This window comes from Lactuca serriola, chromosome 7, assembly GCF_051521515.1.
Source record: "Lactuca serriola cultivar US96UC23 chromosome 7, Lser_US96UC23_V15, whole genome shotgun sequence".
NCBI lineage: Eukaryota > Viridiplantae > Streptophyta > Magnoliopsida > Asterales > Asteraceae > Lactuca > Lactuca serriola.
In genome coordinates, this window is record NC_136414.1 from 56,482,885 (window position 1) to 56,554,973 (window position 72,089).

Here is a 72,089-nt window from a genome sequence, read left to right on the forward strand (position 1 = left end):
TTTTGAAACATTTCAAAACATTCGGGTTTAGAATTTAAATATACATCAAAATTAACCTATTAATTCAAAATTTAAATTCCAAAACTTGAGGGCAAGTTTTGAAACCTTTTCAAAATATTAGGGTTTCAACTATTTAAATTTCAAAACTAAACTTTTGAGTTTAAATTTAAACTATAAAACCTAAAGGGATTAATTTGAAACTATTCCAAACTTTGTCAAGAATATTCTAGATCACATAATTCAAATAAGACAATTAACTATAATTGGTGGTTATCTAATTAGATCTAGTTCAAATTCTTGCAAGATAATGAACAAATAATTTCCATAACTTAACATATATCAAATAAGGTAACAATTATCTAATTAGATGACCAAAATCTTTTATTTTGACAAGGATAATCATAAGGGATTAACAAAATTCGAACTTTATTAAGTTTAAACAATTATGGCAATTATCCTATGTCAAAATAGGTAAAAATCCCAAAAATCCGCCTGTCTGACAGCTAAACTCGCCGAGTCCCCTTATGGACTCGCCGAGTCCACAATGGGACTCGCCGAGTACATCAGGCAGGAGGCAAAAAATGATTCTTTCAAGCATGAAAAAGTTAACAAGGCATCAATACAATAGAAACCAATAAAGGCTCTGATACCACTGATGGGTTTTGGTCATAAGAACATCCTATGTGCTCATACAAACCCTAATGCTTGGATCTAGGTTTCTCTATTGTACATGCAATTTATCCAAGACTATAGACCCTAATTCTAGCATACAAGTAATCATATTAACATAAGAATGGGTTTAAGATATTACCTTGATTGTTATATAGCAATAACAATCACAATTCCTTCTTGTAATGACTTTAGAAAGCTTAGAGTCAAAAGTGTCACTCCTCTAATGGTTCACAAACACCATAAGCAAGAGGATGAAGAGGAGAGAGGATGGAGGCTGCCCAAAAACGTCCACAAACCCTAGAGAAGTCTTAGCCACGTTTTTAGGTCATAAGGGATCTATATATATATATATATATATATATATATATATATATATATATATATATATATATATATATATATAGGAGGCTATTAGGGTTATCTAACAAGGAAACCCTAAATTGGATGCTTAAGCCCTAAGTAACCCATGGAGTCCATTAATTAAGGCCTTGGACGATTTCCTTATGGGTTTCCCCATAGAATTCGTCCACTCCTTAATTTAAGACAATCCATAGCCCAAATTGCAATTATCTTATAATTACAATTCCAGTCCCTTTAGTTTAATTCTTGACTAATATTAATTAAACAATATGATTTCTCCTTTAATATATTATTCCCATAATATATTAATAAATCATATTTAATCCTTTCTCTCCATAATTCATCCTATCAAGTTGCTTTGGTGAAGGCAACCCAAAAGGACCATGCACCATCGGGTCAAGTACATACCAAAATAGTTATGGACTTAGACACTAATCCAACACCCCTTGCATGGATTGATGACCTCTTTGATCAGTTGCAGGGTGCTCTTGGTTCTCCAAGATAGATCTGAGGTCTGGGTATCATCAGGTTAGAGTGAGGGAAGAGGACGTGGAGAAGATCGCGTTCCAGACTCATTATAGGCATTAAAAGTTCGTGGTGATGCCATTTGGGCTCACCGATGCGCCTGTAGTGTTCATGGATTTGATGAATCGGGTATGCAGGCCGATGCTTGATCGTTCCATTATTGTGTTCATTGATGATATCTTGGTATATTCCAAGACCATGGAGAAGCATGAGGAGCATCGTTGAGAGCTCCTAGTGGTTTTAAGGCGAGATCAACTTTATGCTAAGTTCTCGAAGTGTGAGTTTTAGTTATGAGAGCTTAGTTCCTTGGACACCTCTTGTCACACCCCAAAACCGATAACGGCGGAATACGTTTCGGGGTGGAGGACGTCATGTACAGTATCCTCACAATTGCATGATAGTAAAAACAAGAAACATACAACCATTGCATTTACATAGTGAGTTTAATTACAAGCGTGTTTTGTAATGTTCAACAAACACCAAAAGTAATACAAAAATAAGAGATGGATCTTGTATGCTCCACCTTCTCCAAAATGCTGCACCTGTACCTGTCTATCTTTGACCTGAGGATACAAGTTATTTTGAAAACGAGTATCAGCATAAAGTTGGTGAGTTCATAAGAGTTTAGTGTGAGTTTTTGTATAAAATTGCTTTAGAACATATAGTGTGAAAAGCTGCAATTTACATTAATAAGTAGTAGAAAATCCTAGAAAATCCTATATTTTCCAGAAATTACTTCGTAAATGAAAACCTTTAAGTTGTATGGAATTTTCATCAGTGAAAACCGTTTGTTGTAAAAGTATATTAGTGGATCTCCAATAGATAATGTAATAGGAAAAGTTGTGCCTGTTACGGTAATCGTGGTGCAGACTCCCATTAGTAATAGATACTTATTTACTTCGGGATATTAACTTATACTTTAGTTTTAGTATTTTAGTGTGGAGTTAGTGTATTTCTTGTATGCGAATGATTGTGTGAGTAATAGAGAACCCCATGACCTTCCCGGTCATGCCCAATGTAGTAAAGTAGTGTCATCCATGGGCTTGCACAACTCGGACTGATGTTAATAGTTGGGATATAATAGCGTCTGCCCCGTGTAGATCTATACATGTAGTGTCGTCTTCCTGTCGAAAAGACTCTGGGCATAGTATGTAGCGAATAGAGTATCTCCTAGTGAGTTAGTGTGTTATCTCCTGATTAGTGTTCTCTCTTGTATTATAGTATAGTAGTCTTTTGTATAACTCGTAGTGTGTTCTCTTATTAGTGTATCGTCTCGTAATAGTGTGTATTATAGTGTGTAGAGTAGTAGCCATAGCGAGTAATAGTGGCCTTAACTATACCTATTATAGTTAACTTAGTGTGTATGGTTCTTGTCAATTTAGTGGTTTAAGCTTCGGATGAAATGAAAATGCTCATATCCAACACTAATATACATGATATATAACTAAGAAATCAACGACAGTCGGACGGATAACAACTACCCTAAGCCCACAATCAAACAAGAACAGGAAATAAGGCGAGCTATCGGTCCTAAGTCCTTCAAGTCTTATTTATATAAATATATTAGTGTGGTTACATTTTATAAGAACATTTATTTAATAAAAATCTTGTCCAAAGGGAACATTTAGAAAATTGTTTATTTATCCAAAATAGTTTTGAAAACGTAAAATCCTTTTACAAAGCATAGTGGTAAATCACATGTGATTTGAACTACGGATAGTAAATCACATGTGATTAATTTCCATAAACATGTATTTTTGACTTGTATCCCCCCCTAAAACATATAAAAACATTTGAAAGGTTCATTAAAGGGGTATGAACTCACCTGAAACCGAGTAAATCGGGTAAATCGGGTGAAAGTGTCGGTTGAGCGTTTGGTACCAAATAAGGACTTGTACACCTTTTAAGACCCTAATAACATATGAAATATATGTTTTACAAGAAATTAATCATTTTATGCTTTTTATTAAAACATTTAGGTATTCTAGCATTGATTCGGGGTCATAGGGCTTAGAAGTGGTTCTCAGGGATCGTACAAGGCCAAATAGGGGTTACGGGAGAGTCCAAGAGTTTACTCCCTTGGAGTTTACGGCCAGAAGACCCTAGGCTTGGCCGTGAACTCTTGTTCTCCTCCCAAAAATGGATGTCAAGGCCCTAAATTAATCCCCTATATTTCTAGTGAATGTCTAGGACCAATTTGGGGTTTTAAAACCTTCATTTGGTGTCATTTGGGGGAGTTTACGGTCCTAGCTTGTGCTTGGGCCGTAAACTCCATTTTGTCCCTCAAAATGTGTTGCTTTATGGACCTAAGCATTTCCTATGATCATAACTAAATTTTAGCATGCCTTAGATGAGTTTTTGGGGCATTTTAACATGGAAATTGAGTGTTTACGGCCTAAGCATGTGCTTGGGCCGTAAACTCTCTTGTAGGTCCTATAAACTTGTGTTTTGGTGTCCAAACTCATCTAGGTAATTTCCTTAATTAGTATACAAGCCTAAAGGAAGGAAAAATGGGACTTTTAACATGGAAAAAGGGTGTTTACGGCCTAAGCATGTGCTTGGGCCGTAAACCCTTTTTAGTGCACTAAAACCTATGGTTTTGATGATCTAAGGCTCCTAGGTACAACCCCTAACTAGTATCCAAGCTTAAAAGAAGAAAAATGGGGACTTTTGGCCATCTTTAGGGTGTTTACGGCCTAAGGAGCTTCTTAGGCCGTAAACTCCTTGATCATGACTCATTCACACGATTTTTGAGCTATAAACACATTGATGCATGTTTAGAACAAGTTAGGGAAGAAACTCTTACATTTGGAAGTCGGAATTCGCGGTTTTGGAGTCGGAATCGGGTCTAGAGAGAGAAAGTAGTGAGAGAGTGTATGTTTGGGGTGGAAAAAAGGTGTAGAGTGGCATTCAATTTCCTTCAATATGCCTCGGGTATTGCACCCGGTATCCGACTACCCGATGCTCAAGTTTAACGGGGTTTAAACTTTTTACTCGGGTGAAGTGGTTGAAAAGTAATATAACTTTATTTTGCTAAACGGGGTTAACACTTACAAGTTATATTTACTTATACTAAAATGATAATGTCAAGAAAATATAAATAAATAGATATTTATTTATTGACGACTCCAAATATTACAGAAATTTATATATAACGATGAATTCCGTTAGTGAAAACGGGATTATGTAACGGATATAAATTTGGGTTGTCACATCTCATTAACTAGGATGGGATATTGGTCGATCGAGCCAAGATCGAGGCCGTGATGTAGTGGGATGTTCTAAAATCTCCCTCGGATATCAGGAGTTTCTTAGGTTAAGTAGGGTGCTATCAGAGATTCATTCAGGATTTCTCCAAGATTGCAATACTCCTCACTCGTCTGACGAGGAAGGGAGTGGATTTCTGTGGGGGCACTAAGCAGTAATCGACATTTGATATCCCTTCGGCAGAGGTTATTTGAGGCCCCGTTGTTGACCCTCCTGGAGGGGTTTGAGGATTTCGTGGTATTCTGTGATGCATCCATCACTGGTTTGGGGGCGGTCGTCATGCAGAGAGGATGGGTGATAGCTTATGTGTCGCGACAGCTGAAGCTGCACGAGACGCAATATCCCATGCATGGTCTAGATTTAGGGGCCGTGGTTTTTTCCCTCAAGATTTGGAGGCACTATCTGATGGGTTTTGGTCATAAGACATCCTATGTGCTCATACAAACCCTAATGCTTGGATCTAGGTTTCTCTATTGTACATGCTTTGAATCCAAGACTATAAACCCTAATTCTAGCATATGGAAATCAATATTAACATATAATTAGGTTTAAGATGTTACCTTGATTGTTATGTAGCAATAACAATCCCAATTCCACCTTGAATTGTCTTTGGAATGCTTAGAGTCACAAGTGTCACTCCTCTAATGGCTTACAAACACCAAGAGCAAGTGGAGAAGGTATAAAGAGAGAGGAGAGAGGTAGGAATTCGTCCTTAGGACTTCTTGGGAAGGCTTAGACGAATTCATGAGCCTCAGGGGGTTTATATAGGTGTAAAGATTAGGGTTTTAGTCCTTATCCTTATCTAGTTGCTTGCCCACCAAGGAACCATAAGATAAGTCGTAGAAACCCTTATCCTAGTCGAATTCTAAGGCATTATCTCCTCAAATTCATTCACCTTATATTTAAGATAATCCTTACCTTATTTTTTAACTATCATATAATTACAATTCAACCCCTCTAGTTTAATTAATTACATTTGATCACAAAATTAATTCTTAATTAATTATTGACCAATATTAATTAAACAAATATGATTTCTCCTTTAATATATTATTCTTATAACATATTAATAAATCATATTAACCTCTCTCTCTATATATTTCTCTAATCAAGTTGTTTTGGTGAAGGCAACCCAAAAGGATCATGCACCATCGGGTCAAGTACATACCAAAATAGTTATGGACTTAGACGCTAATCCAACAGTCTCCCACTTGGATAAGTCTAACAACTATTCTGCGTATGACTTCAGATCCCGATCTGCAATCGTAGCTTTCCAAAGCCGCTGTCAACTCTGATCATATCAGATACGCGTGTCCTTAGATAAGGGATCATATATTCCTCCATTCTAGATATCATATGAGATATGATTTCTAATCATTCTCTTTGTACTATATCTCGATTTCCGATTTATGACGACTGACTAATTGAACAAATCAAATTAGCCCTAGCCCGGCCGAGCATTTACGTTTGTCATCACTAAATCATCGAGGGCCCCAAAAGATATCGCTTTTATCCTACTTTGGATAAAAGGAACGGATAAACTTTGATACAATGCTTGCTTGCACTCACTAACCAAATCACACACAACAATATGTTTTATAACACCAAGTTACTAGTGCATTTACATATTATCAATGTGCAACCAATTTGCAAGATACAACTCACACATCTCGGTTTCAAGAATATAAGATGTTATCGTCTCACCAATCACTCGTGATACAATTCATGGAGTGATCCAAGTGAGTGTGGGTTTAATCCAATGCTAAAATCATATTCATAAGCACTCATGAACGTTGCAGCAAACATTTGCTTATGTCTAATACCTTATAGACAATCCACACACCAATTCATGACAGTCTTCATTCATATCTACTTCCAACATATGAACGACTGTGGCCCATTTGAATAATTCGATTATTCTTAATAAACTTAATTATTCTGGAAGTCAAAACATGCAAATGTGAAACACAAGGATACTACTAATCCCATATGGCCTCAACCCTTTGAGCATAAATAAAACTCCTTTTATTTATCACCATATCGATTACTCATTATTTGTCGTTTTGGTTAATCAACTTCTTACATGAATTACAACACTTGTCCCATGCTCCTAGCATGAACACAATATTTTCCTATGGGTTACTTTGTGAAATAGATCAAATTGAACACATTTCCAACCATTCTCATTTCACAACTCCAAATCCTTTTTCATAAGTGTGAGAATATCAAATTCTTGTTACTTATAAAATATGCTAGATTCTAACATTCTATGCAATAATCCTTTCGTAATGTCACTGCACCAAAGTCACAAAGACTATTGGCAATGATATTACAAAGTCCTCTATCGGAGATTGTTACAAGACAATTCCTTATATATGATGTTTCTCACTCAAAGAACATTCCTTTGAGCATCCTTTTGCATAAAAGTTTCTAATCTAGTCATAGGTTTTCAATATTCAATTCCCCATATGGACACGTTTCCATATTTTCCATATGACAACTCATTCTTAATAGAATCTTTTCTATTCATAATAATGTTGATATTTTCCATCCAATATGGAGACATTTCCATATTTTCCAATACTATACTTCCAACTACTCACAAGCGACCAATCCTCGTCGAACTTTGGATTGTCCTTTGATAGTTGTTTAATTATTTTAGTCATAACCAATTCTAGTCCATTTTCCCTCTAAATGCGCTCGACATTTGGAAAATTTTAGAATGGTAAAATATCAAAGCATTTGCGATCGATCCTATACCCGAAGCGTATGGGACACGACGCATAATGTTTTATTTGCTATGTTCTCAAAATTCGAATTGTGAAGAGGAATGCCGTAATCATAATCGAAATTTTAAGAACACACTATGTACCCTTGACTAAATTTATTAACATTTCTCAACCTAAACCTTTAGATTTGAAATGAAGCATAATATTCTCTCCCTTAATTATAGCAAAACAACTATTCCATCCGTACAACTTTGCAAAGAATGACTTTTGTTTTCTATAATTAATATTGCCAACTTGCAATACTTTCCTTAATAATCATACAATCATAACATTTATGCTCCCACTATCATGATGATTACTATAAAACATAACACTTATGCTCCCACTAGCTTCGACATGTATTCATAAACATCTTAACTTTCAGAAAAACAATACTTATTGAATTTCTTAAGTTCATGTTTCTAATACTTAGTGCTTTGATAATCTTTTATCAAGGCTTCTTGAACTTATACACCTTTGCCTTCGATAGTTCATATGTGTGTGTAAACAATTGCCAAACCTCACAATTCAAATTATGGAAAGGGATACCGTAACCATAATCGAATTTGAGAATGCAATTTTACAATCACTATCTTCTTAAAATCTTTCTTAGTGAAAGCATTTCCTCACAATCATTTTCATGAAGGAGAAAATCTTATGACACTTAGATTTGAGCGGTGTATGTGTTCCTATCCATGTGAATTTGTTAAAACCAAAGTTTACGACAAATTCAAACACATATGGACCGAACTTTCTTAATCTTGATTTCTTGCCTTTATGGTAGCATAGCTGCCCACCATGTCTTCCAAGTAGTTAAGCAGCTCACCTTTTCTGATCAATGTACTTTCCATTGATCAAGGTCCTTTCCTTTTATGCTTTCAAATGAGAACTCATAGGACTCACATGCATAATTAACTTGATAGGATTGGCACAGAAACAAAATAATGTCTTCACGATAGGTTGTAAACCTCAACTCGTGTGCTAGTGATGATCGATAAGGTTTATTTGATTTGTTCTTGAAACCTTTCAAGACTATTACGACTCCCACTGACTCCTTGACATATACGATTCTCTTGTTAAAACATTTCTTGACAAACAAATATTCAAGAGTTAGTGTAGCTTTTATCAAAACTCTTCATAAATTGGTACTAGTTGGTCTTTGTCTTATCCAAGACATCACAACTTTCCTCATTTGATGAATGTTACAAACCTTCTTAATACTTTTCACTCAATGTCACAATCTTAACTTTAAGACTTGTTATTGGGACGAAGTGTGATTGACTTCTTGATTTAACCATTTCTTCAATCCTTGATTCCTCTTCTTAGACATACAATTGTACTAAGACTTACTTAGAGGATCAATTGAGATACGGTTCTTAATCATTAAGACCTATTATAAAGCATAATAGCTACTCTCCCTTCTTCTTAGAATGGAGAAACTTTCATCTTTCAGCCTACTTGATTCTTCTTATTCGTTCTGCTATTGATTTGAACTTTTTCAATCAATTCAGAATTACACTTAATCTTGTAAGTATAATCATATTTACTAAACCTTTAGTAAATCATGAGGAATATCTTTGTTACTCTTATGGTGAACTTGATCAACACGCAACTTTGTGTACTCGATCTCCTAGTCCTTCACTTGACACCTTGTCAACGAATTAGTCTAATTTCTAAACATGAATTTCTCATTCATCATGCAACCAAGTTGCGTGATTCCAAATTTCTGTCCAATTGAAATTTGGGCGATGAGAAACTCTCCCTTATTTGGTAAATTCTTGACATTTCCATAAATAACATAACTAAGAATCATATCCATTCGTTGTAGAAATATGCAAACATCAATTTTCATAATGATTTCATTGTAAGGAAATTAACAAATAAATAAATAAATAAGTCAAACAAAAATTTATTTTATTTATAAAAGCAGCGGACAAATTTGTCCTTACAATGCAAAATCCATTGAAAACTATGTAAAAAGAAAATTTCTAACAACTCTATCATAACTATCTAAGCTCAAAATCTAATCTTCATGTCCATGCGATCGAGATCCATCTCTTGTGATTAGATTCATCTTGCTCTCTTATCGAGCTTCCTTTCTTTTCACCGATCCTACAAACACACTCAAATGCAATCTCATCACATCATGTATTAAGAATCAGTGAATAGGAACTTAATGGAGTTAGATAGTGGCTTCTTACCTAAAGTAGAGCCATACATTTTGACTCTCCCATCTCTTAGATCTCTTAGGTAATTAGGGCAACTTCGTCTCCAATGCCCCTTCTCTTGGCAATAAAAGCAAATTGACTCTTTTGGAACAACACATGGAACTACTTCAGACATCGCCTTTCTCTTATGATCAAACTTTTCTATCATTGCATGTCTTTCATTGCCATTGTCTATATCCATAGAGGTGTTGAAGGCAGATTCACCAATCAACTTTGCTTTTCTATTGCGCCAAACCATTGCTGATTCAGCAACAATAAGCATGTAGGTGAGATCTATAAGGGTCACGTCGTGGTTCATCATATAGTACTCTCTTACGAACTCACTATATGAGTTGGGAAGTGACTGAAGAACCCAATCAACAGCCATCTCTTCACTAACAACGGATCCCATCATTCTTAACCTATCAATGTGTGACTTCATTCCTAGGACGTGTGCACACACCGACTTTCCTTCTTTATGTTTACTTGCCAAAAGGGCTTGAGTGATATTGAACCTTTCAATTTTACGATCTTGTGGGTTAGGGAGAACAATAGGAGGAGGAGGAAGTGAAGCATGCTTTCTTGTTCCTCGATCGAATCGTGGAATATCATCTTCATGTGGAATGCTTGTTCCATGGGATTTGGGAAGACCATAGTTGTCGAACTTTGACATCTACAAAACCGGAGAAAACGAAATTCAAGTTAGTTGATTGATTGAGTCCTTGGTAAATTACCCAATTGAAATTCCAAGGCTAGGACCCAACACAATACGCTACAACCTAGAAAAGGGATGCCGTAATCTAGTTGCAAAATATTTGAAGGTAAGTGAATGACGATTCACTAATTTTCACCATGAAAAAATGAAAAATAAATTTAAGTTTTAAATCTATGAAAACTCCTAGATCCTTTGAGATTCATTGAACATTTCAATGGCATGTTTAAATCTCGATATGCCCCTCTTGTTTGTGACTGGGATGCCGAGGATCACAAAGCGGGTGTGAATAACCATGCAAACTTACATGGTGCCCACACATGCTACAGTCACCTATTCGATGTGCCGGTATACCACACATGCTCCACCGAACTATGACAAATATTGAGTCACCCTTTGCTAAGAACCATTTAGTGTGCCGGTAAACCACACACGCTCCACTAACGTCTTTGCAAGGGCACAAAGTGTAATTTCATTGAATTGCATCAATTCACTTTTGCCTAAGTAACTAAGATTGGGAATTTTGAAAAACATTTAGTTACTTTTGTATTTCATTATACTTATAATGGAAGGTTTCGTCCTATCCTACCTGTTCGGCTAACGACCCTCCACTAGTCAAGAGTGCGGTGGGTAAGAGTGGATACCCATTTAATCGCCATTTTATAGGCAATTTCCTTAAACACCCCTTATAGACTAGCTTCGTGAATGAGGCCTACTAACGGTAAGACGGACTTTTACTCATACATATATATAATGTTAGACTTTTAATGTTATATATAGTATAGGGTGTATTTTACACTTTTAAAATACTTGGTGGTTAACTTTAACAATTATACTTTTAATTCAATTAATTGGTTAACCTAAACTTTTATGGATTTATTAAATCTCTTTTAATTATCCTCCTTAATTAATTAATAAAACCATAAGGGAGTGATTTGAACTTTTCAAAACTAGGGTCTTAGAATTTAACATTCCTAATTAACTTTTAATCAACTTTTAAATTCCAAAACTTGAGGGCAAGTTTTGAAACATTTCAAAACATTAGGGTTAGAATTTAAATATGCATCAAAATTAAACTATTAATTCAAAATTTAAATTCCAAAACTTGAGGACAAGTTTTGAAACCTTTTTCAAAACATTAGGGTTTTAACTATTTAAATTTGAAAACAACAAAACTTTTGGGTTCAAATTTAAACTATAAAACCTAAAGGGCATAATATGAAACTTTTCATAACAACAAGGATCAAATAACAAATAATCTAAACTAACATTTAATTACATAATTATCCATATTTGATTTGTTTAATGATTTCTTGCAAAACAATTTATCAATTTACTCAAAATAATTAATCAATTATCTTATAAGGAAACAATTATCTTATTAATTGATAAATATTTTCATTTAGATCAAAATATTGTCAAATATATCATATAATCGGATTAATATTGATCTAACATGATAAGGTAACTATCCCAATGCAAAAACAGCAAGAAATCCCGAGATAACCTCCATCTGATGAGTTGACTCGTCGAGTCAAGCCTGGACTCGTCGAGTCACCTTGGATTCGGCGAGTTCAGCTATGGACTCGGCGAGTCCAGCCTCCAAAACACCAAAAATCGAATTTTTCAGATATACAACGCATCAATACAATTGAAACCAAGCTAGGCTCTGATACCACTGATGGGTTTTGGTCATAAGACATCCTATGTGCTCATACAAACCCTAATGCTTGGATCTAGGTTTCTCTATTGTACATGCTTTGAATCCAAGACTATAAACCCTAATTCTAGCATATGGAAATCAATATTAACATATAATTAGGTTTAAGATGTTACCTTGATTGTTATGTAGCAATAACAATCCCAATTCCACCTTGAATTGACTTTGGAATGCTTAGAGTCACAAGTGTCACTCCTCTAATGGCTTACAAACACCAAGAGCAAGTGGAGAATATATAAAGAGAGAGGAGAGAGGTTGGAATTCGTCCTTAGGACTTCTTGGGAAGGCTTAGACGAATTCATGAGCCTCAGGGGATTTATATAGGTGTAAAGATTAGGGTTTTAGTCCTTATCCTTATCTAGTTGCTTGCCCACCAAGGAACCATAAGATAAGTCTTAGAAACCCTTATCCTAGTCGAATTCTAAGGCATTATCTCCTCAAATTCGTTCACCCTATATTTAAGATAATCCTTACCTTATTTTTTAACTATCATATAATTACAATTCATCCCCTCTAGTTTAATTAAATACATTTGATCACAAAATTAATTCTTAATTAATTATTGACCAATATTAATTAAACAAATATGATTTCTCCTTTAATATATTATTCTTATAACATATTAATAAATCATATTATCCTCTCTCTCTATATATTTCTCTAATCAAGTTGCTTTGGTGAAGGCAACCCAAAAGGACCATGCACCATCGAGTCAAGTACATACCAAAATAGTTATGGACTTAGACACTAATCCAACACTATCTATATGGGGTCCGCTGTACTGTCTACACAAATCACAAGAATCTAAGGCATATTATGGATCAGCCAAACCTGAGCATGAGGAAACACAGGTGGCTGGATGTAGTCAAGGATTATGACTGTGAGATCCTTTACCATTCGGGTAAAGCTAATGTGGTGGCGGATGCTGTGAGCCGCAAGTCGGCTGGTTCTTCAGACGGGGTATCGTGTATGAGGATATCATTGGATTCCCTGCTTTTGGGATTGATTAGGGAGGCTCGGGCTGAGGGTATTCGGGAAGAGAATTGGAAGAAAGAGAGGATCAGGAGTGAGATTGCCAGATTTTTTCCGGATAGTCGTGGGTTGTTGACCCGGTGTGGTCGGGTCTACGTTTCGGTGTCTGGTGGGGTAAGACAACTTGTATTGGGGGAGGCTCATAAGTCACATTTCTCTATCCTTCCGGGGGCCACCAAGATGTATCGAGTTATGAGATTTAGCTATTGGTGGCCGTGTATGAAGAGGGAGATACCCTAGTATGTGGATAGATGCATGACCTGCAAGATGGTCATGGATGAGCATCAGAGGTCACATTGAAAGCTGCAGCCTCTGGAGGTTCCCATGTGGAAATGGGATCAAATTTCGATGGACTTCATCACCAAGTTGCCGAAGATGGGAAAGGGTTTTGATACTATATGGGTCATCATGAATCGATTGATCAAGAGTGCCTACTTCCTGATGATTCGGGATAGTTCTTCTGCCGATAAGTTGGCCAATGTGTATGCTCATGAGATAGTTGCTCGCCATAGGGTTCTGGTCTCCATTGTTTCAGACCGTGATGTTAGGTTCACCTTCTGTTTCTGGCATAAGTTCCATGAGGAGCTGGGCACAAGGTTGCACTACAGCACAACTTATCATCCGCAGATCAATGACCAGAGTGAGCGGACGATACATACCCTTGAGGATATGTTGTGGGTTTATGTTATCGGTTTTGGTGGGAGTTGGGACTCCTACCTACCTCTTGCAGAGTTCACTTATAACAACAGTTATCACTCCAACCTTGGTGCTCTGCCTTTTGAGCTCTTGTATAGGCGGAGAAGTCGTACCCCGATTTGCTAGGGCGAGGTTGGTCACGGGGTTATGGGGTCGATTGAAATGGTGCTTCAGACCATGGGGATTATTCAGCAGATCAAACAGAGATTGCCGATAGCTCAGAGTCGGCAGAAGAGTTATATCGACCGACGCCGATCTGAGTTAGAGTTTCAGGTCGGCGACATGGTGTCACTGAAGGTCTCACCCCGGAAAGTTGTGATATGCTTTAAGAAGAGGGTAAAATTGGGTCCCCGGTATATTGGGCCATTTTGAGTGATCACCAGCGTTGGTAGGGTTGTTTATAGATTGGATCTCCCTGATGAGTTCAGTCAGATTCACAACACTTTCCATGTTTCGCAGGTGCGAAAATGCACGTTGGATGAGAATGTGGTGGTTTCATTGGATGATATCCAGGTTGATAATCGCCAGAACTATGTAGAGAGGCTGGTAGCTATCCTGCAAAGGAAGGCAAAGGTTTTGCGTAGCAAGGAAGTACCTTTGGTAAATGTATGGTGGCAGCACCGGAGGGACTCTGAGTGGACTTGGGAGCCGGAGACAGAGATGCGGGAGCATTATCCCTAGTTTTTCACCATAGCAGACTTCGAGGATGAAGTATAGTTCAAGCGGGGGAGAGTTAACACCTTGGTGTTCAGGTACTTTTAAATTCTGCTATATAATTTTAATTCATGATATTTTGGTCCATGTAGTGGAAGGAAGTAGCTATGAGAAGCCCTAATGGAAAAACCATAATTTGGATGGAATGAGAGTATGCTATGCATACGTGTGTGCGCTTAGTGTACTAGGGCGCGCTCTAGTACCCTGGGCGTACGTCAACATATGCGGGGCGTACTCATCAGATGTTGAAAACCCTAATTTTTAGGGTTGATCCCTATATAATCCCCCTTATAACCCATTTCCCTTACCCTTTCAGCCTCTACCCTCCCTGAGTCGATCTTCTAAGCCCTAACCCTTATGTGAGTTGAGCTTGAGTGTGTGTGTGTTCTTGGTGTTGATGAAAGAATAAAGGAATCTTTGAGAAGCTTTGGTGTGGGATTCTAGCTTGTATATCTGAGATCTTTATCTCTTTAGGAATCTCCAGGAGGTATAAAGTCTCAAATTTTACTTGTATTTCTCGGAGATCTATACATATGGAGTTTTATGAGTTTTGTCCATTTTTCTTGGACTTAATGAGTAAAGGCTAATCTAAGACCAAAGGAGCCGCCTTTTCAGAATATTTGTGTTGTATTAAGCCATAAAAATGATTTCTTGACTCATTTAGTGCTTGCATGCAAAGTGTGTAGGTCATTAGTGGTTAAGATCAACTAAGAGGTTGGTTTTGGGTCTTAATGATGCATGTATAACCATAAAGTTGGAAACTTTATGGTTAAAAGAAACTTCTTGGACTTGGAACTTGATTTTGGACGTTTGGAATCAATGGTTTAAGCCCATATTCGAAATTTGCATGGCCACCGCGTACGCTGGGCGTAGGTGATTAGCAGCGCGTTTTTTGGTCAAGGCGGAGTACGCTGAGTGTACAACTGGGTACTCCTCGCTTACTCAGTCTGTTGGGTTTATCAAGTTTGGGTCACCTTTTTGGTTTAGATGATTGGGCCCTTGTTGGACCATCTGAGTATTTTAGTTTTGGGCTAAGTGAAGGTATGGACTTTAGGGTAAGGTGCAATTTGGAAAATTGGGCCGAATATGGGCCTTGAGTGATTTCTTAGTTTAGGGCCTTTTTGGATCAAGATTTAGGCCTGGGTCTTAGCGCAACTAGGGAATGGGTAAAGTGGCCATTTAACATTCTGCATGACTTACCTTAGAAACCTTGACTTCAGATTTACATTTTGACCATACTTTTTCTGAGTTTATCTGTCTTCCTCTGGCCCATCATGGGAAAAGAGTAATTGAAAAAATATGTTGTCAGGATTCTTTTTTTTTTTCCGTTGGGTGATTGCTATCTTCACGATCGTCTTCGAACCCTTCATCTTGATCATATCAGGCCCTTTCATCGCCTTTGTCAACCGCCACGATCATCTTCGACCGTCAGTCTTGATCGGAGCTGTGTGCGACGATGATGGTTGCGGTGTAAGATGATGATGAACAAATCTTCTTGGTGGGTTGTATTTGACTCCCAATCTAATGATGACATGAGTTTATGAAACCCTAAAAAGAGAGTGGGGGAAATATATATACAAGAAGATTAAAGGAAAGAAGTGAGTGAGAGAAATTATAGAAAATAGGTAAAGTTGTAATTCCTATTATGTCCTTCTGACAATTTAAAAGTTACACTTTAATGCAACCAGTTTTAGAATTTTTCATAAATCGCCATTTCAATAATGACCTTAGATCTAAGTATTTAAATGGTCCAGATCTGTTCTAATGCTTTCAACCTTTTAGGTGTTCTCATGTGTTTATACTCCTACATATATATATATATATATATATATATATATATATATATATATATATATATATATATATATAGAGAGAGAGAGAGAGAGAGAGAAAGAGAGAGTCCAAAATTCCACAATAAAATTTTCGAATTTTAAATAAGATAAAATACACTTTTTACAAAAAAAAACCCCATGAAAAATATTTGTTCTAAAAGATAATCATCCAAAAATCAAATTATGATAACAAACGTAGAATCACAAGATACTAAAGTTGTTGATAAGTGTGTATATTAATGTTTTCGTCTTCCCATGATCATCTAAAGTATCTGAAATATTTAATCCAAAAATATAGTATAAAGCTTAACAAGTTCCTCAAAATACTATATACAACAATAACATACAAGAATACAAGCAAGGATCTCGGTGCTAGAACTGATCCGCCTGAACAACATCGAGTGTTTGCGCTCACTACACTTTAGTTGTTCTTACCGTCAACTCGCCCCCTTGTGAATGTGTAGACTCACAACACTTAATGTTGATATTGTCATCAACTCACCTTTGGCTTTCAACATAAAGTTGGTCTGTCTGCATCTCGGCCTTCCGCACAAAGCTGGAATGCCTCAGGCCACCACAACAAATTTTTGATATATATATAAAATTGAAAAACAGACAGCTTGGCATCAAAGGTGATATGTTTATATCTATAAACATAATTATACATAATATCTTAATATTTTTAATTACTTTTATGCCCTTTATAGAACAAAAGGTACTTAATTTGTTGTGAATTGTGTTGTAGAGGTAAAAGACATGTTTGGAGCATAAAGGAAGCTGGAAGCTAGGAGTTTGAACTAGCATTTTTAAATAAAGAAAAAGAACACTCAACACGTCGTGGTGACATCTCCACAACATGGCACTTTGAGCTTTCTCGATGGATTAAGGATGCGTGCCAAATATAGGATAATCACGAATGCTACGACGTGGTGGCCTCAACACGTCGTGGTGCCCTGATTTCGGGAAAACTATAAATATATCCCATTCTCCTCCGAATGAAGAACTCTTTCCTGGAGCGTTTCACATTTTTTGAAGACCAAAATTTTGAATTGAAGCCTGGAAGCGAAGAAGTCGATAGAAGCTTGGGAATTGAGAGTATAAGGCAAAAAAATCTTAATTACGACTTTTTATTATAGTTTAAACATGCCTATGCATATAAAACTCGTTTTTTCTGATTTTAGTCGCTGAAATCATGGGCTAAACCTCATGACTTTCGTTTATCCTAGGATTGTTTGGATTACTTATGGTTTGATTTATGAGTTGGATTTAGTTATTTGGTTATTTGTCTATTTAGCTTATTTAAGAACCTCACGTACTTTTGATAACTATTTTCTCTACTTATTGTTGAATTTGATTAAGTTAGTGTGACCATCTTAGTTAGATGAAGTTGAATGTTATGATCTTGTGAATTGCAAAACTGTAGGACTAGACTTTTGAACAAAATCTAGGGTTAAGTAGAAAAGTGGGCAAAAAGTGTATGAGCTAATATATGAAGAAAAATCATATATTGAATTGAATTAATAAACCAATTTGATCAATTAATATAAGTCTAATTAACTTGAACTGAACACTAGTAAGCTTGTTAGTTTATTCGCCTGATCACCGTATGAAAGAGCTTGTTTGCTAAAGGATTAAGCTAGTGAACACTAACGTGGTCATCTTAGGAATCGGTAACCAATGAAACTAAAATCCATTGCATATCCATAAATCAACCATAATAACAAATAAATCCAAAGCTAAACAAAATTTTCTCAATTATCATGGTTAAATCATCTTTGTGTTCTTTGCTTTAGTTTTAGTGGTAGCTTCATTAATTGATAGTTAGTTAGTTTGGTAAATTAAGTTTGTAGTCTTGCAAAACTAGAGAAAAACCCTATTCTAATTTTATTAGTAATTAGTTAGTAGTAGATAAAAATTAGCTAAAACACCGTTCCTTGTGTTCGACACTTGTTCTTACCGTAGCTATACTATTACACGATTTGGTACATTGCCTAGTGTGCTTTATAGTCTAGTTAACAGAAAATTAGTTTTATAAATCTAAAACTTGAATAAATAAAATATACATTAAAATCACACATCAAAAGGTAACATTTTAGAAGTATACCTGCCTAACAACATACCACAGTGTAATAGTATCCTAGCATACTAGGACATATATTGTAGTAAATACTATAGTGAGAAAACTCACATGAAATACATGCCAAAAGATCAGTACTCAACAACTCAACAAAATGCTATACGAACCTGCTAACTTGCTAGAGGTCAAACCTCAATCTACCACTAAAAACCCTCAGTTTAACCAAAATTCAAACTGTTTAAAAAGTCAATGGTGAACGACTACTGTGCCACGACTAGCTCTCATGTCATGCCGCGGTCACTAATGTCCAAAACAATTGCCTAGAATCATAGTCCACCACATTGTGGTCTACATGTCATCACGTCGTGGTCATGCTCCAAAATAACTTAACGGTGTAAGTCCCCAAATCTACTTGTGTATCAATCAGATCCAATTGATGGTGCGGGATCCCAATCAATTGGATGATGTCAGATCAAAATAGAATAGAAGGAGAAGAAGAATAACTTGAATCTATGATGTATTCAATGTTGGAATGAAGCTCCTTACACATAGATTCATGCACACACACACACACACTCTTCTCTCTAACTTTCTCTCTCACCTTACAAACACACACTTAAGCACCTTGAGAATTCTTATCACCTCACCCACCAAACATCTATATATACATGGGCCACAAACTCAAGGCCCGACCGAAAACCCAATGCTAGACCGAAAACTCATGGGTTTTTAGTCCAAGCTACAATTAATCCCAATATTAGTTTTCGGCCCAAATGATAATATTGATGGGTTTGAGCCATACGAACTTTCCTATGGGCACATGCAAACCCTAATGCTTGGATCTAGGTTTCTCTAATTGAACATGCATTGAATCCAAGACTTACAATACTAGATCTAATGTAAACAATTGAATCAAATCATATGTAATTGGATCTAGAACAATACCTTAGATTACTTGCTTGATACTTCTTCTCCTTAGAGCTTAGAGTCACAATTGTCACTCCTCTAATGGCTTACAAACACCAACTAGCAAGAGGATGATATTGAGAGAGAGAGGAGAGAGGGTGAGAAATCGGCCCTAGGGTTCCTTGCCTTTATTGAGTGCCGATTTCCCTCACCCTACGGATCTATTTATACTATGGGATACTAGGGTTTCACCTTTAACCCTAATTGAATAACTTAGGCCCTAAGCAATCCAAGATCCTTCTAGATTCTAGGCTTGGACGAATTTAAGGTTCCCTAACTCTAAATTTCGTCCACCCCATTACCCATAAGGATACATAGCCCAAAACACAACTATCACACATTTGACAGTTTATTCCCCTTTATTCAATTAACCTCTTTAAGTTATCAAACTAATTCTTAATTAATATATAACTTATATTAATCAAATAACAATATTATTCCTTTAATATATTATTCTCATAATATATTAACAATAATATCTCTTCTCTCTTAACAAATCATCCTGTCAAGTTGCTATGGTGAAGGTAACCCAAAAGGACCATGCATAACCGGGTTAAGTACTTACCAAATATAGTTACAGCCTTAGACACTAGTCCAACAAATACAATAAATGCTTAGAAAAGCAAAGTATAAAGCAATTTTAGACCCAACAATCTCCCCCTTGGTTTATAGCTTTCTTTTCTAATTGACCCAACAAACTCCCCCTAAAAAGTAGTTGGCACTTCTTGTCAATATTCATTGGGAGCTTGGCTTCAGCTATTATCTTCAAAGTCTTCACAACATCAAGATGAATATATGAATTTTCTATGAATGACTTCATCTTGAGCAGTTGGGCTTTTCTTCTAGATTTGACTCTGAACGCACATTGGGTGAGTAAACTTTATGTATTGATTCTTGAAAGATAGCGCTTTCAGCTTGAGAATCTTCAGAGAGAATATCCGAGAGAACTAATCTTCTAGATCACTTCTGCAGGTTTATAGATAGCAGCAGACTGATTGAGGAGGCTTCAATGCAATCTGTGACATAATCTTCAATTTCAGCTTGACCTTGCTTCTGGGGTTGACAGATTGAATGTTGAAAGAATAATCTTCATTTCTTGTTCATTCGAATGAAAATTCTTCGATGCTCATGGATGAAGCTTCGACTGAGAAATCTTGATACAGTCTCCATGAGTCTCATCTACACCTGAATTCACTTTTCAAGACAAAACAAAACTAAAAGATAAAAACAAAACGAAAAAAATGTTAGCACACAATATTTTTGGGTTTTTCATATTTTCTGAAAAAAATAAAGTAGAAATAACACTAGTTTTTTATTTTTAATTTTCTAATTTTTGTTTGATTTTTTAATTTTTCTGATTTTTGTTTGATTTTTGATTTTTTTTTTAATTCTCCCCCTAAATTTGTGCATAGAGGAAAACTATGAAATTTTTTTAACAAAAGCAAAAATATTTGGGATCAAAGTTGTTAGACAGTCTTAATGCGTTTGTCAGTACCTTCCCCTTCATGAATAGATTTGGTCGATCGCCGATATTGTGGTCCACTTAAACACGAAAATTGTGACAAATTTTGGACATGCTATAAGTGACAAGACAAGTTGATCCTATGTTCCTAGATAAAACTTCCTAAGGACCATTCATCTGACGACGACCAAGGATATTGTTGTTCACCTAAGTTGAGCGGCGAGATCTACAGACAATCTAGAATTATTCAATTTTAGATGTACTAGAACGTGTTTCCCGCTTCCTGATATACCCAAATAATCAAGAACTTCCGATATACTCGTTACTTTAGGTGATCAAACTATTATTCATAGAGAGGATAAATTTATATTGTGATTAATTATAGTTTTACAGGGATTGAGAAGTAGAAGGTTGCATATGCTATGTACCAGGTCAAATTTTTAATCACGCAGAAGAGACATCATATGGCTAACAGATAGGAAGAATTTGATAGATATAAGATGCAGAGAAATAGATTTGCATATGTTGCAGTCTAGGTCGGATCTCTTCCAATCACGTAGAGGAGGTAACATATGACTAACAGTAAGAAAAAAAGAAAAAAATTTTCTACATACCTACTTTATTGGAATTCCCCAATCGCTTCGTTAATATCGGAATTAAGGACAGAGTCCGTACATTAAGGAAAAGTTAACCCACAGTTCTAGATACGAGTTTCTTTAATGTGATTGGTGGATTCTCATGTATATCTCCCTGCTCAACCTATCCAAGCGTCGTATTGTCAGGCTAAACGGATCTATCTAGGTCAAGATTTGTCAAGTCATTTGATTTCTTACAGTCATTTTTGCCTAGTCAAGCCCATTAAATTCTTCGTGCCTACCAACACATCGAACACAGAGCCTAGACAATTCAGCTTTGGTACCTTACACAGATCCAGATTGCCTGTTATCACCTTTTGATATAACTTCCCAATAATAACTACTAACGAAAAACTATTAAGAAAATGAAAAATTGTCTTTAAAACGAATCAGAGTAAGATAAACTCAGGAGTATAGAGAAGAAAACACAAACCACATTTCACCGATTGAATTTGCATCCAGAAGGTCTGAGAACAGCACGCATGATCTCAGAACAAATCCGAAAATTCTTCACTTCGTTAAGCACAAACCCTAATGTGTGATCCCTTCCTTTCTTCCTATCCCGCAAAGGACACATACTCTCAAACAAAGTTCTAAGTTTTGCACAGCTGAGAGATGTCCCCTATCAAGTGCCTGGAACAGCCACTATGAACAAATTGAAATTTGATGATATGCCTCCATAGCTGCTTCGACACAGAGCGAGATTAATTGGTCTTTGGAACTTAGTCCATTTTGAAACTGGGTCGACCTTTGTCATCTTTGCGAGGAACTCTCTCCCATAACATGTCCTGCTTATCATAAATAGAAGATGTAGAAATATTAGAATCGTTAGAAGATTTGGGAGAGTGAGCCTTTGGAACCCATTTGTAGTTGGGTTTAACCCATTTCTTTTTCGATCTGATGGGTGGCTCAGTACTTGCTTTTGATCTTGATGTCGACTGTTAAGATGACTTTGATTTTGGCTTCACAGGAGCATCTCTTGGATTTGGCTTCTTGGCCGACATTCCCTTCTTGACCTTGGGAGTTGGATTCTTGACCTTGTGGGATTGATTCTTGGCCTTCGGATTTTGATTCTTGCCCTTCTGCGCATTCCAGTCACCATTTTTTGAACGTGACCTTAAGGGGTTTCTTTTGGAAAATCTCCCTCTTGGCATATATTGCCATCCTTGTGCATAGTAGGGAAGGTATGCACGATTTGGGCAGTTTCGGGTAATGTGTCCAGGTGTTCCACAGTAAAAGCATGTCGTTTTCTTCACTGGGAAGTTGTTTCTTCCTACCCCTGGTGGTGTATCCTTTCCTTGTTTCTAGTTGTTCCTACAAGCACAATTACAGCAGGCACTCTGTTTAGCGTGAATTGGTGGCCTGTATTTACCAACAGCAGGTTGATCAGAAGCAGCTGAGTTCGAAGCAACAGATTCAGAGTTCAAGAAGATGTTGGTTTGTTCAATAGCTTTCTCCTTGTTCTCATCCTCTACTACTTTACCTGCACAAGACGTAGAAACATTAGTATTCTTCTGTAACAGCCCGGAATCTCAGGTATTGTTAAATTATGTTTTTGGGGTGAGTTAAGGGGGGACTCGGCGAGTTGGAGCCTAGACTCGCCGAGTCGGATCGCAGACTTGGTCGCGGGTTCGCGACTGGACTCGACGAGTCCGGATATGGACTCGGCGAGTCTACGCTGTTTAGCGAAAACCCTAACCGTTCAGGTTTGGGTCGTATATAACGCACTATATGCCGTCATTGTCTGTCTTTTAGTCGACTGAGAAGAACCCTAAGCGGCTGTGGGCATCTAGAACAAGATTGGAGGCCATTGGTGACTAGAAGAAATTGTGGTGCAAGGAGGAGAAGAGTCTCGGCTAAAGGAGCTGCAAGGGATTCGAGTTCTGAGGTTTGGGGACACAGAGAGTACGTTATTCAGGTAATATTTCGGATCATTTCTGTTATATTGATGTGTGCATGGATCTAGGGTTTATGGAACCCATTTGGTGATTAGATGGATTATTACCTTGTTACCCAAACGAATATAACCCTGTATTAGGACCTTTAGAGGTCCAGAAGGTCCCATGCTTGTGTATTTCGGAACCATACTTATCTCAGGAAGCAGTTTGATCGACTGCATGACATGGACTCGCCGAGTGCAATGAACAGACTCGGCGAGTAGCTTGGAGATTAACTAGGACTCGTCGAGCTGTTCTTCAGACTCGGCGAGTGGAGTCGGGGTGGCCCCACGATTCTTCCACGAGGATCTCATCGAGCCGAGTGGGATACTCGACGAGTAGAAAGAGAACATCAGGGAAAGTTGGGGAGGACGTCTAGACTCGCCGAGTCGCCTTTGCACTCGTCGAGTTCGGTCAAGTTGACCGTTGACCGTTGACCAGAGTTGACCTGCATGTAATTTCTTAGGGTCAGTTGTCTTGAATGATAAGAGTATTAATAAGGGGTATATGGTATTATAGGGAGTCTGTAGCTCGGCGGATCGAGCACGAGTGATTTTGAGATTTGCTAGCTTTCGATATTCACGAGGTGAGTCTTCTCACTATACTGTACCCGGAAGGGTTTGACTGTGTGACCGGAAGGTAAGATATGATATGTGATATGTATGCTATATGTGGAATTTGCTTGTTATGTATGTTATGGGCCGGAAGGCGATTATATTATGGGCCGGAAGGCAATATGTTGTGTGATGGACCGGAAGGTCGGCGTGGGTAGGACCGGAAGGTTTACCCAGCAGGGACGGAAGTCCCCTGAGACACATGGACCGATAGGTCAGGGCCTGGAAAGGCGTATGAGCGTAAGTTGTATATTGGGGAACTCACTAAGCATTTATGCTTACAGTTGTTATGTATGTGTTTCAGGTACTAGCGAGGACCGTGGGAAGGCGCCGGCGTGATCGATACACACTGAAGAATGTTTTCATGATCTTGGGATTTAGACTATTTGTATTTGACATAATACTTAAATTACTTATGCCTTGTTTTGAATGGAAATACTTTATTTTTAAAATGAAAAATTTGTTTGAAAATTTGCGTTGTTACATCTTCACCTCAACACCCTCAGTTGGCCCTGATTGTTCAGTCTTAACTGAAGCTGGAGCAGGGGTTTGGCCATACTGAGCAAGCATTTCTTCCTCATTGATCTCAAGGGGTGGGTTACAGTTGTGATTAAAAGGAGGTGGTACACTGTGATACCCTAAACCCTTAGTTTGATTTTCTTTAAAACTCAATTGTTTTTCTACTAAGGACTCGACTGTCTTACTTGACGCAGTATAATTTTTGAAACTAACATCTATTTTTCCACACTTAATTTTCAAAGTGTCAAGTTCTTCGGTTATAGCAGCAAGTTTTTTCTTAATGTGATCGTAATTTTTACACTTGTTGCTGTAATCTTCTTGAAGCTTTCGGAAATCCTTTATTTTGGCTTCTAATTGTGCTTTTAAGGGTTTCTGTTCTTTTCTAATAATGTACCTCTCATATTTTAGATCCTCATTTTCCCTTTTGATTAGATCTATTGATTCTCGTAAAAATTTAATAGTTTTAACACAAGATGGAGTATATGAAACTTCATTTACCAGAATTGATGTGGAACTCATTTTTTTAACATATATATATATATATATATATATATATATATATATATATATATATATATATATTTTAATTGCCCTTTGACTTAAAACAAAACGAGAAAGTCAACCTTAAACGTCAAATTTGAAAAGTCAAACCAAAAATCTAAATTTGAAAATTTAAAAGTTAAATGAAAAAGTCAAAATTTAAAGTCAAAGATCAAACTTGAAAGTCAAAGTCAAAATTTTAAGCAAAAAGTCAAAAATAAAAGTCAAAAGTTAAAAATAAAATAAAATACAAACTAAAATTTTTGGGTTGAAAATGGAATTTTAAAAAGAAAAAGAAATTGATTTTTTGGATGATTTTGTCAAATTGCGAAAATTGGATGTAAGAATGAGATGTTAAGTTTAAAAATTTGAAGGTAAGACAAAAGGGATTGGCTGGCTGATTTGGTTAAGCGCATTGTGGCAATGACCTAGAGGTCCCGGGTTCGATCCCCGACACCTAACTTCGCGTCCCTTTTTATCAGATGTGCGCTGATGCTTCTTGGCTCACTTAGGATGTGCGAGGCGAGCTGAATGCGAGCCGGACACGCTGATGCTTTGCGAGCCAAAAGCTTACGAGACTGAACACGTGCACCTCTAACCGAAGACCTCGGACCGAACACGTGACCAAAAACTCCGATCCGGCCGAAATCTCGGACCGAAAATCCGACCGAAACCTCGCCCGAAACCTCGGATAGAAAACCCTTCAAAGACCGAAATCACTTCGGAAATCGTTGTTCTTGACGAAAAACAACGTTTTTTTTCACCTCTTTGCTCCAAAATTCGATCAAAAACTCGTTTTTAGGAAAAATGTGAAGAAGAAAACCCCCTTATTTTGCCAGGATCTATCCAAAAACGCAAAAATCTCTTCAAAATAAGATCAAATAAGCCCCAGATCTGAAAAAATTGATTGATACAACCAAGCTCTAATACCACTTGTAAGTCCCCAAATCTGCTTGTGTATCAATCAGATCCAATTGATGGTGCGGAATCCTAATCAATTGGATGATGTCAGATCAAAATAGTATAAAAGGAGAAGAAGAATAACTTGAATCTATGATGTATTCAATGTTGGAATAAAGCTCCTTACACATAGATTCATGCACACACACACACACACACACACACACTTCTCTCTAACTTTCTCTCTCACCTTACAAACACACACTTAAGCACCTTGAGAATTCTTATCACCTCACCCACCTAACATCTATATATACACGGGCCACAAACTCAAGGCCGGAACGAAAACTCAATGGACCGAAAACCCAATGCTAGACCGAAAACTCATGGGTTTTCGGTCCAAGCTACAATTAATCCCAATATTAGTTTTCGGCCTAAATGATAAAACAATAAATGCTTAGAAAAGCAAAGTATAAACCAATTTTAGACCCAACAAATGGATTAAGTCCTTAAACCTTAATCTCCAGAGCTCAAAAGCTCAGATCTGATTGCTCTAAGGGTTTTAACGAATAAAGGTTCCAACTTTATCCATTCTCATGTATCAGACGCACCCAAATCCTAAACCTAATTTTAAAGTGGACCAAAACAAATGCTTGATGTCAAGAGGAAGCATTCAAAAACATATTTCTTTCAACACTCCAATCTAGAAATCATTTGGGTCTCTTGTAAGGTCCTAGAATTGCTCAACACCAAGGATATCATTAAAAGGGACTCAAAACCACCCAAATGTTAGGGTAGTTATTCAGGTAAGTTTCCTCACTATACCTCATATGAGAATGAATATCCTTGCATTGTAGGATATAGGACATGTTAGTATATGCTTATACTGACATTTGGGTCACTTATAAGGTCCAAGAATTGCTCAACACTAAGGATATCATTAAAAGGGTCTCAAAACCACCCAAATTTCCAGGTAGTTATTTAGGTGAGTTTCCTCACTACACCTCGTATAAGAATGGATATCTTATCATGGTACGTAGGATATAGGACATGTCAGTATATGCTTATACTAGTAGGCTAGATTAGTCTACCATATGTTTGTTGTTTTCTTGTTTGGATGATATCATGATTGGGAGGGTTGATGACAGAACGACGAGGGGATGAAAGTCAAAGATACCTAATGGGTTAACGGAATGACGAAAGGTTGTGAGTCAACTGTTTATCATGATTGGGAGGGTTGATGACGGAACGACAAAGGGTTGCGAGTCAAAGATACATAGGGGTTGACAAAACCAAGTCAATTGGATATGGTGGAATGAGTATAAGTTACGAGCCATTTATTTGTATACATTGTTTGTGTATTATGGTATGTGGCATTTTGGGGAACCCACTTAGATTTATGCTTATATTTGTTGATTAATTGTTTTGTAGGTAATTCATTAGATCAGGAGAAAGAGCAAGGCTTGACTATACACACGCATCAAGATCATATTTTGAGAATTCCGCATGTTCTATTTTATACTCTGTTTTCAATGTTGAGTTTTGATTATCAAACAATGGTTTTCCTTATGAATGAATGAATGTTTGAATGAAGTGTTACATTTTAAAAATAAAAATTTTGGTTTGAAAATTAGGACGTTACAAAGATACCTTCTCCTTGAAGAATAATTCGACAGGCCTCGCCTAAGTCATCCTTTAACATATGGCAACATTGACAAAATCCTGAAACAAGCAAACACACATTCAAGATAATTAAACCATTTTCCATGGAAACACAAAATCATGGGTAATACCATTATAGGATGATATAGAAGGATACCAAAGTTTGCCAAATTCATTGTCTTCAATAAGGACTTATCCAGAATCCCATGAAAAAAATCATCAAACTTGTCTGATAAAGTCGAATGAAAACTTGTCTGATAAAGTCAAATGATTGCGTTTGCGATAGTACTCGGTTTCTTGGCAGGAACGGAGGTCAAATCAGGCTTAGTAAATGTTTCAAGACTGGAAAGTACATTGGAAAAATCATCATCAAAGGAGACATCATGTAATATAGAAGTTGATCTAGAGAGAAAACTTTTGACTTGAACCCAACAAGATGTGGAAGTAACCCGAGGGGGTCAACAGGTGTCATAAGAAAACCATTTGTAGATATAACCCCTTCTACAACAAGATCACGAGGAGCGATCTCACCATATATATAAGTAGACAAATTTAAATTGCATTTGTTTCTCCTTACAACAATAAATGCATAAAAGAGTAAATGTAGTTACTACTAAAAATAGGCATCCACAGATCATTCAAAAAAGCAATGTCAAGATACAATACCAAATCAGGAAATAACTAGAAGAACATTTATCTACCTGGAGAGCTCACTGACAAGTCATGCATTTCATTACGAGCCTTCCAAATGGGACTCATACCATACAACACAAGTATGACCACTGGGAAGAAACGGTTATTAATGCAATAATAGGAAAATAAGGGAAGGAACTTGTACAAATCAGGAACTAAGGGAGTCTCATCATCCATATGCGATAATGCTCTAAGGACGTTAGGAAGACATATATTGCTAGAATTCACCCAACAAAATTTTCCCTTCCACCTACTATTCATTCATGGAAGGTCATGTACTAACATAAAATGGTGACTAATAAAAGCATGTTAATCATCATACCTTTTTCAAACGATAAAAGTACCGAAATAACGATACATTAAAAGGAATATGAAAAGACACATAGGGTACCTCGAAGGCAATGACTTTAAAAACAACATTAGGAAATAGTTATATCAAATGGATGCCATACAAACATAAAACCTCAAGAAAAAGGAGTTGTGAGGAAACCTTAAGATGCAAACGAGATGCCTTAGATAAAACCTCACCTTACATGTCAGAGGTTCAAGAATCAAGGAAGAAGGAGAAGGTAGCAAACAGGTTCTTTCATGGACACACTGATCCAGAGTAAAGCTGTCAGTATCGGAAACCATAAACTACATGTCAAGGGCCATGAAAAAACAGGCTCTTTCAAAAAAATACGGGAAGTAAAAAATGAAGAATGTTCCAAAATCTCCGTATCTAATATATAAAAAATAAGACATAATACTCTAAGGACATTAAAAAATGATAAAGTTGCAAGTTTTTTCTAGAGTTCTTCCTTGAACTCCAACTAAAACCACAAAAGGGGCTCGAAGACCATAATATGAAAGATCTAGAAAGTTGGAATCATAAAGTTGGGAGCTTTATGAGTTACAAAGGTCCAAAAGATGCACATGAAGCTGGATCTCTTCTGGAGACACTCACTCAAGCTCCAAAGAATAGTGAACTTCCTTGAAAACTCACAAAATGGCACCCACAACAAGCAAAAGGAGGGACGAGAGGGAAATGGATGCAAGGGTTTCATTCTTTAGAGGATAGAGGTTGATCCATAAAAGCCCTACAAGTTAAAGATGCATAAATAGAGACCAAATCCAAAATCTAGGGTTTTGTGCAAAAAGCAACGCTACGCTTTGTTGGATTAATGTCTAAGTCCAAAACTATAATTGGTAAGACTTGACCCGACCCGACATGGTCCATTTGGGTTGCATGCCATCGGAACAATTGGATTGACAAGATGAGGAAAAAGGATACTAGTGATGTATATTAATATATTATAAGTTCTAATATATTAATATATAATCATATTATTTAATTAGTATTGATCAAGAATTAATTTATAATTAATTAAGTGATCAAAAGGAACTAATTATGTATGGACTCTTAGATATATATGTGTGGTGGGCCAAGTTCATTTAGGTTGGGCTAAGCTTCATGGATAGTCCATGGAGTGGTTAACCCATGGATCATATGAAATGAAAGGTCATGGGTTTAACCCTAGTCTCCACACTATATAAATATGTCATTGGTTGGTGAAATTGGCACTAGTGTGGGTACACTAAGAGGGCTAGCTGATTTCACTAGAGTGAACCAAGTATCTTTATTCTCAAGGTTATTCCAAGTGTTCATGGTGTTGTGTGAACCATTTGAGGTGTCACACTTGGGGCACTAGGCACTCAAGCTTCATTAAGACACGCTACATCAACAAGGTATGTATTCTAACTTGTTTTATTACCCAAATATCATAGATTGTATGCTAGATAGGGTAATACCTTGGAATATTCATATTTTCATGTATAATAGAGAAAACATAGATCCAAGGTCTTTAGGGTTGCATGTATACTTAGGAGTGTTAAAATGCTCAAAACCCAACAGTGGTATCAGAGACATGGGTTGTTTTCTGTTATATTGATGCAAATGTTTTATTTTCAAAGTTGGAAAAAAAAATTGACGTTTGTCAAATTTTAAGATAATTATTTGTTTTTGTGAAAAACTAATTATGTGTGAAATTTGAATCATTTGCTATATGAGTTAAATTAGGTCAAATTTAGTAAAAGATAAAATGATATGATTATTTTATTAGTTATAAAAGTTTGATCTAAAGAGTTTTTTGAAACCTCCATAAGTTATGGATATGAAAAGGTTTTAAAAAAATCGATTCAAAGTTTTTTTTATGGAGTTACAAAAATTGGTGTTAATGTTTTAAAAAATTCCATAACTTGTTCTTAAGTTATGGAACATGAAAAGTTTCATCAGTAAACAAACATTAAACTCCATAAGTTATGGAATCCAAAGTTTTTTTTTTGAATTATCTTGATCTTATGAGTTGATTTAGATTAATAGAAAATTATGTGATAATATGTTTTCAATCCATTTTAATCTAAGAGTTGATTCTAAAATGTGTTTTTGTAACTTGTCCTCAAGTTACATGAAAAGTCACATTTAAGTTTCTTAAAACTCATAAAAGTTGTCATAGGTTACAAAATGAAGAGTCTTGTCCTCATTAAATGGTTTTATGACTCCATAACTTGTCCTCAAGTTATGGAGGTTCAAAAGTCTCTTCATTAAATAAAAAAATGTGTAATCTTAATTAAATCCATAAGTTATGAATAAGGAAGAGTCACATTCTTTAATGGTTTAAAGTCTTCCATAACTTGTCCTCAAGTTATGGAACTTGAAGAGTTTTTTAGTTAAAACTACTTTAAACACATAAGTTATGGAATTAAATAGTTTTGAATAGTTTCAAAACTTGCCCTCAAGTTTTGGAATTTGTAAAGTTTTTCCATGAATACTTTAATTCCATGTTAAGCCTTTAGAATTTTAAAAGTTAAAATTCAATCCTTATACTTTATAATATTATAAGTTAATAACATTTATATATATGTATAAGAGCAAGCCGTCTTACCATTAGTAGGCCTCATTCACGAAGCTGGTCTATAAGGGGGGTATAACGTTACTGCCTACAAAATGGCAGTTTAATGGGTGTCCACTCTCACCCACCGCTTCCTTGACTGGTGGAGGGTCGTTAGCCGAACTGGTAGGACAAAGACTATAATTCTCCCTTCATTAAAAGTATTAGTAATAAATACTAAGTAACTAGACTCTTAGTAATACCCAATCTTAGTTACTTAGGAAAATGTGAATTTGGTGCTAATCCATGAAATTACACTTTGCACTTTGTTTAAGTCGGTTAGTGGAGCGTGTGTGGTTAACCGACACACTTGTACTAAACAAGGTAGGCAAAGGGTAACTTAATGTTTATCATAGTATCGATGGAGTGTGTGTGGTTAACCGGCACATCGATTGAGGGGTAAACATTTAAGAGTACCAAGTGATTTGCATGGTTATGTCACACCTTGTTTTGTGATCTTCGGCATCCCAGTCACAAAACCTGAAGGGCACACTCGAGATTGACACATGCCATTGAACAATTCAATGAATCTTAAAAGATCTAGGAGTTTCAAATCCAATTAAAAAACCTAATAAATTTATTTCGTTTTTTCATGGTGGAAATTGGTGAATCGTCATTCACCTACCTTCAAATATTCTATAGCTGGGATTACGACATCCCTCTTCCAAGTTATAAAATAGTTTGTTGGGTCATAGCCTTTCTATTTCATATTGGGTGTTATATTAAGGACTTTAAATCAACTATCTTGAATATCTCCCAAAAGATGTCTAGTTCAAACATCTATGATCTTCCCAAATCTCTTGGAGCTTCACTTCCTCCACCTCCTCCAATTATTCTCCCTAACCCACAAGTTCAAGGTCACTCAAGCCCTTATGGAAGGTAAGGTCTATGTGTGCTCAAATCTTGGAGATGAATTCACATATTGACAAGCTGGGAGAATTGGGTGTCAAAGTCTTAAGAAAGTTGGATGTTCATTCACTTTCTAAGTCACATAGTGAGTTACCTTTGGGACTATTATGAAATAGACTATGACATGACCCTTAATGATCTTATCTATTTGCTTGGTACTGCCGAATCAACAATGATTTGAACCTTTGGTAAAGCAAATTTGATTAGAAGATCAACTTCCCACACTTCCATGGACATTGAAAATGGTACATGGTAAGGGGCATTGGTTGCGAAGCTGCCAAATTTACCTGAAAGATCATAAGGCTGGTAAAGTCACTAGGTTTGACTCTACTTCAGGTAAAGTCCACTATCTAACTCTGTTAAGTTTCTATTTTGAAAATCTTGTAACATGATGTGACTTGGTCACATGTTGATGTTGTAAGAATCAAAGAAAAGTGAAGAAACCTAAAGAAAGAGTATGCTGAATCTGATCGCATAGATGGATTTCTATCGCATAGTTTGAAGATTGGATTATTGAGCTATTTCTTAGGAGTTATGATATATTGCTTAGGAATAGATAACAACAAAGTTTTCATGTGCTTTTGCACTGTAAGGATAGTTTTTCCGCAAAGTTTTTAAAATAAAAGAAAAAACATTTTGATTTTATTTATTTTAAAATATCCTTGCAATGGCATTTATGGAAACTTGATGTTTGTAAGTTTCTAGCAATAATGGAAATATGAATTTGATTCTTTAATTTGTGGTATTGTCTAAATTTACCAAATAAGGAAAGATTCTCATCACCCAAGGTTTCAGTTGGATAGAAACTTGGAAATCATGCAATTTGTATAGTATGATGAATGAAAACTTTGAAGCATTGGAAAATTAAGACTAATTACTTGTTCACATGGATGTGTGAGTTAAGTGAAGGACTAAGGGACCGAGTACACATTCTTGTGCACTAATCAAGTCCACCACAAAAGGTCTATAAGAGTATTCATCATGTTTTACTAAAGTTTAGTAAATATGGTTACACTTACAAGTTTAAGTGTAATTCCGATACATTGAAAAAATTTCGATGTATGGCAGAATGAATAAGAAGAGTCAAATTAGGCAGAAGGATAAAAGTTTCTCAAATCTGAAAGGATGGGAGTGTACTTTAGTATCATGTTATATGATCATTTTAATGATTAAGATACCTTATCACAATTCATGTTCTAAGTGCATTCTGATATCTAAGAAGAGGAGTTGTGAATTGTTGAAGTGGTCAAATCAAGAAGATGATTCATACCTCGTTCCAAAAACAATTCTTAGATTCATACTCCATGATTGTAACTCGAGTGACATATCTTAGAGAAAGGTTTCTTAACACTAGTCAAATGTAAGAGTAAAAGTATCTTACTCTTGTACAATTCAAATTGGTAACTTGTGTTGTTTTGGATAAAACAAAGACCAACTAAGGCCAATTGTGTGAAGTGTGTGTCTTGATTAGAATCCACACTATCTCTTGAATATTTGACAAGAAAGTCTTATAGGTCAAGAAGACAGTAGGAGTCTAAAAGATCCTGAAATAGTTTCAAGAACTAATCAAGAATAAAAACCTATAGATTATCACTAGCACACGACGTGAGGTTTATAACCTATCGTGTCGACATTTCTATGTCTATTCCAGTTAAAATTGGCTTTGCATATGAGTTCTTAGAGTTCTCAATTGGTTGCATAACAACTTGGAAGCAATGGCAGGCCCTTGAGCTGCTAGGTGGCACGAAATTAAGATTGAGTTCAGTCCATATGAGTTTGGATTTGTCATTATCCTTGTCTTGTGATTATGGTTTTGAAAAATTCATGTGGATAAGAACACATACACCATAAAATCTAAGGGTCATAAGGTTTCTCTCCTATTCATAAAAATGATGGTGAGGAAACACTTCCACCAAGTAGATTTGAAGCAGATAGCAAAGATATAAACCATTGAGACTATGATTACGGCATCCCTTTTCATAGTTCTAAAATTGTTTAGGCACACTTGTGAGCTATCTAAGATAAGGTGTGTGATTTTGATAAAGTCTTAACAAGGCAATCTCGTCTCAGAAATCTGAACTTTGGTAAGAAAGTCAGTAAAGTATTGACTTCTAGAAGTCCAGCTGATTTCTGAGTGCATGTCAAAGCTAGTGGGATCATATGTGTTATGCTAATAATCATTATGTTAGTAGGAGCATGATAATTATTGTTAGTGTTGCAAGTTACCAATGTTAATTATAGAAAACAAAAGGTTTCAATTGGGAAAAAGTTGTTTTGCTATAATTAAGGGAGAGGAAATTATACTTCATGTCAATTCTAAAAAGGCTTAGATTGAGATTTTAATCATCTTAGTCAAGAATATATATATATATATATACATATATATATATATATATATATATATATATATATATATATATATATATATATATATGAATTTTATGTTGGTTTGGTTCAACTTAAGAAAATTCTATATATTGCGTTCTCAAAATTCGATTATGATTACGGCATCCCTCTTTATAGTCAAATTTTGAAAACATGGCAAATAAAAAATATTGTAGCAAAAGACTGGTTTCGAATCATGTCTTTATGTGAGACATCATTTATCATGTCCCATTTGTTTTGGGTACAAGATCGATTACATGTGCTATAATATTTGTCCTTTCTAAATTTTCCAAATGCCTGGGGCATTAAGAGGGAAAAGGTCTAGAATTAGATATGACTAAAATGATTAAGCAATTGTCAAGGACAATCTAAGGTTTACCAAAGATTGGTTGCTCAGGGACAGTTGGAAGTATATTGTTTATTTTTGGAAGGACCATATTGACATATTCTGAAAAAAGGCAACTCTTGTTCAGAAGTGATAGTCAAAATGGGAATATGGGAAGGTGGAAGTTATCTGTGTAAAATTAGGAAACTTAATGCAAGAAGAATGTTCAAAGGCAACGGACTTTGAATATGAGACTTCGGTTCCATGGAGTTGATCTCCGTTGGAATACTCTGTAATGTTTGTTGACAACTCTTTGTGACTTTGTGCATAATCGTTACAAGAGGACCAATGCATATAAGTTTAAAATCTAAAAGATTTTGATAAATGATAAGGATTTGGAATTCTTACATTTACAATAAGGATTTGGGAGTGTGAAATTAGAATCATGGTTCAATTGGTTTATTTCACAATGTAAAGACCATAGACAAACATAGTGTGCATACTTGGTGTATGACATGACTAGTGTTTAGAAAACATAGTGTAAATGCTTGGAGCATGGGAAAATTATTGTTTTAATTCAAGAGTAAAGTTGATAGCTGAAACAGTATGCAATGAATAATGTGCAATCATATGGTGATAAATAAAAGGTGTTTTATTTATATTCATAAGTTCTGAGACAATATTGGATTCAATTATTCTTGTGTTTCATTTTGTATATTTTGACTTCCAGAATAAACTAGGTTATTCTTCCTGAATGACTAAGTTATTCAAACCATCCACAGTCGGTCATATGTTTGAAGTAGATATGAATCAAGACTGTCATGGGTTATCTTGTAGAGGTCTAAGATGTTGGACAAAGTGGTGCTACAACACTCACGAGTGCTCATAAGTTCTGAGTATTAGATTCAACCCACGCTCATTGGATTCATTTCATGGATTTTATCACAGGTGATCATGAGAAGATAATATCTTATATTCTTCAAACCTAGAGATATGAGTTGTTACTATGAGTTGGTTATACATTGATTGCACGAAACCACATTGGTAACTTTATGTCATAAAATGTGCCTTTGTGTATGATTCAACAAGTAGTAGAACAAGCCATATGAGTCGAAGTTTATCCATTCCTTTTACCTTCGGGATAAAAGCGATATAGGTGGGCCTCTTGATGATTTAATGATGATACATGTGAGTGCTTGGCCAAGCCATGCCTAATTTGATTTGTTCAATCAGTCAGTCGTCATAAATCGGAAATCGGGAAACAACAAATGGACAGAGAGAATGATTATAATCCATGTCTCAGTCCATATGATATCTAGAATGGAGGAATGTATGATCCCTTATCTAATGGACAAGTCATTGACAATGGTCAGAGATCAACGGCAAGGTCAGAGTTCGACAGAAGCTTTTGATAACTACGATTGCTAGTCGGGTTATGAAGTCAAACATGCAATAATAGTTTTAGACTTATCCAAGTGGGAGACTATTGGATTAATGTCTAAGTCCATAACTATAATTGGTAAGACTTGACCCGACCCGGCATGGTCCATCTGGGTTGCATGGCATCGGGACAATTGGATTCACAAGATAAGGAAAAAGGATACTAGTGATTTATATTAATATATTATAAGTTCTAATATATTAATATATAATCATATTATTTAATTAGTATTGATCAAGAATTAATTTATAATTAATTAAGTGATCAAAAGGAACTAATTAAGTATGGACTCTTAGATATATATGTGTGGTGGGCCAAGTTCATTTAGGTTGGGCTAAGCTTCATGGATAGTCCATGGAGTGTTTAACCCTTGGATCATATGAAATGAAAGGTCATAGGTTTAACCCTAGTCTCCACACTATATAAGATGTCCTTGGTTGGTGAAATTGGCACTAGTGTGGGTACACTAAGAGGGCTAGCCGATTTCACTAGAGAGAACCAAGTATCTTTATTCTCAAGGTTATTCCAAGTGTTCATGGTGTTGTGTGAACCATTTGAGGTGTCACACTTGTGGCACTAGGCACTCAAGCTTCATTAAGACAAGCTACATCAACAAGGTATGTATTCTAACTTGTTTTATTACCCAAGTATCATAGATTGTATGCTAGATAGGGTAATACCTTGGAATATTCATATTTGCATGTATAATTGAGAAAACATAGATCCAAAGTATTTTGGGTTGCATGTACACTTAGGAGTGTTAAAATGCTCAAAACCCAACACGCTTAACATAGACATACCTACGCTCGTTGTCGCTCACCTACACTCATTTTAGGAACAAAATTCCAAAATTCATCATTTTATGCTAACAAAGGGAATCTCAGAAAATGAATGTTACATGAAATATAACTTCTCTTTGTTCTCCCTCAAGAATTGCTCATTTGTATGGGATCTTCCTCAATTTTTATATTGGGAAAGATGTCCATAATGAGCATATCTCTTAAATCAATAATTTGTCAACTTTAGATATGTTGTTATTCCTATAAAATGTAGATTTTTCAAATAAGATCTCTTGCATAATTATGCTTATGTCCTCAATGTTTCAAATGATTTTGTGAATATGTGAACATATGAAATGAATTTACATTTGAGTGAAATGTTTCATGAAAAGGCAATACAAGAGTGATTTGAAAATCATCGAAAGTTCCTAATTGCATTTAAATTGAAGAAAAGACTTTTGTATGTAATCATTTAGAGCGACATAGACAAAGTCGAGAATCTCAATGTTGGCCTTGACAAGAGTCTTGCTATAGATCTTGTTCTTGGGTTATTCATTAGTTCTTATGATAACTTTGACTTGATTTATCATATGAATAATATGGAGACAACATTGATGGATTTCTCGTACCTTCTTCAAGTTGGGAAACTGGAAAGGAATTTGATTTCTTATCCAATTATAGTTATCGATTTTGAATGTTGGTGGAATGAATACGTAATATTCAAATCCTAAATGGAAAGGAATGGTTTTGACTGGAACTTCCCATTATGAAGGAATGAAGTTGGTGTATCATTTATTCCACGCAACCATGATTCAAAAGAGGCATGTTGCAATTAATGTAATGCCAAGGATCATAAGAAAAGAGTTCGCTAAGTACTTCGAGATGGTAATAAAAGTAAATGTTTGGCTCTACATGAAGTACTTAATTATTCAAACTCCAAATACATTCAATTCATGGAACCTAGATGCATAATGTGGTAATCACATTTGGAATGCATTATTGGATCTAAAGGAACTCGCGCAGTCTCTCATCAATCGGTTTTGCTCTAGATCCAGAACCTGAACAAGAACCAGAGCCAGAATCTCCTCGAGTAGTAATCACCATATTAAAACACAAGCATACGAATAATCTCTCTCTCTCTCTATATATATATATATATATATATATATATATATATATTGAGGAAATCCTCACTATACAGGCCTCCTCGGGACCTCCCATCGCATCACGACCTTGATGTTGGCCGTGTCGACCAATATACACATCTAATTGACGATATGCCCTAAGAACTGCACCTCTCGCAACATAACTCACATTTGGAGAATTTGGCATAAAGCCTCTCCCTTCCTAGGGTATCCAACATCTCTCGTAACTACTCCTTATGTTTCTCCTTGGTATTGGAGTCGACCCAAATATCATCTATGTATTCGATCAACAACCGATCCGGAATCGGCCTACAAAATTAGTCATGAGATCCATGAATGTTGCTGGTACATTGGTGGGCCCGAAAAGCATCACCACGAACTCGCAATGGTCATATCAAGTCCCGAAGGCTGTATTATGCACATCAACATCCCTGAACCTCATCTGATGGTACCCCGCTCGCAAATCAATCTTCGAAAACCATGATGTACCTTGGAGCTGGTCAAATAAATCGTCAATCCTCGGGAGTGGGTAATAGTTTTTTACTATTTGCTTATTCAACTCCTGGTAGTCAATGCACATCCTGTGTGAACCATCCTTTTTTTTTCATGAACATGATTGTTGCTCCCCACAGAGAACTGCTTGGTCGAATAAATCCCTCTTCTAGTAGCTTCTGAAGCTACGTAGATAATTCCTGCATCTCAGGTGGAGCCAAGCGATACGAATCCTTGACTATAGGAGCTTCTCCAAGAATCAAATCAATCTAAAACTCGACTTGACACTTGGGAGGCACTCCTGGTAACTCCTTAGGAAACACATCGGGGAAGTCCTGAACAATGGGCACCTCACTCAATAGCGTCGTGCCCTCTACCTGAGTATCAGCCACATAGGCCAAAACCCACGAACAACCCTGTTGAAGATGTCTCTTGGCCCTTGCAACTGAGCAGACAGTTGACCCATGCGAGGCTCCCTCACCAGGAATCACCAGTTCTCCCCCACTTGGGGTTTGAACTCTCACTAGCTGGTGTTCATAATCAATCATGGACCGATTGGGGCCCAAACCTATCCATCCGGATGATAACTTGTGACCCTTGTGACAACCCGATATTTTTCGAAAGCAATGTAACACTCAAAAATCAAATACAACGAAACTATTTGGAATCAACGAAATTAGCCTAAAAAATAAAGTGTTCAAAAATCTAAATGGGGATGCATCAAATGTTAGATATCGTGCCAAGGTTTCCAAAAACATAAAGAACATTTGAAATCGGGTTATAATGAAGAAACTATGACCAATCAAATATTCACGACACACCCGGTAAAACATGATTTAACGTAAAACGTGAAATTCCAATAAAATGCAATTTAGCCTTAAGTATCTAAACAAAAGTCGTAGAGTTCGTTAAACCGTAAACGTACATAAAAAGATCGCCCAAATTGGACCTCGTATGAAAAAGTTACGAATTTTCTAAGTTTCGTAACAGCGGTAGAGAGCTAAAAACTCGAATTAAAGATCGAACGATATTTAACTAATGCAACCTAAACGATAGTTGAAGGTCTACACAATAGGAGCAAGATGATCAAAAGACAAACGAAATCAGACGTCGGATAATGAAGTTATGAATTTTTAACGGACTTTAGCAGTCCCGGCCTATTAAAAACATAGTATTAAAAATAAATTCAAAACTAGCCGACGGAGTCAAAATGAAAGTTGTAGAGCATAGTCTCACCTACACGTGTGTATAAAAAACGCGAAAAACGGAGCTCGTACGCAAAAGTTATTGAATTTAGAAGATTGAAGCCGGAATTACACCCAGCGTAATTCAAGAGTACTCCCAGCGTACTCAGGTGCAGAGTCAAGTCCCATCGGCTGCAAGCTCTACGCCTAGCTAGACCCAAGTCGTAAGCCATGACGCAAAGTTACGCCCAGCGTAACCGAAGTATGCCCAGCGTACTCCGGTGGTACGCCCAGCGTACTCACGCCTTCAACCCTATAAATAGAGGGCATGAACTCCGGATTTTGGCACACTTTCCTCAAACTCTCACTCACTTTCACACACTTGCAAGCACCAGAGGCCGTCCCGACACCCTCGGTTCCACACCCGAGCCCCCGACGAAGGTTCTACGCTACCGAGATCCCCGAGAAGCTCGAAGACGCAGCTTTTCGCAGTTGAAGTTCTGCTCGACTCTAGTCTCACTCTCTTCAAACCGAACAAGTGAGTTCATACCCCTACTTTTCAAGTCTTTTCATGTTTTAGGGGGGGGGGGGAATACAAGTACAATACAAGAAAACGTATCGTTTTATATAAATGCAACATCTATCTATTATTATTCGATACCAACATCTTACTTTACGTATAAACTTTAGTATTTCACCAAGTTATTTTCACCAAATGGAACATACTTTCTGAAAGACCATAATGGGTATAGTTTGCGAGTTATTCATACATTCTTACGTATACATCTTGAAAAACAAAATACTTTCACCTAAAGTGAAATAATGACTTTCTTATCGTAAATCTATTTATACTAAGTGATGTGAGGTATTCAACTTCAACGTACTCTTAAGTATGCATTTCAAGTCCTGTATTATAAGCCATAATCTCTTGAATGGAGAGCGTGATACTTGTGTATAGATCTATACGGGATTGACAATCCCGCACCTAAACTGTTAGCTACAATTAGACCGGCAGGTCTGGGGTGACAAATGTCATAACACTACAACACCTGAAGAATGTTGTTACAGGCAGTCTCTGTCAATAGTATGGTTATAAGACTCACACAAAAGTATAAAAACAAGCTTGATTTACGAGACTCATGTACGCATTCAGTATTTACATTATTTTGAATACAAAATTCATCTTTATCATTTAAGTACGAAAGATACTAACGCCCTCCAACTTTGGGAACTTTTCAAACTATATTGGATTTTCTGGAAACTACATCCATCTATTTTTCTTCCAAAAAGACATACTTTTTCAGTACAAAAACACTTATGAACTCACCAACTTTATTGTTGACACTTTTTCGAAACCACTTGTAATTCTCACGGAATCAGTAATACAGGTAACTACCAACTTTTGAAGAAGGAACGCTAAGGAAATTATTATCAAACATTTTAAATCATCATATTGTAATATTCTTTTGGAAACATGTATAACGCAACAATGTACGTTTTTATTATATATATGATGGTTGTGTTACTTTCTTTACGATATTCAATTGATATGATACTATGTGAAGTCATCCACCCCCAAATGTTTCCACCATTATTGTTTGGGGGTGTGACAATCCTCGCAGAGGTATCGACACCAAATCAATAGAGTAACTCTCACTAAACAGATTCAGGACACACCTATGATGAACCCTTGAAGCACTCACAACACGGTCATCCATAATCTCTAACTCAAATTAGTAATCCAGAGTCCCAGGAGCATCTCAAAACTTCTTGCTAAGCACAAGAGATACAAAGGATTGGGTAGCACCTGAATCAAACAGAACATGAGCAATCATATTATTAACAAAAAAGGTCCATATACAAGATCACATATAATCCTCAACATAAATAAGGAAACTAACAAAAGATAAGGATAAATCACATACCAATAACCATATCTGGTGCTGATCGAGCCTCATCGGTGGTCAGCTGAAATGCCTTGCTCTTCACCACAGGAGCCTCTACCTTTCCCTAGCGGCCATCAGTAATCCTTAAGGTGGCCGACGTAGGAGCCACCACCTCTCCCCCTGAGAATCTCGGACAATCTGCCTTTTTTATGGTCATAAAAGAAAATCAGAGCACCACTAAGGTAGTCCCTAATCACGTGGCCCTGCTAACCATAACTGAAAGATATTGAACCCATTAATCGACACGTCCCACCGTGCGACTTGCCGCAGCGGCTCCGGCCCTGCGGGCAATTGGTGCATGAATTGGAAGTCTTGGGCCTATTATCCAGGCCCAACTTTGTCTACACATTCTATGGCTTCCACTTCGTCTGAAGTTCCAACTCAATCATCCACTCACGAGCCTTCTCGATCATATCATTTAGGGTCTTGCACCTTGAGAAGCTCACAAACTCCCTGATATCCTCTTTCAATATATCATGGCGTCTCGTCTTCCTCATCTCCTCATCCACAACATACTGTGAAATCATCAATGCCCTCTCCCTCAATTTAGCGGTAATCTCTGTCACTGTCTTAGTAGTCTAGCAAAGGTGTTGGAACTCCTTTTCCAGCTGATGAACCTCAATAGCTAGTGCAAATTCCCTCTGAAACCTCGAAACCGAATCCTCCTAGGTCATGATTGCTACTACCGCTAACGCTATTGGCTAACCTCTTCCTACCATTCTCGTGCTCAGTCCCTCAACAGGACGGATCAAATTCCACCTTTATCCCATTAGGGCAAAAACTTGTTTGTTGAGTATTCTCCATGTCAGTGATTCAGATCGACTAGAGGTGGGGTACTTAGCCCTAAAGAACTCTGGAACTCAACAGGCCTTGAAATCATGGAATGAGGGAGTGTGAGCTCCTATCTGACATGCAACAATCTCAGCTCGAAAAGACATGAGCCTCTCACTCACCAGCTCCATAATCCCTTCCTTGATGGTACCGAACATCACAAGAGTAGCATCCAATATACCGCAAGTAAGCTCAACCGAATTGAACTCGGACAGTCTCTCATCAATCGGTTTTGCGCCTGATCCATAACCAGAACCAGCACCAGAGCCAAAACCTTCTTGAGTAGTCATCACCATACTGAAAACACAAGCATATGAATAATAAATATATTTATCTCGAGGAAATCCTCACTATACATGACTCCTTAGAGTCTTCAGATCCTCTCTTGTCTCAGATACAGATATTGTGCTTCTAGTAGTACGGGCCCAATACTACCTTTCACACCTATATGTACCTTCCTCAAGAGTCATCCCGATTCCTCTAAGTCGCCATGCTAAAACCGTATACAAAGCCTATGCTAAACATCGTACATATCCTAGGCTATCCTAAGAATTTCTCAACTCCCCCACCTCGCAATAACAAGAACGTCAATCAACACCAATGGTTACCTTATGCATGCAAGTTATACACAAATGGAATCACATAGACTGTCAAATGATGATTCTACCCAAAGTACACAACCAAACAAGGAACATGAACTGAGGCCATATCAATCATTCTAGGGCTATATGATCCTATTCGTATACAACTTTGAAAGCATACACTTAGCCATTAACTGAGCTAATATCAATTCCAAGTAATACATATCATCAAATTCCTCTAGGCTATAAGGCATCACAAAAATTAGGGAAATCTTTCATATGCTTCCTAAAGGTATCCTTAGCCCTAACCTAGCATGCAATTCTTATATTAAGCATACTAATCATAACACATGGCTATGGGAAATTTGGGAACCAATTACTTGAGCTTGGGTAGTTACACACATCACACCCCTTTTCTTAGTAAAATATTTTTATAAATTCAATTTCGTTTTTTTAAAACTATTATCATTCCCTCACTTTGAGTTTTGACACACCCAAAAGCGTGTCTGAATCCCTTAAACCAACGCTCTGATACCAACTTGTAACAACCTAGAAACAGTGAAAAAATATTTTTCATTGAAAGACTATCAATTCATTCATTTATTGTTTCAAATTCCATTACCAAATCATAATATCCAAAACATCATAGTACAATTATTCAAAATGCGGAAATCATGAGGGGAAGATGTTGTGCCATTACGTCGGACCCTTTCCTTTCGAATCAGAAGTACCTGTGTTAGGGAAAACATGCGAAACTTGTCAAGATTCAAAACAAATCTGATGCCACTTGCCAAGTTTTGATGAGCATTGCTATGAAGTAATGTGGATAAGAAAAAAACTATAAGCACACGAAGACACAATATTTACATGGTTCGGTCAAGGTGACCTACATCCACGGGAAAGAGGGGAGTATTCTTTATTTTAGAGTTCTCAAACAGAAGTTATAAGTACAATTCACTAGAGAATCATCCTACTCACTAAGGATACAAGATACAAGACACCTCAAATGACTAAAAAAGCCTCCCTATTTATACTTTAAGGATCATACATAATAACCTAATGGGCCAAGCCCATAGGCCTTTAAATGATGACAACCAATCATATTCCACCATGCAGCATCTTCAAGAACATTCTTTCATGTCATACAACCCATGAGCATCAACAACACACATGATGTACCACCTTGACTATAGTGGAGCAACATGATGCACAGGTGGAGCATCATGATCACTAATAGTCCAACATCCATAATGGTGGCACAGCATAGTGTATTTCTTAAGCATGATCATCTTCTAAGAAAATGTGGATCAATATGGCACAACAAAGTAATCAAGATGGTGCATCATGTACTAAGATGGTCCATGATGGTGCAACATCTCCTTCATGGCGCAACTTCCCTTCTTGATGTAGGGACATCATCTTAATGGATCATAATCTCCTTGGCTCAACATCACCTTGGTGCAACTTCAGACATGATCGAGCATCATGTTATCAATTGGCGCTACCTACCCAAGCCTGACGCCACTTCCTTCTACGTGGTGGGACATGATGTTCCATGTTGCTCCAAATGCTCCAAGTGCTCCAAGTTAATCTAAGTTGATCCAAGTGCTCCATGTTGCTCCAAGTGCTCCAAGTTCTCCATGTTGCTCCAAGTGCTCCAAGTTGCTTCATGTTGCTCCAAGACACTCCAAGTTGCTCCAAACCACTCCAAGTTGCTCCAAACCTCCTTTTGGAAGATGTGTTCCTTTCTCACATGATCTGTTCCTTTGTAAGATGACCCAAATCCATCTCAGATGATCCGTTCCTTTGTCACTTGCTCCATGAACCTCAAGGGATCCATTGAGATCTAAATGCTCCAAATGCTCCATGAGCATGATCTAAATACTCTATGAGAATTCTCCAAATTCTCCATGAGAATACTCCAAATGCTCGAGTCACATTTAACAATCTCCACCTTCACTTGAGCATCCTCTGAACTCCACCTCGAATAAGAAATTCCTCTCCCCTCCTACGATTCGTCCTCGAAGGGACCTACCTCCTGCGAACGTCAACCAAGTCCAAGCAAAGCTTGAACTTGTCAGTGGGAAATGACTTTGTTACCATGTCTTCCGGAGTCTCCTTGGCACTAGACTTTGGAATGCATAGCCTGTCATAGAACATGATAGGTTTCTCCACCTTTAAAAGAAGACTCTAAAGAAGACCAACCAAAAATGATCTTCTTATCTCCAGATCACTTTCATGGTCCAAGTCTATTAATCCAAGCAAGTCCATATGTTGTGCATTTGCACCATACACCAGAAAAACATCAAGTGTTCCCTTTAAGTGTTGCAAGATCTACTTGACCACTTCCTAATGAGCTTTTCCTTGATTGCCTCGAACAACCAAAGAAGTAACAAAATGTTTAGACTGTTCATGATAGAACGACCACAAGACTTTATCAAAGTAGTGAGAAATATATAACCATCCTGCTCTTCTATCATTTCGAATCTCCATCTTTGTTATCTTCTTTTTAGCTCCTAATTCATTCATCACAAGCTCATTCTCTAGAAGCTTCTTGAAGTTGTCATTCCTGACATCAACCTCACCAGACACTTCTTCCCTGGGTTGATCAAGGGATTCTGTCTATGCTGATCCATGTTACCATGCTATTCCACATTTATCACTAGAGGTTCACACAAAAACCGGATCCACGAAATGAAACCGATCCGATCCGAAAACCGGTGTCGGTCAAAACCGGTTTTGACCAAACCGGATCGGATTAAACCGGTGACCGGATTCATTCCCCACATCACTTGTACCACCTCTTATCTGGTTATACATAGCAGATTTAAAGGTTACATCCCTGCTAATAACGAATTTTGGAGTTTGTTCTTCACTACACCATAGACGATGACTTTCCCCTCCAAATGCATATCCTAGAAATATGCACTTCATTTCCCTGCGCTCCAGCTTACCATCATTCACACGAGCATAAACAGAGCATCAAAAAATTCGTAAAGTGTTCTCAGAGGGTTTTCCAGACCACACCTCTTAAGGAGTCTTACAATCAATTGCAGTGAGCATGCTCCACCAAATAGCAAGCAATATTAACTGTTTCTGTCCATAATTGCTCTGATAAATCAACATATAATCGCATACAGTGAGCATGCTCCACCAATGTTTGGTTCATCTATTCTACCACTCCGCGTTGCTGTGGTGTTAGCCATATAGTGTGATGCCTCAGTGTACCTTCTGTTTTCTAGAAGTTGTCAAACGAAGCCTTGCATAACTCCAACCCATTTTCTTCTTTGTGTGAAATAACATGGTTCCCGATCTGTTTCTCAATCATCATTTTCCACTCCTTGAACTTCCTAAATACTTCATATTGGTCCTCTGTCTTTAGAAAGTACACCCACGTCTTCCTTGAGTAATTATCGATAAAAGTTACAAAGTATTGACACCCACCCTGAGACTTCACATGAGAGGGACCCTATAGATCTGAGTGAACACACTTAAGAATCTCCTTGCTTGAGTGTTGAACCGAACTAAACTTCATCCTGCTTTGTATCTCTTGAACACAAGCTTCACCAGGTTAAGCATTTCCAGATGCATCTCCACCAAACAACCCATTCTTGCTCAAATGTCCCAACTTATGATTCCAAAACTTTCTTTCATCATCATACTGATCCAAGGATTGGAATACAGTCACCATTCCCATAACTATATATCTATCAAGAACATAAATCCTATAAGGATCCATCCTTCCCTTCATAACTACGAGAGCACCCTTGAAGACTCTGAACCAATCATCCTCTCCACAATATTTCATTCCATACTTCGCTAAAGTGCCAAGAGAAATCAAATTCTTTTAACGTTGTCAAACCAGCAATCTACTTTCTTGACCATACCATTATGCATCTTGATCTGCACCATGCCACTGCCCTAGATACTGCTCACCAAATCATCACCCAACTTGACTATGCCATTCCACTCTTTAAAGGAGTCGAACCAGCCGTTGTTGCATGTGAAATGATAGGATGATCCAGAGTCCAAGACCTAAGCATCAACAGAACTAGATGTACAAACTGTCAAGACTTCACCATCATCCCCTTCATCAGAATTTTCTTGAACAACAACAACATTGTTGTTGCTTGGTCCAACACCGTTATTCCTATTCTTCAGCAATGGACAATCCCTTATGAAGTGCCCATTTTCCTTGCAGTTATAACATTTAATTTTGTCTTTAGATTCGAAACTTGACTTCCCTTTGTTACCTCCGCCCCTCTCTGATGTTCTTTCTCTGATTACGAACAAACCAGAACTAGAAACTTCTTCTCTAACTGAAACTTTTCTTTTCAATTCCATTGACATCTAAGAATCCTTCACATCATTCACAATGATCGTTGTCCTACCATACAACATGGTATCAATAAAATTTTCATAAGAATTCAGCAGTGAACATAAGCGAACAAGTGATTGATCTTCATCTTCAGTTTTTACATTGACACATTGTAGGTCAAAGATGATCCTATTGAAGTCGTCCATATGATCCTTTACTTGGGTGCTTTCCGACATCATAAGAGCCTATTCGTCAGAGAATTATTCTGATACTTCTCACATAATTTATCCCAAAGCCGATCAGCACTCGTTTGCTCCACAACCTTTATCAATACTTCGTTTTTCAAATTCAAAAGAATAGAGCTATGTGCTTTTTCAAGAATATACACCTCCCTTCTTGCCACCATGTTCTTTGGCAGTTTTACCTCTCCTTCCAATGCCACTGCACACCATTGTTGAACTAGAAGAGCCTTCATCTCCACCTTTAACAATATAAATTCATTTAAACCATTGAATTTCTCCAAATCAAACTTGTGAGTAGACATCTTCAATTACAGGAATGCAAACTGCAGCTCTGATACCACTTGTTAGGGAAAATAAACGATACTTGTCAAGACTCAGAACAAATCCGATGCCACTTGCCTAGTTCTGATAACCATTGTTAGGAAGTAGTGTGGATAACCAACAAAACTATAAGCACACAAAGACACAAATTTACATGGTTCGGTCAAGGTGACCTACATCCACGGGTAGGAGGGGAGTATTCTTTATTTCAGAGTTCTCAAACAGACGATACAAGTACAATTCACCAAATATTCATCCTACTCACTAAGGATACAAGATACAAGACACTTCAAATGAATAAGCAAGCATCTCTATTTATACTTGAGGGATCAGACCTAAAACCCTAATGGGTAAATCCCATTGGCCTATAGGCCAATGAATGGTGACAACCAATCATATTCCACCATGAAACATCTTCTAAAACATTCTTCCATGTCATACAACCCTTGAGCATCAACAACACACATGATGGACCACCTTGACCATAGTTGAGCAACATGATGGACAGGTGGAGCATCATGATCACTAATGGCCCAATATTCACCATGGTGGCACAACGTGGTGTATTTCTTGAGCATGATCATATCCTAAGCAAATGTGGATCAATATGGTACAACAAAGGAATCAAGATGGCATATCATGTACCAAGATGGTACATGATAGTGCAACATCTCCTTCATGGTGCATTTTCTTTCTTGATGTAGCAACATCATCTTCATGGCTCAACATCTCCTTGGCTCAACATCACCTTCGCATAACTTCAGATATGAGCGCATCATGTTATCATTTGGTGCAACATCCCCAAGGCTAGTGCAACTCCCTTCTACATGGCAGAACATGATGTTCCATGTTGCTCCAAGTGCTCCAAGTTTCTCCAAGCCACTCCAAGTTGCTCCAAACCACTCTAAGTTGCTCCAAACCTCCTTTTGGAAGATCTGTTCCTTTTTCACATGATCTGTTTGTTGGATTAGGTGTCTGAGCCCATAACTATTTTGGTATGTACTTGACCCAATTGTGAGCATGGTCCTTTTGGGTTGCCTTCACCATAGCAACTGATAGGATGAACTAAGGAGAAAGAGGATTAATTATGATTTATTAATATATTATATGAATAATATATTAAAGGAGAAATCATAGTATTTAATTAATATTAGTCAAGAATTAATAAGAATTAATTTTGTGGCTAAAAGAGATTAATTAAATAAAGGGGACTGATTATGTAATTATAAGATAGTTGCATAAATGGGCTAATGGACTCCATAGAAGTTGGAGTGGACGAAATCCATGGGGAAACCCATAAGAATTCATCCAAGGCCTCTAAGGAAGGAGTCCATAGGCTGCTTAGGGCCTAAGCAGTCAAATTAGGGTTTCCTAGTTTAAAACCCTAATAGCCTACCTATATAAGGAACCCCTAAGGCCCCAAAAACGTGGTGAAGTGATACCTAAGGGTTCTTAGATGTTTTTGGAGCCTCCTCCTCCTTCTCCTAAGTCATCTTGTTGCTCATGGTGTTTGTAACTCCATTAGAGGTGCAACATTTGAGGCACTAAGCTTTCAAAGGTCAAGATCAAAAGGAATTGAGATTGTTATTGCTACATAACAATCAAGGTAAAATATAAACCCTAATTCATATGTTAATTCGATTATTGTATGCTAGATCTAGGGTTTATGAGCTTTGGATGATTATTGCATGTTCATTAGACAAACTAGATCCAAAGATTTAGGGTTTGCATGTACACCATAGGATTGATGTAGTGCTCAAAACCCATCACCGTTCCTTTATAAGATCATCCAAAGCCATCTCAGATGATCCATTTCTTTTCCACTTGCTCCATGAACATCAATTGCTCCATTGAGATCCAAATGATCCAAATGTTCTATGAGCATGATCCAAATGCTCCATGAGAATTCTCTAAATGCTCCATGAGAATGCTCTAAATGCTTGAGTCACATTTAAATGCATGAAACCATAAACATAAACTGTAAGAATAAGGCTTAGTGAGTTCTCCAAAGTACCACATACCAAAACATCCAACTAGGCTTAACCCTAGGGTATAACCAGCCTGATATACATATATGGACCCCACCTTGGGGTGTATTTCCACCCGATCAACACATATGGGCCCCGCCCTGGGGTATCTTTCAACCTGATCATATAATAGTGGGCCCCGCGACGGGGTCTATTTCAACCCAACAAACAAACACATATAAGTCACATAGCAGCTTTCATCCTAGATATACAATAATGGTCCAACATTGGTGCCTTCGACCTATAGATATAGTGAGAAAAATCAACTTACAGAAAAATGAGAAATATGAACAGCACGCAGCTCCAAAATCAACAACACCAGTCACCTTTAAAAATTCAATGACACAATCTTATAAGACATATGAAAATACCCAAAATACCCCTAGGTCAAATCTTGGTCAAAATCTAAGTCAAAGTCAACCGATTCAACCCGATGAGTACGCTGGGTGTGCTCAACACGTACGTGGGGTGTACTACACCTTTGACCAATAACAAAGGGTTGACTATGTACGCACATCATACCCTTTTCCCCTTTGGTACGCCCAACATATGCGGTTGCCAGCAACTCAATCCGTTAAGTGCTTAATCCTTAAGCACTTATGTTCAAATGCCAGATCTAGACCCTAAAAGGTGTCCTTAACTATAAAGTTTTACAAATTTATGGTTTTGCATGGCTATTAAGATCTTAACGTCAAAAACCCTAGCTGCTTTACCCATTAAAACAACCTAGATCATGCATTGAAGGATACTAATGTCCAAGATCACATTTTTATGACTTAACACACCCTAAAACATCTGAAATAAAAACTCAAATTTCTTGGAGTATTCCATACTCACAAAGATCAAGATTTGGGACATAAAGGTGCCAACTTTAAGCTAACACTGGATCTAATGAAATACTTATCATGGTTGGAGCTTTATACATCCACAAGGTGCACAAGGGATGTAGATGCTGGAACCAAATCCTTGAGTGAAATACCACCACTTCTAGGTTCTTCCTTGACCACCAAGAGTACCAAAAAGGCACCAAAAAGACACTCCAAGTTTCAAAACACATTCACACACTTTAGGGTCTCGAAATGAGGTCAAGGAGAAATGCAGGATGGAGTTAAGGAAGAGTATAAGGGTTATAATGATGCTTAAATAGGGTCCAAACCCTAAAATTTAGGGTTTGCACCCTAGCCACGTACTCCCAGCGTATGCAAGCCTTGACCAAAAATTTTAAAATTGCCATTAGAGACCAACTTTGCAATACAATCACCAAACAAGGGTCTAAAATAAAATACCTAGAAATCCAGATGTTACAAAAAGTGTATTTGTGTTTTTTATAAGAGCAGTTATGACTTGAACATTGATTCTTCTAATAGTTTAGATAAGATCATGCTTGTGGCATAATCACCTTTGACTACATTAGTAATAATCACATCACCATGTTGCAATTGGACCGGACATGGAATCATTCGACCTTGAGTTGGATGACGTATGTACTGGGTTAGGTATCTAAGCCCATAACTATAATTGGTATCTACTTGACCCGGGAGTAGCATGGTCCATTTTGGGTTGTATTCATCAGAACAATCTGATAGGATGGATATTGGAGAAAAAGTTTATTTGTGATTTATTAATATATTATACGTATAATATATTAATTATGATATAATATTATTTAATTAGTATTGTTCAAGAATTAATTTGGAATTAATTTAGTGATCAAAAGAGACTAATTAAATTAACTGAGACTAATTATGTAAATTAGTGATACATATGGTTTGGGCTATTGACCCATGATGGGCTAAGTTTATGTAAGAGTCCATGAAGAGTTAGTCCATATGGATTATGGATCATAAGCGTAAGTATAAGAATTAGGTTGACATATGACTCTTGGATTCTACACTATATATATATGTAGCCCCTTGGTTTAAAATTGGTGACACTAGTGATCTTAGAGATACTATAACCGATTTTGAGTGCCTCATAACCTCTCTCTCAAGTTCTCCAATTGTTGATGGTGTTTTGTGAACCATTTGAGGCATCACACTTGAGGTGCTAAGTTCTTAAAGGCCAAATATAACAAGCTACCACAAAGAGGTAATCTTCTTACTAGTTGTATGATTCAAATATCAAATTGTATGCTACTTGTAGGCTTTATGCTTTGGATAATTTTATTGCATGTATAATTAGAGAAAAATTAGATCCAAAGCGTTAGGGTTGTATGTGTACTATAGGGATGTTAGAGTATATAAAAGCCAACAGTGGTATCAAAGTCATGGGTAGCTTTCTGTTATATAGATGCATTTGTTAATTTTCAAAGTTGATAAAAAATTGAAAAAATTGCTTTCTGCCAGTGTGAACTCGATGAGTCCACTATGGAACTTGAGAAGTTCATGATGAACTCGACGATTCCATAAGCTGACTCGATGAGTTGGGCAGTCTGTTGGCAGAATTTTCGAGTTTTTGGCCTGTTTTGGATTAGGATTATTACCACATAATATTTTGGTTTACAAAATTTGATTTTGTTGGTATGGTAATGATTATCCCCATCCAATAACATGATGATCGCCAAAGTTTAAGATAAGTACTTGATTTTGTAAAATAAACACTAACTATTTGTAAAAATTTGAATCATTTTGCTACAAGAGTTGAATTAGATCAATTTAGTTGTAACAACGTAAATTTCCAAAACAATTTTTCTCATTTTATAAAAACATAATTCATTAATTTTTCATAAAAGCATCATTGTTTGAAAACTCAATTCATAACATATATCAATCCCAAGATCTCATAGCATAAAATCCCATGTGTGTACTGATCAAGCCGGCGCCTTTCCGCGATCCTCACTAGTACCTGAAACACATAACATAAAACACTGTAAGCACAAAGCTTAGTGAGTTCCCCAAAATACCATGCATAACACATATTAGCCCCTCAAGGCTGTAACTCTGTGGGTCCATGCACCCAGACTCTGTGAACCCTCAGGTTCTAACTCTGCAAACATGCACAACATAAATCACATAGAGAATGAAGTGCAACACATAACACATATATAACATACAAACACTGTATCACATAACTCTATTTACCTACTCAAGGTAAAGTATAGTGAGAAGACTCACCTCGGATATCTCAGTAAATCTCTAACTCGGTAACTCTGGTATAGCCCATGCCTAATCACATAAAATAAATACTCTAATTAATACAACCCTCAGGGCTAGGCTAATCTCTTCCTCTTAATACATCCTCTAGGAAGGGTAAAAGACTATCCTACCCTTCCGATGACTCTATGGTCCAAACATTGACTAACCCTAAAAGTCAACGAGGTCAACGGTCAACCTTGACTAAACTCGTCGAGTACGCAACTGTGACTCGACGAGTCCACACATGCTCTTTACTCTCCTAGTCCTTATTCGACTCACTGAGTCAACCTCAACTCTGCAACTCATCACTGATCTCAACTGTGGAATGTCTCGACCCAACTCGCCGAGTCCGGATCCTGACTCGGCGACTACCATCGTGCACTCTGTCTTCTAGATTCCCTCTGACTCACCGAGTCGCTTCCCCAACTCAGTGAGTCACCAACTGTGTGATTATCAGGAAAACCCTCGTCCTACTCGTCGAGTCGGCTATTGGACTCGGCGAGTCCATGCCATGCTCAAGCTGAACTGAGCTCTTGAGGTCAGATCCGCTCCTCTAAACCATAGATCTAGCTTCCCAAAGCATTATAATCACGTAAAGCTAACATCTTGGTGCACATGCAAAGGCTCAAAGTCCTTATTTGAATATATGGCCTCTAAAATGACATCCTAAGTTCATAACCTCCATTAATACCCATAAGCTCAAGGGAAAAGGGTCTCTGGACCTCTTTGGGTCCAGATCTACAACACCAACACGAGAAGGGACCAATTACTCCAAATAACCATCCTCTAATGGGGCTAAAAAGCCCTAACTCAAAGATTTACACCATAAACTGAAGAAAGGGTTGAATGGATACCTCAAAATGAAGTCTCTGAGCCCTGGAATCACTAGATCAGCACCCTCTTCAGCCTCTTCTTGTCTTGGTCCTCTTCTATTTGCAAAAACACCAACAAAGATCAAGAAATAACTTGTTTTCTCTCACAAACACCCTAGCTCACTTAGGGTTTCTCTCTGGGGTCTGGTGGCCGCAATTGACGGCCATAAGGCCCTTTAAATAGGCCCCAAACCCGAGGAATTAGGGTTTCATTAAACAGCGTGGACTCGCCGAGTCCAGCCGTCCACCCGGATAATGACTCGCGTCTCTACTTGGCGAGTCTACGCACCAACTCGCCGAGTTCTTCCACAAAACTAGAAATTAAATCGAATAAATATAATACCTGAAATTTCGGATGTTACATTAGTAAAGGATAAAATTATGATTATTTTTATTAGTTAAACATTCGATCTAAATGGCTTTGAAGATTTTCATAACATGCCCTCAAGTTATGGAACTTGGAAAGTATCTTTTTATGACTAAAGAGAGTTATAAAAACTTGTCATCAAGTTTTGGAACTCAAAAGTTTTTTAAGGAATTACAAAACTTGCCATCAAGTTTGGAATTCAAGAGTTTCTGAATTAAGTTTTAGAATTTGAAAAGTTTAATTAAAAGGGTTTAATTTGATATAATGAATTCTAAAACATCTAGTAATTGAAAGGTTTCAAAAAGGTACAACTCTTGGGTTCCTTTGGTAGATTAAATAGAGAAAACAAATATATACAAGCATGGGATAATCTAGGAAAAGTAGATGAGTATGTATAATCAAGTTTCCAGAAAGCATTTTCCATCGTTAAACTTATCCACATGATAGGTGATTTGTTGAGACATGAGAATACTGTCATGACTTTTGACCAGAATGTGATTCATGTATTTTCATTACTATCTTATTATCTATTAATTATATTAAATTCTCCCATCTCTGTATTTCCAGTACTCTTTTTACCAAGGCTTATGAAGACACAAAGTCAGGGCAATCGTTGTTATAGGTAAGTTTTTAATTTTTTTACAGTCTTATGTATAAACTGAATCTTTTTAAGCATTATATAAGAAGTTTAACACTTTACATGAAATAAAACAGACACCAAAGAAAACTTTTTTGATGGTTTTGACATTATGCTTTTGGTGGAGTTCATAAAGGAACAAATCCATTTAGCCACAGTCAGCTCCGAAGGTAATCATTGATTTTAGCAATTGTTAAGGGAAATTTTGTCATTTTTACATTTGGTTTGTTTATATTTGTTTTTTGCACAACTGCTTTCATATGTGGGAGCGCACCAAAGTTTAAGCTCAATGTTGAAGAAAAGAACGAACTGAGTCAACTTAGTTGGGATGATTTCTTCGCAAGGAGTCGATCCGCAATCAACTGCAAGAGTAAATTACATTTTCGCGATATTTTTTCATGGTAAATTGATTTTGTAAATTTTTTGAGGAATTTGTGATTTTATTAGAATGCCATTCTTTGTAAAAAATGGTCTATAAAGCTGAATAAGTTTCATGAAAATTCTTGTGAAACTTCTAATAGTTACTATATCTATGTTTTTTAACATTGCATCACTAACATTAATCCTTCTGACCCATGCAAAGCATGGGCAACCTTACTAGTTTGCACTAAAAAAACATATTAAACTTAATAAAATAGATATATTAAGTAGAAATTTGAAGAGTTTGGGGGTTTCAAATGAGTTTGTTGGAAAACTACGGAGGTTGGTTCCACATGGAATATACAATCGTGCACGTGAACAGATGGGATCATATTATGGGTAGTATGGTGGTTGTAAAAGTTTTAGACGAAAAACATTTTCGAACAATTATGTGTTTGGACTAGTAAGCTGAGTTTTGTTATTGTTAGATGTCGGGGTGGTATAATTTGACTGATTATGTGTATGGGTGTTTGTTTGGATGGATCAGTTCAATCCAATCCAATTAAGTAAATCCAAATTGATTTCGGTTTTCAAAATATAGATCCGAATAGTCCAACTAAATTCAAATCCGATCTAATTACAGTTCAGTTGGATCAGTTATTAAAATTCGGTTTTCAAAAACCAAAACATTTTAAAACGACATATAATTGTAATATTATTCAATTTTTACAAAAGAAGTAAAAGCAAATTATTTAGTTGTGATTTAAAATTTATAAACAATTACTAAGAAGAAGGTATATTAGAGTTTAATATTTAATAGATAAAAAGCTTTTGCGAGAAAATACATATTAATGTTTTTTATTATGTGAAACTTTTTGAACTTATTTGAAAAGAAAACTATAAAATTAATAAATAGGTATAGATATATTAAAATTAAATAAAGTATAAATTGGTATTCAATTTTTTTGGACTATTCGGTTCTTATTTTATAAGCCATAACCAGTCCGAAATTCGAAATAATAATTCGGTTTTGTTGAAAACCAATAAAAAAATCCGAATATCCGAACCAAATAATGTAATCCAAATTGTCCAATTGGACAATTCGGTTTTATTAAAATAGTGAACAACCCTAATTATGTGGATCTATTGCAGGGAAAATAAGAGAAAAATATAAAATAGTTTTATAAAAATGTTGAAGGTTTAATTAATATTTATAAAAGGTATGTAAATAATATAAAATAAAAGAAAATAAAATATATATTGGCAAATGTCAAGATTGAAGGGGAAAAAAGTCATCAAGGTCGTGACCATTACAAGGTCTACAATAAGTGGTGCCATCCAAGGCGGTGTCCTGTTTCCCGACGAGACACGAGGCCATATCATCACCACATAAGCAGTGTTGTAGAAATCGGTATTGGCGGCCAATTAATCGCTTGACAACCTTGCATCGATTACGATTAGGGTGTTGGGCGGAAATTAGTCAAAATCGGTCAAACTCGGACTTGACGGTCCTTAGCGGTCCACGGTGGTTATAGGCGGGAAATATTTAAAAAATTCAAAATTTTTAATTTTCAAATATTACACCAAAATTTATAATTTTCAAAATTTTAAGCTTTCAAATTTTAAGATATTATACTAAAATTTTAAAATTTCTAAAATTTCCAAAAATTTTAAATTTTATAAATACTTATATTTTTTAGGATATATTAACTTTTTAAATAATTTAAGACCCCCAATTAATCGTCGATTAATCTTCACCGAGTCCGATTAATCGCTTAGTACCAGTGGAACGCCGCGTGACCGTCAAACGATTTCCACAACCTTTCACATAACGTGGTGTAATTTCCAGCATATATATATATATATATATATATATATATATATATATATATATATATATATATATATATATATATATATATATATATAATTGTAGGGTTTCAAAGCACTTCATGGATGATGGCAATGGGCCCCTTTGATAAATTCTAGGTTAAAAGCCCAAGACTTGTATTTTCCCTATAAATAGCCATGTATTATTCACAATTAGGGTTAAGAGTGAGGCAAAATGTAGCTGCCACGTGAGGTTTCTTATATAGTGTTAGATTCTTTAGTCTATGCTGAAAGTGTAATTTATTCCTCATATTTGAATAAATCGAGTGATCATTCGACATAATCTTCATATTTGTGTTTGTTCTTATTTTCCACATCTTGTTCATCAAATCTCAATTAGGGTTTTAATCCCAACAATTGGTATCAGAGTGGGAGGCTGTGTAATTCATACACATCTCTTCTGTGAAAGAAGTGATTAGGGTTATGGAGATTTGGCGGTATGGAATCAAGATTTTTGTTCAAGTTACTGTTCATGGAGATTTATACGGTATTTTTTTTTAATCTGATTCATTCTTCTGTTCATATTAGAACTGGTCGTTAGCTTAATCCAAATATCAATTGACGTTAATCATCTGTTTTGATCTAATTTGATATACTCGAATCTAATTTTGATCTGGCCCATATTCTTGGCCGATTCACTGTTAATGGTCCACATGCTTATTGCCGATCCACTTTTTATTCCTTGGTTGTATGCGTCTTTTGCATCCGATATCGTATTTTGTTCTAATTCGACATCGATGATTCTTGTGTTTGAGGTTAATGGTTTTCGGCATGTGTATATCAATTCTCATGAATCGATTTTTTTTTAAGTTTTAATCCAAGATCATATTGTTCGTCAATTTTCTCGTTCCTGTTCTTATAGTCAATTTAATCTCATTATTATTAATTTGATTAACGTCAAACTTGAGAATTTCTGATGATCTATGAGTGAAATCGATCTTTGAATAATCGATTTGGTGTCTTATTTAATGTAAATCTCGATGTCTGATGATGAATGGACGAACAAATTGTATTTTGATTTGGTGGGTCAAACCATAAAAAGTCAAAATTGGAATTTATGATTTCACCTGTGAATTTAATCGATACAAACGTCATGTGAATCGTAATCAACATTCCATTTGGGAGGATTTGGAACTTGAACAGGATTGGGTCTTCATAAACAGGTTCGTTGTGTAAAGGGTCTTGGAATCGGGGCTTAAATGAATATCGGAAGTGTGGTTCATACTGGATTGGAACGTACTCGATGTGATTGGGCTTGGAACGAAAGAGGGGAGGACCGAAAGCGAACTTGTGATTGGATTCGGTTTGCTAAGGTTTTGCTTTTATTCGCATCTTGATGCTCAGACTGAACATGGTTTTGGTTTTGTATCCATGAACATGGAGCGAACATAGGTTCGTTTGTTAGCCTCGGAACGAAAGTGTAAATTAGGGTGTTGAGATGGATTTGCACTGATTTGCAATCAGTACTTCAATTGGTTGAATTGGAGTCGGAATTGAAATCAGGGCTCGGACTCGTTTTGAATGTTTACCTGCGAAAGTTATCAATGTCCGAAAAAACGAGCGTGTAACTGGATTCGGATTTACCTATGGTTCACATCTAGAACGGGATTCACAGTCGCAAATGGGATGTTCGGAACAAATTGCTTTGATCGGTGTTATTGATTGATTGGAATCGGATTTATGGTTACGTTTGGAAACACTCGTATAAATCGCCGTTTTTAATCAGTCGTGTTTGTCCCTGCATTCGTTTAATGAGTCGTGTGCTTTAAATCAGGGGTAACATGGTGAAGATGACTCAAGTTGAAATTCTGGTCCCTGAAACTTTAGTAATTTAACAGTTCAACTCCCTGTATATTTCATGATTTGGCAGTTTTGAATCATACTCAGAAAATGTTACAATTAAAAGGGAAATTCATGCAGAGTTACATTTCCAGCCCCTGTCTTTCAGCAAGTGATAGTTTCTGCCCTATATTCAGAAAAGTTTACAAATTTGAGGGTTGGTGAACAGTTTTGAATTCTTTAATGCATATATTTTTTCGTGAAGGTAGCTTTTACAGTGGAAGTTCTTCATCGAGCTCTGCTAAAGCTTTTAGAGAGAAGTATCCTTTATAGTAGAAGTTCTTCATCGAGCTCGGCTAAGGACTTGTTATATCTCCGACTTCTAGTATTTTCTCGATCAAGTGGCGTTACGAATCTTAAAGTTTGGGTTGTTACATGATATTTTTTTGATGGCTTATATCATTAGCTTATTTGAAGATCATTGTGACTTGGAGGGGGAGTTCTTGAAAGACAAGAAATGATTCTGTTTCTTTGTTCTGAAATGGGTTTTTATGGCGAGTTTGGTTTTCATGAAGATTCTTTGGGATTACATTCGAAAATAAAGTTTAAAGACATTACTTCAGTGCTTGATTTATATATCGTAGAGCCCGTGTTTGAAGACTATTGAAGAATCAAGATTCGTGGATTGCTTCATATATTCCTCGTTGTAGATCTTTTTATTTGCTAGATGCTTGTTTTGGAAGTTAAAGCATTGTCATTCATTCCATACTTTGAGGGGAGATTGTAGGGTTTCAAAACACTCCATGGATGATGGTAATGGGCCCCTTTGATAAGTTCTAGGATAAAAGCCCAAGACTTGTCTTTTCCCTATAAATAGTCATGTATTATTCACAATTAGGGTTAAGAGTGAGGCAAAATGTAGCCGCCATGTGAGGTTTCTTATGTAGTGTTAGATTCTTTAGTCTATGCTGAAAGTGTAATTTATTCCTCATATATGAATAAATCGAGTGATCATTCGACATAATCTTCATATTTGTGTTTGTTCTTATTTTCCGCATCTTGTTCATCAAATCTCAATTAGGGTTTTAATCCCAACATATATATATATATATATATATATATATATATATATATATATATATATATATATATATATTATTATTAAAAAAAAAGTAGAGATCTTGAGATTAAACCTCAACCACATATTTCGCATTTACCGCTCTAATGCTCCAACGTACCAGCAGCAATGACGTATGCCTAATCATAATGATTATATGATAGAGAGGTATAATCATACAGGATTATACATGTTTATAGGTATATGCATAATCATAAATGATTATACATATATGTCTGTTCACAGATTGAGTAATCATAAATGATTATTACAGTTAGTCGCAGAAGAGATGGTGGTGACAGAGGTGGCGGTGGTATAAGTAATGGAGGTGACAATGGTGGGGTCGACTGGTGTCAGAGGTGGTGGTAGTGTTGGTGGCGGTGGCGGTTATGGTGGTGGGGATGGTGGCGGAGGAGAAAGGAACGAGTGGCACTGTGTAATCATTTATGATTACACCAGACCTGCCGCGCCGGTACACCGAAGGGTTAGAGCGGCAGATGTGAAATAAGTGGCTGAGGTTGAATCTCGAGATCTCTATTTTATTTTTAATCTCAACGGAACCTCTCTCTCTCTCTCTCTCTCTCTCTATATATATATATATATATATATATATATATATATATATATATATATATACATATATATATATATATATATATATATATATATATATATATATATACACACACACACACTAGCCGTAGACCCGTGCAAAGCGGCGGTGAAAAATAGTTTCTCATTCGGCAATAAGTTCTATACGGAAACATGTTAGATTTCAAGTAACACAAAACGTATGCATATTGTTATCGATCGGTGAAAAATAGTTTCTCATTCGGCAATAAGTACTAAATGTAACCCTCCCAATACAAAAGAAAATAAATATTTTGGTGTGTAATGTACGTTTATAGTCCTTCATTTTAGAAATCAGGACACATCCATACGAAGTGACTTGCTTATACCTTTATTGGTATTGATAAAGTTAATAAAAGGGAGAATCATAGTTAATCTTAACAACCCGGTTTGCTTGATACAGATAAGTCTAAACGGATATATCCTATTATCCACTTTACTATCTAAAGTTTTAAACCGAAAAAATAATAAAATTAATACAACCATATTTTATGGAACTTGAATAACAAATGAAATACTAATTTTCTATTAGTCATAAATCATACATAGATATTTTTTTCTTAATATTAAACAAAGTATTTGATATTATAACTGACTGGTCAATTTCGATTAGAGGACATAAATAACAAATAAAGCTTAAAAAAATTACAATTAAAAGGGCCTATATAATGGATTATTTGTTTTATTTTAATTTGATAAGAGATAAGATTTCAAAGGTAATCAGATTAAAATTTAATATTATTTTATTCATGATTAGTTGTACTTTACGCTTAGAGAGTTGTACGTCTTAAAAAAATAATATTATTTTATTGGATATATTTATAGAAATAGTAGGATTTCTTTTATAAGTTAGTATATATATATATATATATATATATATATATATATATATATATATATATATATATATATATATATATAGGTTTAGGTTCTATGGAAAAAAAACCTAAAACTCATAAAAATGCATAAAAAAAAATACTTAGAGATCACAAAAAAAAATTTGAATTTTTTTTACAAAAGTTCGCAGGTTTTTGTTAAAATTCGCTGAAAAAAAAATCAATTTTTTTTTTTTGTAAAACAAAATTTTCACCGATTTTTTATAAAAAGCTGCGATTTTTTGAAAAAAAATTTCAAAAAAAAGTTTTGTGATCTCTAAGTATTTTTTTATGCGTTTTTATGATTTTTAGGGTTTTTTAGGTTTTTTTTGTTTTCCAAATAACCCTTCCGTATATATATATATATATATATATATATATATATATATATATATATATATATATATATATATATATATATATATATATATATATAATTCTCTTTGCGACCACGTATAAAATGATAAGTAGCTCTTTCATATTAATATCTCATTCACATCAACTTGGTTTGGGGTGCATGCAATATCAAAATGAAACTATCATGTAGGAATAACTCAACTTCATTTTGAGGTCCAAAGGGGGAAAAGGCCCACTTTTGAAAAAAAAAAAAAAAATCAATCTCGATCAACCTGTTTTTATACTAGACTTGATATAATTGTTTATGGCATACTGTTAGCCGAAGGGATAACCATCGTCGTTTACCTTAAATTTCATAGAGCATTTTGATCAATGCAATAGTAATAAGCATCTGTATACTTCGATTTAGCCCTCAAAAAGTTTATTGTAATTGAATAATTCGTAAAACTTAATGATATTTGGTAAAACTTAGTGATGGATATATTTAAATAAATTAGATTACATAAAAGAATATTTCATCTATATATTTTTTCTTATTACAAATTATACACATTAAAAATAAAATATTTTAATCGAATCATTTATGATAAAATAAATGTATTTTTTTTTTTTAAATTTAACGTAATGCTTTATACAAAAGACTGAATTGAACATAACAAAACAATGTATATTTAGATAGTATTTGGCAACAAGTGAATGGAGCAAAACTTAATACTGACCAAGTTAAATGAAACTATTTTATTATTTTTAGTCTCACCCAAAAGATTAGATGAAATCATTTGACAAAAAAAAAAAAAAATCCTTCCCTCTCTTGTCTCTCGATGTTCATCAAGTACTCGTCTCTTCCTCCATTTTCTCTTGTCTGATCCCCTCTGTCAGCCCTGTCCTCTTTCTCCTTTATCACGCACGGCTTTCTCTCGTCTCTTCTTCTTATGCTTAGTGACAATACCAATTTTAAAACATAGACAATAGAAGAAAACATTTTTGAGAATTAAAAAGCCACTCTAACTTTTGAATTGTTTAGGATTAGCCTGGATATAAAAATATCCGTGTAAGTTTTATAGAAATTCTAGGAGCAGAGAAGGATTAAGTCAAGTCTATTGTATTTAGACTAACCGGGATACAACATACAAGGCATGCAAGGGTCCCCTCACGTAAACACCACTCCCTATGTACGTGGTGGTAACATGACATTGTGTTATGTGGTCTTGGTAAATGACATACATATGAGCAAACATAAAAAAAATGACGGTTGGACCTGTTTTATATATATATATATATATATATATATATATATATATATATATATATATATATATATATATATAAACTTAGGTTCTTTTGTTTTTTACTAACTATTATGTATCATACATAATGAACAGATCTGGACTACAGATTGAATAGAATCAATGATCATGATTTGAGAGTCCATGATAATACAATAGGGTAACATGTACCATATAATCACATAAATTTCAGTACAAGAGTATTTTGGACAATTAACTATATTTAAAAAAGGAAATTTTCGGATTGTTAGGGATAATTAATGTAACGCCCCGTCTCTGGTATGTTGCTTCCGTGGCATTTATTTAGAAGTTTTATTGAGGGACTCGGCGAGTCCATGGCCTGACTCGTCGAGTAGGGTCGAGTTTTTGTGCACGTGTTAGTCGGCGACTCGGCGAGTCTGCCTGCCTGGAAGAAACCTTAAATCCCCGGGTTGCTCACTATTTAAGCCATGCTATGTGCTCCAAACTCGCCTCCTTCACCCTCAGAGAGCTGTGAGAAAACCCTAATCCATCCCTTATTGTTTTAAGTGCTTTTGTGTGTGGATTTTGAAGGCTTGAAGAAGAAGAAGAAGAAGAAAGGAGCAAAGAGGAGAGGTGTAGAGCAAAGATCCAAGGACAAAAATCAGAGTTCATTGAGGTATTCTCGGATTCCTTCTGTTTTATGCTTTAGACCTCCATTAGAACTCTTCTAGGGCTAGTTTGATGCATTTTCTAGGCCTTATAGTTGTATGGATGCCTTAATAGTTCGAGATATCCCTAGATCTGTTCACTTAGGAGTTATGGAGCCCGGATCTATTGCCTTTTTGAAGATGCTTTGCATAAGGACCCTAGATCTAGCCTTTATTATGCTTTTTGAGCCTTATTATCTTCTTGGTCACTTATGGGCACGTAAAGATAGAATCTTTACGTGCTAATCGAGTTAAGGAAGCCCAGATCTATAAGTTTCAGCCGCTGGATTCAAGCAGAATCGAGTTTAGAGTAGCTGCATGGATGTGACTCGGCGAGTCGGAAGAACGACTCGGCGAGTCAAGTCGCGAGTCCCGTTTCTCCCCTTTTTGAGTGATGACGAGTGGAAGCTTGTGAGTAGTAGAGTGGACTCAGTGAGTTGGAGGGCAGACTCAGTAATGGAGGGACTCGACAAGTTGTTCATACAACTCGGCGAGTCCAAGACAATCTTCTTAGCTCAAGAACAACTCGTCGAGTTGTGCATATGACTCGGCGAGTCGGATGAAGATTGTCTGAGTTCTTGGATCGAGAGGGTACTCGTCGAGTCGATGCCATACTCGACGAGTAGCCACGAGTAGGGTTGAGAAGTGAGACTAGAGAACTCGGCAAGTTGGCGGCCCAACTCGGCGAGTCAGGTCAACTGTGAGTTGACTTTGACCGAGAGTGTTGACTTTGACCAGGGGTAAAAGAGTCATTGATTAGCATCTGATTGAGTGTGTTATGGAATTGTAGCCGGGGAGATACCGGAGCAGCTGCTGTTAGTTTCCAGAGCCATACACACAGCAGCCAGTTCACGAGGTGAGTTTCCTTCCAGAACGAACGGGTCTAAGGCCATAATGCCGGCCCGTTCAGTTAGCTGTAGTTTCAGGACTTTGGTCCAATGCAGTAGTTAGTATGTTTGACGCCTCCGTGGCTCAGACAGGAACTATGTGTTTATGCTAGTTGTTATGTTATGCGATGCTGTGTTCAGTCAGTCAGCTTCGGACTTCGGTTCGATGTAGGGGACAAGGTCCCAGGCAGCCAGCTTCGGACTTCGGTCCGATGTAGGGGACAAGGTCCCAGCTAGTCAGCTTCGGACTTCGGTCCGATGTAGGGGACAAGGTCCCAATCAGTCAGCTTCGGACTTCGGTCCGATGTAGAGGACAAGGTCCCAGTCAGTCAGCTTCGGACTTCGGTCCGATGTAGGGGACAAGGTCCCAGTCAGCTAGCTTCGGACTTCGGTTCGATGGAGGGGGGGCAAGGCCCCGTATGTGTTTTATACGTTATTGCATGGTATGTGGTACTTTGGGGGAGCTCACTAAGCTTCGTGCTTACAGTTTCAGTTTTGGTTTCAGGTACTTCCGCAAGCAAAGGGAAGAGCTCGGGATGATGGCATCGCACACACCACAACTATAGTTTTGTCATGGGAGTTGATTCAGTTTTTGATATGTTTGGATACAATTGTGATACATCTTTCTCACAGTATTTTATTATGGTTTTTGAACACGCAACATATGGTTTTATTATGTGATACTCAGTCTCATGGTTTTGTTATAATTAAAATCGAAATTTTTGGGTAGTATTTTTGGGTCGTTTCAAGTTGGTATCAGAGCCTTGGTTTGAGGGATTCAGATACACCTCCGGGTGCATCTGGACTCAAACTAAGGGAAAGATAGAAGATTTTCAAAAAGAAAAATGTTTACGAATGAAATTTTGAAAAGCACTTAGAAAGAAAAGAATTTTTTTAAAACAAGATAAGGGTGTGGTGCATGCGATCAGCCGAGCTCAAGTAAGTACTCCCAAATTACCAATACAAGTCTTATTATTATGATTAATTGTTCCAGTTTTAGTAGAACAGCATGCTAGTATAGGACTAAGGATCTAGGAGGATGCCTTATGTGCCTACTATATGTGTTACAGCTTTATGAGAGTTGCATGCTAATATTGAGTAGACAGCAGTAGGATAGCCTGTTTAGGTTATGCCTGGTAGCGTGAGCTTAGCATTGTATGCTAGTATAGTTTCTCGTTATGAGAATAGTTTTGCCTGAGTATGTTTCCTTATCTGAATGTTGCTTGCTCTGTGCTTTGTGGGACTCTGAGTGGTGGGAGTTAACCATTAGGTGAATACGTCACATCGCATGTGATCAGGGTTGAATAATCTCAGAGTGCTGGATTTGGCCCTATTGCGCAGCTCTTGTCTGAGTCCAACCGTTGTAGGGACGAGTCTATTACTCAAAGGATTATCCGAGCCTTATTACATGTGATGGTATTCAGGTAGTGGCTAATTAACATTTCAAGGAGGCCTTCAGCAGCTGAGGACTGGTTTAAGTGGAGTCAGAGATTTCCCTAGGGCAAGCCTAGGATGAGAGTAGCAGAGATCAGTAGTAGTAGAAGTGACTTGGTGGAGTCAAGTCAGTTCTTGAGGAAAGTACGAATAGATGTGGAAGGTAGTATGGGCCCGTACTACTGAAAGCAGAGGATCCGTACTCGAATCAAGGAAGGCCGAGACAAGACTAGGAAGCTAGTAGTAGTATCAATGATCCCTTGAGATATTTCAGTTTTCTGATGTTGCTATGATGTGTTTCAGAATGGTGGTTTTGCGTCCGAGGACAGCACCCGGCAGTGGAGGTGCCGGGGAGGGATCAGGATCAGGCTCGGGGGACGAGCGCATGGATGAGCAGACCAGAGAGTTTCTTTCTTCAGAGATTACTCGTATCATTTTAGAGCAGACTCCTGTGATCTTCGGTTCGATCAAGGAGGGTATCCTAGAGCTGATGGATGAGAGATTGGCCACCTTCCGTGCCGAGGTGGCGGCCATGATGGGGTCGCGTAAACTTACATTCAGGGAGTTCAGGGCATGTGGAGCTCCGGACTATCACGGGGCGCGAGACCCCATAGCGAGTACTAGATGGTTGGTGGATGTGGCCAACGCGTTCTGCACTAGCAGGTGTCCCGAGGGGGACAAGGTCAGATTGGCGTCCTATCTTCTGAAGGACAGGGCACGGGATTGGTGGGAGGAGGTCGGACATACCATTGGAGATGATGCAGCAGTGGATGCCATGACCTGGGCTGATTTCTCTACCAGGTTCAGGGCGGAGTTTGCACCAGTTATTGAGGTGCAGCAGTTAGCTAGAGAGTTTCAAGACCTCACCCAGACTACAGAGACCGTGGCGGAGATCACCGCCAAGTTCAGGGAGAGGGCTCTTCTTGTTCCTCAGTATGCGGCCGATGAGGAGATGAAGAAGGCCCGTTATCATGAGATGTTGCGGACCGATATCCGTCAGTTTGTGAGCCGGTCCAGCTGTAAAACGCTGGATGACATGATTGCTAGGGCTCGAGAGAGGGAGATTGATCTCGAGATGGAGAAGAAGAGGGAACCGGAGGCGGTTTCGGGTACAGGCAGTTCGGGCAAAAAGCCCAAGGTTTCAGATCACAGGTCCAGGATTCAGCCGAGCCACGGTCGATGTGGCAGGTGTGGGAAGATGCACGATGGGTTGTGCAAGGCAGGGAGTTCCGGCTGCTTCAAGTGCGGTCGGACTGGGCATTTGAGCAGGGATTGCACGACTCCTGCTTCTGCCGTTGCAGCATCAGATCTGATTTGTTTTCAGTGCAATCAGAGGGGACATAAAAAGTCCCAGTGTCCAAGTTTAGCTGCAGCAGGGAAGGTGGCTACACCTGCCCCTGTTACTTTGAGGATTACAGATGGCCGGCAGAGGAGGCGCGAGCGACTCCTGATGTGGTGACGGGTATGTATCTTCCCTTTATCTCTTTATTATTATTGATTGATTATTGCTTATGATTGTATGTTTTATATAGGGTCGTTCTCTGTGAACGGCATTTCTGCTATGGTATTGTTCGATTCGGGGGCTACCCGATCATTTGTATCGCTTGCGCTTAGCAAGGGATTTAGCAAAGCTCCAGGGGAGCTGGATTGTCCACTAGAGGTTGAGATAGCAGATGACAGGACCGTGAGGGTCGCCAGAGTGCATAGAGGGTGTTCTCTTCAGTTTTTAGACGAGTAGTTCTCGGTGGACCTGGTTCCTATTCCCCTGCGAGGGAATAAGGTTATTGTAGGCATGGATTGGCTGAGCCCCAATGGGGCGGTGATTGATTGTGAGCTCCAACTAGTGAGGGTTCGCACTCCCAGTGGGGGAGAGTTAGTGATTCAGGGCGAGAGGCCACAGCGCAGACCGACCTTTTCTTCCGCCGCAAGGGCGAGGCGCTATTTCCAGCAGAGTTGCACTGGTTATGTAGCTTATGTCTTGGATGCTCGGGAGAAGGGCAAGATGACAGTTGATGATGTTCCGATAGTGCGAGACTTTCCGGATGTATTTCCCGAGGATTTACCGGGAATACCTCCTGTGAGGCAGGTTGAGTTTAGGATCGACCTGATTCCTGGTGCGGCTCCAATAGCCAAGGCACCATATCGCCTAGCTCCTCCTGAGATGCAGGAGTTGTCTACACAGCTGCAGGAGCTGCTAGACAAGGGTTTCATTCGGCCGAGTAGTTCGCCTTGGGGAGCGCCGATCCTGTTTGTGAGGAAGAAGGATGGGTCGCATCGTATGTGTATAGATTACCGGGAGTTGAATAAGGTAACGGTGAAGAACCGTTACCCACTTCCGAGGATAGATGATTTGTTTGACCAGCTTCAGGGAGCGTCTTGGTTCTCCAAGATCGATCTACGCTCCGGGTATCATCAAATGCGGGTTAGGGACGAGGATGTGCAGAAGACTGCTTTCAGGACCAGGTATGGTCATTATGAGTTTGTGGTGATGCCATTTGGGCTCACCAATGCCCCAGCCGCGTTCATGGATCTCATGAATCGCGTGTGCAGGCCGATGCTGGATCGGTCAGCGATAGTATTCATAGATGATATCTTGGTATATTCCAAGACGCAGGAGCAGCACGAGGAGCACCTGAGGGAGGTGCTGGAAGTTTTGAGGAGGGAGAGACTTTTCGCAAAGTTCTCCAAGTGTGAGTTCTAGTTGCGCGAATTGTAGTTCCTTGGTCACCTCGTCAACCAGAAGGGTATTTTGGTGGATCTGGCCAAGATAGAGGCCGTGATGTACTGGGAAGTCCCGAAGTCTCCATCTGAGATTCGGAGCTTCCTAGCGTTGGCAGGGTATTATCGGAGGTTCATTCCGGATTTCTCCAAGATAGCAGTGTCGCTCACCTGACTGACCAAGAAGTCGGTGGTATTTCGTTGGGGGCCTGAGCAGCAGGCAGCGTTCGAGACCCTCAGACAGAGATTGTGTGAGGCTCCGATCCTTACCTTGCCAGAGGGAGTAGAGGACTTCGTAGTCTACTGTGATGCCTCAATCACAGGTATGGGAGCAGTGTTGATGCAGCGAGGCCATGTGATAGCTTACGCCTCGAGGCAGTTGAAGGCTCACGAGGCTAATTATCCTACCCATGATTTAGAGCTGGGGGCGGTTGTGTTTGCCCTCAAGATTTGGAGACATTATCTTTATGGGGTTCGTTATACTATCTACACAGATCACAAGAGTTTGAGGTACCTTATGGATCAGTCGAGTCTGAACATGAGGCATAGGAGGTGGTTGGATGTGCTGAAGGATTATGATTGTGAGATCCTTTACCATCCAGGGAAGGCCAACGTGGTGGCCGACGCTCTAAGCCGCAAGGTGTCGGCAGCCCCTATCAGGGATTTGTGTTTGAAGATGACAGTGATTACTCCGTTGTTGGAACGGATCAGGGAGGCTCAGGTTGAGGGCCTCAAGGAGGAAAGGCAAAAGTGTGAGAGGATAGTGGGCCGAGTATCATCGTTTGATTATGACAGTCGGGGATTGCTGACACTTCATGGGAGAGTGGGTACTGTACTGGGGTGGGGTACAGCAGGTGTTGATGGATGAGGCTCATAAGTCTCGATTTTCTATCCACCCAGGGGCGAAGAAGATGTATAGAGATCTTCGACCCGATTATTGGTGGCCCTGCATGAAGCGGGATGTTGCTTGGTATGTTGAGAGGTGCCTGACCTGCAGGAAGGTCAAGGCGGAGCACCAGAGACCTCACGGCAAGATGCAGCCGTTAGACATTCCCGTGTGGAAATGGGAGGACATCACCATGGATTTTGTCACCAAGCTTCCCAGGACCGCACGAGGAGTAGATTCGATATGGGTAGTAGTGGATCGGTTGATGAAGAGTGCTCATTTTATCCCGATCCAGGAGAGTATATCGGCAGAAAAGTTAGCCGATATCTATGTGCGTGAGATCGTGGCACGTCATGGAGTGCCGGTATCGGTGGTGTCAGACCGAGATGTTCGTTTTGCATCCAGATTCTAGAAGCGGTTTCATGAAGAGATGGGCACTCGTCTTCATTTCAGCACCTCTTTCCACCCTCAGACGGACGGACAGAGTGAGAGAACGATTCAGACTCTCGAGGACATGCTCCGGGCATGTGTTTTAGACTTCGGTGGCAGTTGGGATACGTATCTTCCGTTAGCGGAATTTTCGTATAACAACAGTTATCATGCGAGCATTGATCGACCTCCCTTTGAGATGCTTTATGGGAGGAAGTGTAGGACCCCGATCTGTTGGGGCGAGGTCGGTCAGCGAGTCGTTAGGAGCACTGAGGTGGTGCTCAAGACGACCGAGTTGATTCAGCAGGTCCGTAGTAGACTGTAGACTGCGCAGAGTCGGCCGAAGAGTTATGCCGATAGGAGGCGTTCGGACTTAGAGTTCCGTGTGGGCGATATGGTCCTTCTGAAGGTCTCACCCTGGAAGGGTGTCATCAGGTTTCGTAAGAGGGGCAAGCTGTGCCCCAGGTTCATCGGTCCTTTCAGGGTTTTGGCCCGGGTGGGTCGGGTTGCTTATCGGTTGGATCTTCCGGTAGAGCTTAGCCAGATCCACAACACTTTCCATGTGTCTCAGTTGAGGAAGTGTTTGGTGGATGAGTCAGCAGTTGTTCCCTTAGAGGATATTCAGGTTGATAGCAGCCTGAATTATATTGAGAGGCCGGTCGCGATTCTGGACTGGAAGACAAAGACCTTGAGGAACAAGGCAATTCAGTTAGTGAAGGTGCAGTGGCAGCACCGGAAGGGGTCTGAGTGGACGTGGTAGGCTAAGGAAGAAATGAGAGAGCATTACCCGAAGTTATTTGCAGATTCAGCCGCAGCAGACTTCGAGGACGAAGTCTGAGACAAGTGGGGGAGAATTGTAACGCCCCGTCTCTGGTATGTTGCTTCCGTGGCATTTATTTAGAAGTTTTATTGAGGGACTTGGCGAGTCCATGGCCTGACTCATCGAGTAGGGTCGAGTTTTTGTGCACCTGTTAGTCGGCGACTCGGCGAGTCCATATTCGGGACTCGGCGAGTCTGCCTGCCTGGAAGAAACCCTAAATCCCCGGGTTGCTCACTATTTAAGCCATGCTATGTGCCCCAAACTCGCCTCCTTCACCCTCAGAGAGCTGTGAGAAAACCCTAATCCATCCCTTATTGTTTTAAGTGCTTTTGTGTGTGGATTTTGAAGGCTTGAAGAAGAAGAAGAAAGGAGCAAAGAGGAGAGGTGTAGAGCAAAGATCCAAGGGCAAAAATCAGAGTTCATTGAGGTATTCTCGGATTCCTTCTGTTTTATGCTTTAAACCTCCATTAGAACTCTTCTAGGGCTAGTTTGATGCATTTTCCAAGCCTTATAGTTATATGGATGCCTTAATAGGTCGAGATATCCCTAGATCTGTTCATTTAGGAGTTGTGGAGCC